Here is a 72089-nt window from a genome sequence, read left to right as displayed (position 1 = left end):
CTTAGTAGAGAAAGCCGAAAACTGACTGTCATGATGCGGCGAGAGCTGGTCAGCTGTTCGGAGGTCTCAAATCGTTGGAGATTTTTCTGCATTTCACGAAGGATCGGTACTTCTTGATCAGACATTGACAGCACTCTGGTTCGTATACCAGGGGTTGTGCCTATGTTTTATTATAAAACTCCTATGGCTAAGTGAGGGCGTTCAAGCCGTATAGTCTGGTTGCCTGGTTCGTTGCGCTAAACAACTCCTTCAAGGACCATATGATTGGATCAAGATTGTTTAGATTCCATCTCGAACACCTCCGTACTACCTACGCGAGGGCTGAAGCTGACGACTGGTTAACCCTCAGATTTCATACAACACGGCCGCACAGGAGGAAACAATCAAAACATAATAAAAATTATATATTACAAAGCGGATTTGTTGTCATCATACAAGACAAAATACGACTATATTCACTCGAAAATAACATCCTTCCCGCACTGCATGGCTACAATACAAGACCCCTCGAGGACATCCGCAAAATAGCGCTCGGGTGTACGGTGCTCCTTGCCCTTCGGCGGCCCCTTGGTCAGCTCGATGGCGTCCATTTTTGCCCACCACATCTTGCAGCGAGCAAAGGCCATCCGGGCACCTCCAATACAGAGTGACTGCTTTACGACCTCAAGTCGCGGGCAGGCACTAACAAGCCGCTTCACAAGCCCAAAGTAGCTGCTGGGTACTGGCGCGGCAGGCCATAGCCGGACTATCAGGTCCCTCATGGCCAGCTCGGCTGCCTTGTGCAGCTCGACCAACTGTTTTAGCTGGTCGCTGAAGGATACCGAATGTTCTGGTCCAAGATATTGAGACCAGAACAACTTCTCCGTTGAACTCCCTTCCTCGGCTCGATAGAATTCAGCAGCATCGGATATGCTGTGCGGCAAATCCATAAACGCCCCTATGGAGCACCAAATTCGGGTAAGCAACAGGAGTGTTCCCTTCATGAACTTGCTTTGCATAATGAAAAATTTACCTGCCGCAATCTTCTTAGCTGCCTAGAGTTCTTGAAGAGTGCTCTGGGCTTTGGCTCAAGACTATCGTGAGCTCTGGCAAGCCTTGGCAAGTTCAGACGCCTGCGTCTTAGAATCACGCTCTAGGGACTCGTACTTCTTAACGGCATCCTGAAGATCTTGTTGCACCTCGCTGACCCGGGCCTCATGCTTTTCGCATGCAGCGCGTTCCTTGGCCGCTTTGTCCTCAGCCTCGGCTAATGCCTTCTTGAGGGCCGCCACCTCGGTCGTGGCCCCTAGCATAGTCCATGACACTTTAGTCAGCAAGAAGTATTCATCCTTCCTAACATACACGCACAGGTTACTGCATACCTTTGCTGTCCTCCAGCTACGTCTTCACAAGACTGAGCAATTCCTCGGCCCGCTCTAGGCTCCTCTTCAGTTTGGAGACCTCCGCAGTATGAGCGGCAGCAGCCAGCAGCAATGCCCGCTTATTCATATAGACATCATATGTTAGACTCCTACGAAACTTGTTTTGATCCTTTGTTCGGCTTTTCTTTCCGAACACCGGACAGAGCATCAGGGGCTACGGTCTATGTTGTGATATTCTTTCTACAATTATTATTACCTCAAAGCCTGTTAAAAGGCCAGTGCAGGCTTTGGTCAGTCCACTTTTGGCAGACTGAATCTATTTTTATCACCGTACCCATGACGGCACGATGCTCATCTACAATGGAAGCGTCTCGCAGCGCTTCCAGTAGATCATCCGGTGCCTTTGGTCGGACAGAGGTCACTAGCATAACAGGCACACTCCCTCCTTTCGGGGAAGGCCGTTCACTAGACTCCGGAGCCATACAGGTCTCCGGAATGATGGATACGTCTCCAACGTATCTATAATTTTTGATTGCTCCATGTTATATTATCTACTGTTTTGGACTATATTGGGCTTTATTTTCCACTTTTATATTATTTTTGAGACTAAGCTATTAACCGGAGGCTCAGCCCAGAATTGTTGTTTTTTGCCTATTTCAGTGTTTCGAAGAAACGGAATATCAAACGGAGTCCAAATGGAATGAAACCTTCGGGAACGTGATTTTCTCACTGAACGTGATCCAGGAGACTTGGAACCTACACCAATGCATCAGAGAGGCGGTCACGAGGGTGGGGGCGCCCCCCAAGGGCACGCCCCCTGCCTCGTGGGCCCCTCGGAGCTCCACCGACGTACTTCTTCCTCCTATATATACCTATGTAGCCCCAACAATCAGAACAGGAGCCAAAAACCTAATTCCACCGCTGCAACTTTCTGTATCCACGAGATCCCATCTTGGGGCCTGTTCCAGAGCTCCGCCGGAGAAGGCCGTCATCACGGAGGGCTTCTACATCATCATAGCCTCTCCGATGAAGTGTGAGTAGTTTACCTCAAACCTTCGGGTCCATAGTTAGTAGCTAGATGGCTTCTTCTCTCTTTTTGGATCTTAATACAAAGTTTTCCCCCTCTCTCGTGGAGATCTATTCGATGTAATCTTCTTTTTGCGGTGTGTTTGTTGAGACCGATGAATTGTGGGTTTATGATCAAGTCTATCTATGAATAATATTTGAATCTTCTCTGAATTCTTTTATGTATGATTGGTTATCTTTGCAAGTCTCTTCGAATTATCCGTTTGGTTTGGCTAACTAGATTGGTAGTTCTTGCCATGGGAGAAGTGCTTAGCTTTGGGTTCGATCTTGCCATGTCCTTTCCCAGTGACAGAAGGGGCAGCAAGGCACGTATTGCATCGTTGCCACGAGGATAACAAGATGGGGTTTATTTCATATTGCATGTTATCTCCTTACATCATGTCATCTTGCTTAAAGTGTTACTCTGTTTTTAACTTAATACTCTAGATGCATGCTGGATAGCGGTCGATGAGTGGAGTAATAGTAGTAGATGCAGAATCATTTCGGTCTACTTGTCATGGACGTGATGCCTATATACATGATCATGCCTAGATATTCTCATAACTATGCTCAATTCTGTCAATTGCTCAACAGTAATTTGTTCACCCACCGTAGAATACTTATGCTCTTGAGAGAAGCCACTAGTGAAACTTATGGCCCCCGGGTCTATTCTCATCATATTAATCTCCATCACTTTAATCTTGCTTTGCTTATTACTTTGCCTTTTACTTTTAACTTTGCATCTTTATACCAAAAATACCAAAAATATTATATCTATCAGATCTCACTCTCGTAAGTGACCATGAAGGGATTGACAACCCCTAATCACGTTGGTTGTGAGTAGCTATCATTTTGTGCAGGTACGAGGGACTTGAGTGTGGCCTCCTACTGGATTGATACCTTGGTTCTCAAAAACTGAGGGAAATACTTACGCTACTCTGCTGCATCATCCCTTTCTCTTCGGGGAAATCCAACGCAAGCTCAAGAGGTAGCAAGAAGGATTTCTGGCGCCGTTGCCGGGGAGTCTACGCAAAAAGTCAACATACCAAGTACCCATCACATCCCTATATCTCGCATTACATTATTTGCCATTTGCCTCTCGTTTTCCTCTCCCCCACTTCACCCTTGCCGCTTTATTCGCCTTCTCTTTCCGCTTGCCTTTTTTCCACTAGGTCTGAATCAAAAAGGGTTGGGGGTTCTCTCCAGAGTTTTAGTACTTTGGACAACCCTTCTATCCTCGCTAAACTTATAAACAAGGATACTATGGAAAAACCTAACGGAATTATCAATGAGAGTCTTAATAATTTTGATGAAGATGATTCTGGAATTTTTCGTTATTTACTTGATGAATCTTTGAAAGATGCTTGGTATAGACTATTAAGGATTAGGGCTAGCTATGTTCCTCAATATCAAATTGAAGTTTACTTAAAAAGCTTTTATATTGCCCTTCCTTCTTCTTTTAAGCATGTCTTAGATTCTATATTTGAAGAAGGTTTCCTTGAAGGGGATGTCGTAGACACTTATGAAAAAATTAAAACTATATTTGGGCACCCCATGAATGAGAAAGTTGAATCTACATCTCTTTTGCTCTCTTACCAAAATGAATCTATTAAAGAGACTAGCAAAAGGGCATGTGCGTTGCAATGGGAGAATAAGTGTCATCCATGAAATTGGATCTCCCGTTGCAACACACGGGTCCTTCACCTCGTAAATCTTCGGCAGAGTTTCCTTGAGTTTTTCTTGCACAAACACAAATCAGCCTGAACAATCCCTTTTTTGTCTTCAGGGGGAAAGCGAGAAACAATGGCCATGTCAATCTTTGAAAGTTGATTTCACATTCGGTGCAAAAGCATGGAGATTTTTTGTGGTTAACTTGTGCTTCGAATAGAAATCTATCTCTGTTGTGTTCTCTTTCCGAAAGGTAACAACTTGGAACAGGACTTAACACATATTTTCACGTGCTAAATGCGTTCAGGGCTTCTAACACCGTAACTCACATTCTGCACCCAGAAATTATCAAATTCAGTCAAACATTTACCAAATTATTATACACTTCTGTCCAACAAAGATCAATCCAAGTCACGCACGCACAGGATATTGGACGCATGTACCTGAATATTTGATCAAGGCTATTGCAACTCTAGCAAATTTCCATGAGGACTCAACCAAATAACTACAGAAACATACAGTAGAACCATATAGTACCTGTGACCGCGACAGCGATCTTTTTTAGCTGGAACTATTTTTTGCTGGGACCGACCAATTTTTTTGCTGCAGCCTGGCGATATACTAATATACTAATTAATTAATATGGTAACTTAACTATAATATACTAATTAGTTACCATATCTGGGCGGACAGTCTTATGTAAAAACGTTTAAATAATACCTAGTAGTTTACAAGTAGCATAAACATATTTTTTCTCAAATGGGGTATATACAACTGATAGTGCTTTAACTGAAAATACACCTACCGTTGCCTACTCTCTGATTTCATAGTAGCTTGGTTTAATTCATTCATGACCTCTGCATTTTATTCAGAAACAAGCATGCACCAAGATACTCACTTAGAAAGCAGAATCCTCTCTTTCACAGGGCTATTATTTCATCCAGCTCTAACATATCCTCTCCTTCTCCCTTTTAATAAGTAGTATAGTTGATGACATACAGACTTAAGAAGTAAATAGATGATGACAGATGCAAATCGATAACACTGTAGTGTATGTACCTCAGGTCAGACCAAGTTTTGACGGACAGTGGAGTATGTGCAGACGGATTTCCGGCGAAGTCGACGGTGTACAACCATGTCACTGTCATAAACTTGAGGCACGACGATGAGCCAAATAACTGCAGATTCTCCAAGAGAGTTAGAACACAAAAAACTACTGTATTTGACATTGCAATAGAATCGAAAGGGTTCAGTGATGTGCGCATCTCTCACTGTTATCTCTATCTCTCTGCTCTCTCTCTCTCTCTCTCTTCATCACCTATCTCTTTTTTCTCCATAGGACCAGATCAGTAGGTGCAGCAATCAACGCCTCTCTCTGCTCTCTCTACCTCTCATCTCTCTGCTCTCTGCTCTCTCTCATACTCTACAGCAGCATCGCCCAGCATGCCCTCTCCAGGCACCCATCGCCTCGAACACCACTCGGTTGCTGCTTAGACCAGCACTGTGGCCGCACTCAGATGCAACAGCAGAGAGTGGGAGAGTTCAGAGCAAGCAGGGGCATCTGAGAAGTAGAAGGAGCAGCAGCAGAGGCGTGAGGACAGAAGTAGTAGCAGCAGGGTAGCTCGAGCAGGTGTCCAGAACTCCAGACACCATTGGCTGTGGTCAGATGCGCCGGCTGGAGGGAGACCACGCCGATGATCAGACACCCTCCTGGTGTGGTCTTGTGGTGCTGATGGTGCTAGTTCTGTGTGGCCTCAACAGGAACTCGCCACCGTGCCGCCGGTCGGTCACCGGAGGCACCACAGCCGGCGACCGTCTTCCTCACCACGCGCCCCTTCTCCTTCTCCTTGCTTCCTCTCTCCCCCCACGCCCTGTCCATCTCTTTCTTTGTATGAGAAGGCCGCCGCCGCCACCGGAGCAAGCCCTCGCACCACCCGCTAGATCCCTCCCTCACCTTGCGCCCCTTCTCCTTCTCCTTTCTTCCTCTGTTTCCTCTCTCCCTGAGGCCCTTATCTCTCCTTCTCTGGATGAGCAGGACGCCGCTGGCACCGGAACAAGCTGCCGCACCAGCCATCAGTCGACGTCGCGCCCGTATTTGCCCATCTTCCTCGCGCCGCCACCGCGCCTCGTGTCACCCGCCGGCCTCCTGCCCGTTCCCACGGGTTAGGCATCTATATCGGGTTGGGGAAGGGGAGGGAGTGGGGAGGATGGTGGTGGTCACCTCCGGTGCGAGGCGAGGAGGGGCGGCAGGGTGTCCTGCGCCGGTGCCAATCGAGGCGAAGCGGTGGGGGCGATGCAACACCCATTTGGGACTTCTTTTTTTCTATCGTGAAGCGGTGGGGGTGATGCAACACCTGTTTGGGACTTCTTTTTTTCTATCGTGAATCGTTATTTCACTTAGGGACATGAGTACGGGTTGAATACCTAAAACAACAGGGACTATTTTAAAAAAGGGCGCGACGGTGAACCCGGAGACTCAATCCATGCTTTATTATTAGGGAGAGATAAAGGCTAGCCTAGATACAAACTTCCGTACCATACTTAATCTTTCTTCCACCATTAATAGCCATGTGCTTTATCAAAATAGAAGGATTAATTCTATAGATAGCAAGTTTTCTCTTTTCTTTCCTAATACCAAAGATGGCAATACCTAGATCTATCCTCGCTTGTTATGCCTAGCTAGGGGCGTTAAACGATAGCGCTTGTTGGGAGGCAACCCAATTTTATTTTTATTCCTTACCTTTTTCTCCTGTTTAGTAATAAATAAACTATTTAGCCTCTGTTTTGGTTGTGTTTTTTGTGTTTAATTAGTGTTTGTGCCAAGTAGAACCGTTGGGAAGACTTGGGGAAAGTCTTGTTGAACTTGCTGTAAAAGACAGAAACTTTAGCGCTCACGAGAACTGCTGTCATTTTTATTTGGAGAGTGATATTTAGTTAATTCTTTTTGCAGATGATTAATAGATAAATTCCTCACGTCCAGCAATTTATTTTAGAATTTTTGGGGTTACAGATCTTGCGCTAGCTACAGTACAGACTAATCTGTTTTTGACACATACTGTTTTTCGTGTGTTGTTTGCTTATTTTGATGAATCTATGGCTATAAAATAGTTTATAATCCATAGAGAAGTTGGAATACAGTAGGTTTAACACCAATATAAATAAATAATGAGTTCATTACAGTACCTTGAAGTGGTATTTTGCTTTCTTTCGCTAACGGAGCTCACGAGTTTTCTACCTTAAGTTTTGTGTTGTGAAGTTTTCAAGTTTTGGGTAAGGATTTGATGGATTATGGAACAAGGAGTGGCAAGAGCCTAAGCTTGGGGATGCCCATGGAACCCCCAAGATAATCTAAGGACACCTAAAAGCCAAAGCTTGGGGATGCCCCGGAAGGCATCCCCTCTTTCGTCTACTTCTATCGGTAACTTTACTTGGAGCTATATTTTTATTCACCAACATGATATGTGTTTTACTTGGAGCGTCTTGTATTATTTGTGTCTTTGTTTGTTAGTGTGCCACAATCATCCTTGCTGTACACACCTTTTGAGAGAGCCATACATGAATTAGAATTTATAGAATACTCTATGTGCTTCACTTATATCTTTTGAGCTAAGTAGTTTTGCTCTATGTGCTTCACTTATATCTTTTGAGCTAAGTAGTTTTGCTCTATGTGCTTCACTTATATCTTTTGAGCGTTATAATTTTGCTCTATGTGCTTCACTTATATCTTTTGAGCTAAGTAGTTTTGCTCGATGTGCTTCACTTAAATCTTTTGAGCGTTATAATTTTGCTCCATGTGCTTCACTTAGATCTTTTAGAGCACGGTGGTGGATTTCTTTTAAAGAAACTATTGATCTCTCATGCTTCACTTAAGTTATTTTGAGAGTCTCTTAATAGCATGGTAATTTGCTTAATAATAATATGCTTGGTACTCAAGATTTGTGAAACTTTCTTTTGAGTGCGTTGAATACTAAGAAAATATTGAAGCATGATAATTGTTTTGAGATATGGAGGTGATAATATTAAAGTCATGCTACTTGAGTAGTTGTGAATTTGAAGAATACTTGTGTTGAAGCTTGTGATTCCTGTAGCATGCACGTATGGTGAACCGTTATGTGATGAAGTCGGAGCATGATTTATTTATTGATTGTCTTCCTTATGAGTGGCAGTCGGGGACGAGCGATGGTCTTTTCCTACCAATCTATCCCCCTAGGAGCATGTGCGTAATACTTTGCTTTGATAACTTGCAGATTTTTGCAATAAGTATATGAGTTCTTTATGACTAATGTTGAGTCCATGAATTATACGCACTCTCACCCTTCCACCTTTTCTAGCATCTCTAATACCGCGCACCTTTCGCCGGTATCATACATCCACCATATACCTTCCTCAAAACAGCCACCATACCTACCTATTATGGCATTTCCATAGCCATTCCGAGATATATTGCCATGCAACTTTCCACCGTTCCGTTTATTATGACAAACTCCATCATTGTCATATTGCTAGCATGATCATGTAGTTGACATCGTATTTGTGGCAAAGCCACCGTTCATAATTCTTTCATACATGTCACTCTTGATTCATTGCATATCCCGGTACACCGCCGGAGGCATTCATATAGAGTCATATTTTGTTCTAAGTATCGAGTTGTAATTGTTGAGTCGTAAGAAAAATAAATGTGTGATGATCATCATTATTAGAGCATTGTCCCAGTGAGGAAAGAATGATGGAGACTATGATTCCCCCACAAGTCGGGATGAGACTCCGGACGAAAAATAAATAAAAGAGGCCAAAGAAGCCCCAAAAAAGGAGAAAGAAAAGAGGCCATAAAAAGAGAAAAGTCCCAAATAAAAAAATAAAAAAATGAGAGAAAAAGAGAGAAGGGACAATGTTACTATCCTTTTACCACACTTGTGCTTCAAAGTAGCACCATGATCTTCATAGTAGAGAGTCTCTCATGTTATCACTTTCATATACTAGTGGGAATATTTCATTATAGAACTTGGCTTGTATATTCCAATGATGGGCTTCCTCAAATTGCCCTAGGTCTTCATGAGCAAGCAAGTTGGATGCACGCCCACTTAGTTTGTTTTTGAGCTTTCATATACTTATAGCTCTAGTGCATCCATTGCATGGCAATCCCTACTCACTCACATTGATATCTATTGATGGGCATCTCCATAGCCCGTTGATACGCCTAGTTGATGTGAGACTATCTTCCCCTCTTTTTGTCTTCTCCGCAACCACCATTCTATTCCACCTATAGTGCTATATCCATGGCTCACGCTCATGTATTGCGTGAAGATTGAAAAAGTTTTGAGAATGTCAAAAGTATGAAACAATTGCTTGGCTTGTCATCGGGGTTGTGCATGATTTAAATATTTTGTGTGGTGAAGATAGAGCATAGCCAGACTATATGATTTTGTAGGGATAACTTTCTTTAGCCATGTTATTTTGAGAAGACATAATTGCTTTGTTAGTATGCTTGAAGTATTATTATTTTTATGTTCAATATAAACTTTTGTCTTGAATCTTTCTAATCTGAATATTCATATCACAATTAAGAAGATTTGCATTGAAGCACTCCGCATCAAAAATTCTCTTTTTATCATTTACCTACTCGAGGACGAGCAGGAATTAAGCTTGGGGATGCCTAATACGTCTCCAACGTATCTATAATTTTTTATTGCTCCATGCTATATTATCTACTGTTTTGGACTATATTGGGCTTTATTTTCCACTTTTATATTATTTTTGGGACTAACCTATTAACCGGAGGCCCAGCCCAGAATTGCTGTTTTCTGCCTATTTCAGTGTTTCGAAGAAACGGAATATCAAACGGAGTCCAAATGGAATGAAACCTTCGGGAACGTGATTTTCTCACCGAACGTGATCCAGGAGACTTGGACCCTATGCCAAGGCATCAGAGAGGTGGTCACAAGGGTGGGGGCGCCCCCCCTCCCAGGGCGCGCCCCCTACCTCGTGGGCCCCTCAGAGCTCCACCGATGTACTTCTTCCTCCTATATATACCTGCGTACCCCCAAACGATCAAAACAGGAGCAAAAAACCTAATTCCACTGCCGCAACTTTCTGTGTCCACGAGATCCCATCTTGGGGCCTGTTCCGAAGCTCCGCCGGAGAAGGCCGTCGTCACGGAGGGCTTCTACATCATCATAGCCTCTCCGATGAAGTGTGAGTAGTTTACCTCAGACCTTCGGGTCCATTGTTAGTAGCTAGATGGCTTCTTCTCTCTTTTTGGATCTCAATACAAAGTTCTCCCCCTCTCTCGTGGAGATCTATTCGATGTAATCTTGTTTTTGCGGTGTGTTTGTTGAGACCGATGAATTGTGGGTTTATGATCAGGTCTATCTATGAATAATATTTGAATCTTCTCTGAATTCTTTTATGTATGATTGGTTATCTTTGCAAGTCTCTTCGAATTATCCGTTTGGTTTGGCTAACTAGATTGGTAGTTCTTGCCATGGGAGAAGTGCTTAGCTTTGGGTTCGATCTTGCGGTGTCCTTTCCTAGTGATAGAAGGGGCAGCAAGGCACGTATTGCATCGTTGCCATCAAGGATAACAAGATGGGGTTTATTTCATATTGCATGAATTTATCTCTCTACATCATGTCATCTTGCTTAAAGCGTTACTCTGTTTTTAACTTAATACTCTAGATGCATGCTGGATAGCGGTCGATGAGTGGAGTAATAGTAGTAGATGCAGAATCATTTCGGTCTACTTGTCACGGACGTCATGCCTATATACATGATCATGCCTAGATATTCTCATAACTATGCTCAATTTTATCAATTGCTCAACAGTAATTTGTTCACCCACCGTAGAATACTTATGCTCTTGAGAGAAGCCACTAGTGAAACCTATGGCCCCCGGGTCTATTCTCATCATATTAATCTCCATCACTTTAATCTTGCTTTGCTTATTACTTTGCCTTTTACTTTTCACTTTGCAACTTTATACCAAAAATATTATATCTATCAGATCTCACTCTCGTAAGTGACCGTGAAGGGATTGACAACCCCTAATCGCGTTGCTTGCGAGTAGCTATCGTTTCGTGCAGGTACGAGGGACTTGAGCGTGGCCTCCTACTGGATTGATTCCTTGGTTCTCAAAAACTGAGGTAAATACTTACGCTACTCTGCCGCATCATCCCTTCCTCTTCGGGGAAATCCAACGCAAGCTCAAGAGGTAGCAATGGTATTCGGCTGAGGGCCGAATGGAACTCGGCCCCCACCATCAGTCTCCATGGGGGTTTCTTCCCCCATGTGTCCGGCGGCCGCGGAGTCACCCTTGGACACCGCCCTGACGATCTCCGGAGCCTCCCCTTTGTTGGGGAAGGCCCTTTGGGACACCACATCATCATCACCCTTGGGCGAGGCAGAGTGAGCAGGTGGCGACGACATGCTAGCCATCTCTTTTGAGTCTAGCGAGCCCTCTGTCAAGGACTGCGGAGAACCGTCGCGGGCCGGACTACAATAGCATAAATTAAACATATTAATATTACAAAGGGGAAGGGCCGAACATTTGGACGAGCATAAGGTCTTGGGTACTTACGAAGCGGCCCGGGGCTTGGTCCGGGGCATTCGTTCCGGACTGCTATCGACATCCCACGCGGAGTTATCCACAAGGGAGCCCTTCCCCCTCTTGGGTGCCTTCGCCTTTAGGTTTGTGGAGGCCACCCTTTTCTTCCTTCCCCCCTCTAGGGGGGTTATCTTCCTCCTCCTCCTCATCGCTGTCTTCGGCGATCAAAGGGTCAGTCTCGTCTTCGGACGATAGTTCCAAAGAATCCTTTCGACAAAGCCCACTCTTGGTCCCCTTGGATTCCTTTTTGGTCTTCTTCTCTGGCACGTCATAAGGCGCCGGGAACAACATCTTCGTCAGGAGTGGGGTCTCTTCGTCTTCGGGTAGCGGGGCTGGACAGTTAACCCGCCTCGCTATGTCGACCCAGGCCTAAGGAAAAAATTGATTGGAGAGCTTAGACTTCTTTCTCACAATACGCTAGTAAAGGTTATGCCTTGAGAGCGTGAAAAAACTTACCGAATTAGCTTAGTGCTTTGAGCTAAGCCCATGATCCACGGTTGTAGGCAGTGGCATCTCGCTGGCCTTGAAGAGCACTTTCCAGATATCCTCGTGCATTGTGCCGAAGAGCTCTAGCAGCGTCTGGTGCTTGGCCGGATCGAATTCCCATAAATAACAAGTTCGGCGTTGGCACGGGAGGATCCGGCGGATGAGCATAACCTGGATCACATTGACAAGCTTAATCTTTCTAGATATCATGTTCTGGACGCACGTCTAGATCCTTGTCAGATCGCCCGAAGCACCCCAGGTTAGGCCCTTCTCTTTCTAGGAGGTGAGCCGCATCGGAACTCCGGATCAGAATTGGGGGGCCGCCGTCCAGTTAGTGTCGCGCAGCTCGATGATGTAGAACCACCCTGATTGCCACCCCTTCACCGTCTCCACAAAAGAACCTTCGAGCCAGGTGATGCTGGGCATCTTACCCAACATAGCTCCTCCGCACTCTGCCTGTTGGCCTCTCACCACCTTTGGCTTCACATTAAAGGTCTTCAGCCATAGGCCAAAGTGAGGTGGAATGCGGAGAAAGGCCTCGCACACGACTATAAATGCCGAGATGTTGAGGATGAAGTTAGGGGCTAGATCATGGAAGTCTAGCCCATAATAAAACATCAATTCGTGGACAAACGGGTGGAGAGGGAATCCCAGCCCGCGGATAAAATGCGTGAGGAACACCACTCTCTCATGAGGCTCGGGGGTGGGGACAATCTGTCCCTCAGCCAGGAGTCGGTGAACGATCTCCTTGGACAGGTATCCGGCCTCTCGGAGCTCCTCTATATTTTCCCTCTTAACGGAGGAGGTCATCCACTTGCCGCCGGCTCCGGATACGGACATGATTGGGTGCTGGTTTGAATGAGGACTTGGGCGTTGGAGCTCGAGGACGGAGAGGCAGGAGGAAAGCGTGGGGGAGAAAGGGGAATCTTATCTCCTTATAAGGGCGGTGAATATCGAACGCCCCCCATTCGCCTTAAAATTCGCCTGCTCCCAAGGCTGTGTAAATGGCACGGTTGGGTTACCCACACCCGTATTGATGAGAATCCCATGATAAGGGGACACGATCTCTGCTTTGACAAGACATGCCAATGACAACCGCGTCTTGAAATGTGGGGTGAAACGGTTTGAAATTATAACCGGACAGGCGTGACATCACATTACTAAAGTTGTCAGCGGATGGGACTCATGTGTTATTATATTGTCTCTACAGTTGTGTGCGGTGTGTGTTACAGGTCTGGACACAATCAATTTGTCTGAAGACTATTCGGGAGTTCGGAAGGAGGAACCTGCCTTGCAATGCCGAAGTCACCACTACGCGCCGGATACCTTGTCATTGAAGCCAGGTTCAGGGGCTACTGAGGGAGTCATGTACTAAGGGGTCCTCGGGCGTCCGGCCTGTTATCTATGGGCCGGACTGATGGGCTGTGAAGATATGAAGACCGAAGACTGTACCCATGTCCGGATGGGACTCTCCTTGGCATGGAAGGCAAGCTTGGCGAACAACTATGAAGATTCCATATTATGTAACAGACTCTATGTAACCCTAGATCCCCCTGGTGTCTATATAAACCGGAGGACTTAGTCCGGAGGGGGAATACTCAATACCTTAGTCATACAGGCTAGACTTCTAGGGTTTAGCCATTACGATCTCGTGGTAGATCAACTCTTGTAATACTCATATTCATCAATATCAATCAAGCAGGACGTAGGGTATTACCTCCATCAAGAGGGTCTGAACCTGGGTAAAACATCGTGTCCCCTGTCTCCAGTTACCATCAACCTTAGACGCACAGTTCGGGACCCCCTACCCGAGATCCGTCGGTTTTGACACTGATAGCCGGACTGATGGGTTGTGAAGATACGAAGACCGAAGACTGCACCCGTGTCTGGATGGGACTCTCCTTGGCGTGGAAGGCAAGCTTGGCGATCGAATAAGTAGATTCCTTTCTTTGTAACCGACCTTGTGTAACCCTAGATCCTCCCGGTGGCTATATAAACCAGAGGACTTAGTCCGGAGGGGAACAATCATTACCATAGTCATACAGGCTAGGCTTTTAGGGATTTGCCATCTCGATCTCATGGTAGATCAACTCTTGTAATACTCATATTCATCAAGATCAATCAAGCAGGAAGTAGGGTATTACCTCCATAGAGAGGGCCCGAACCTGGGTAAACATCGTGTCCCCTGTCTCCTGTTACCAACGACCTTAGACGCACAGTTCGGGACCCCCTACCTGAGATCCGCCGGTTTTGACACTGACATTGGTGCTTTCATTGAGAGTTCCACTGTGACGCCGACGACAGGACCGATGGCTCGCCTTGTTCTCAAGGACAATATCACCGCCGGAGGAGCACTGGCCCCAGGCCAAACCCTCCGGTTGGGCGGCTTTACCATGACCGCCCGTTCGGTCGTCAAGCCGACGATGACCTCTCGGGTCATCAAAAATCCCCTTTGTATCGACTCCGAACACTCCAAGCAGATGGATCCAGCGGAGCTTTCGTCTTTAAACGAGCTCCTAGATCGCATCGCTGCCCTGAGGGTTGCTACAGGCTACGATCGAATTGGGCTTAAACCTGATCAGAGAGAAATCAAATCTCCACTGATCACCCACCAGATAGCGGTAGTCGAGGAGTGAGACGACAACTCTTCCTCCATACTAAGTACGGACTATGTCCGGATCTCCGGCTTCGAAGAGCTAGACACCCACCTGCGAGGAGATGCATCCTGCCCTCCGAACATAGAATCGGACAACGGGCCTAAGAAATCAGTGGATATCCTAAGCCCGATCTGTTAAGTTCGAAAGTCCTTCAGAATCCGGATCCAAATGGCCCCTTTCAACAGCGGATATCACGCCCTCTTGGGGCGAGAGGCATTTACACGCTTCCAAGTTGTACCTCATTACAGGTACATGAAGCTTAAGATGCCCGGGCCCAATGGCATAATCACTCTCTCCAGTGATCCGGACATAGCACTTCGCGCCGAAAATAAAACCGCATCCCTGGCCCTTGAGGCATTATCTGAATCCCTCGCAGCCGAAGAATTAACCGCACTGTGCTCCACGGTGGACAGGGACGATGTGATCTTAGACAAACGCCCCAAATCCACCTCCTTCAAGCCAGCGGAAGAAATAGTCAAATTCCAGGTCCATCCAACGGACCCCAAGAAGACAACATCTATTGGGGCACAGCTAGACCCAACGGTCGACGCTGCGCTACGGGATTTTCTTCGTGAAAATTGGGATATATTCGCCTGGCATCCTTCTGACATGCTAGCAATCCCACGCAAGCTGGCCGAACACAGCCTCAACATACTAAAGGGATACAAACCGGTCAAACAAACACTACGGCGCTTTTCCGAACCCAAATGTCAAGCCATGGGAGAGGAGCTAGCCAAGCTAATCGAGGCTGGATTCATTAGAGAAATAAAACATCCGGACTGGCTGGCAAACCTGGTGATGGTACCAAAGAAGGATAAATCCTGGCGCTTGTGCGTCGATTTTAAAGACCTCAATAAGGCTTGCCCTAAGGATCCCTTCCCCCTCCCCCGCATTGATCAAATCATTGATGCTACCGCAGGACACGACTCACTGTGTTTCCTCAACGCATATTCTGGATACCATCAAATCAAAATGAAGGAGTCTGACCAAGCTGCAACAGCATTCATCACCCCATATGGGCCATTCTGCTTCAACACCATGCCCTTCGGGCTCAAGAACGCCGGCGCCACCTACCAACGCATGATACAAACATGCCTGGAGAAACAAATCGGAAAGACAGTTGAAGCCTATGTGGACGATGTCGTAATCAAGACAAGGCACGTCGAAACACTCATAGACGACCTATGTCTCACATTCGACAACCTCCGCGCATATGACATTAAGCTCAATCCGGAAAAGTGTGTTTTTGGCGTTCCCACAGGAAAGCTGCTGGGCTTCATCGTTTCCAATAGAGGAATTGAAGCAAATCCAGCCAAAATATGAGCTCTATCACAATTGGCTACGCCAACAGACCTTAAACAAGTCCAAAAACTCACGGGTTGCATGGCAGCTCTAAGCCGCTTTATCTCCAGATTGAGAGAAAAGGCACTGCCACTCTATCACCTTCTATGGTGAACTGATCACTTCGAGTGGACAGACGCGGCAATAGCCGGACTGGAAGAAATAAAAACCCTTCTAGCGAGCAACCCAATCCTGACCGTGCCAAACGTCGGCAAACCCATGTTGCTATACATATCAGCAACACATCAAGTGGTGAGCGTCATGCTCGTCGTTGAACGAGAACAGGACGGACACAAATTCCCTCTTTAGAAGCCAGTATACTACGTATCCACTGTCCTTACATCATGCAAATCCCAGCCCCTATTATCAAAAGATAGCATACGCGGTCTTCATGGCATCCCAAAAGCTACGACACTACTTACAGGAGTGTTCGATCACGGTGGCTTCCGAAGTACCACTCAACAACATAATAAACAACTATGATGCCACGGGCCGGATTGCCAAATGGGCCATTGAGCTCCTTCCATTTGATATTACATACAAACCACGTCGAGCTATTAAATCCCAAGTACTGGCCGACTTCGCCGCTGAATGGACAGAGGCCAAACTCCCGAAAGAGTACGGCACATATTCCAATTGGGTTATGTATTTCGATGGCTCCAAAATGCTGGCAGGGCTAGGAGCGGGCATCGTTTTGATGTCCCCCACTGGAGTCGTCGTTCATTACGTACTCCAAATACTATACACAGACTCCAACAACTCAGCCGAATACGAGGCCTTATTGCATGGTCTCCGGATGGCTGTCTCCATGGGCATACAGCGCTTGGAAGTGTGCGGGGACTCAAACCTTGCAATATCTCAAATAAATGGAGACTTCGATGCCAAAGATCTGAAGATGGCAGCTTATCATAATGCCGTCCTAAAAATATTGGCTCGGTTTGAGGGGCTCAAGTTCCATCACGTGGCCTGAGAAAGTAATCAAGCGGCAGATGTTCTTGCTCGTATCGGCGCCAAGCGCGACCGCGTCCCACCCAATATCTTTCTGGAAAGGCTTTTTAAGCCATCTGTGGTGTGGCAGGGGGAGAGCGGCAACACTAGTCCGGATCTGAACACAACCCTAGATTCCAAACCCACCGATATCATCGGAGGCTCAGCCACCGAAATAACACCGTCGGCCCATCTCATTATGGCAGTCATTGCCCCATGGACCAAACCCTTCTTGGCCTACCTTAATAGGAAGGAACTTCCTGAGGATCAGAATGAGGCCTGCCACATTGTCAGACGTTCTAAGGCCTACAAGGTTCACGACGGAGAGCTCTATAAGAAAAGCGCTACCAGAGTCCTTCAAAGATGTATCTCCGAGGAGGAGGGGCGGCAGCTCCTGGCTGAGATCCACGCCGGTCTCAGCGGGCACCACGCCGCAGCTCAGGCCCTTGTTAGCAAGGCCTTTCGTACAGGGTTTTATTGGCCGACGGCCCGAGCAGATGCACAGGACCTTGGCCAACGTTGCGTCGGATGCCAACTCTTTGCCAACCAAAGCCATATGCCCCCCACCGCCCTATAAACAATCCCCATCACTTGGCCTTTCGCGGTCTGGGGACTAGATATGGTTGGAACCCTTAAAGGAGGAAGTCATAAGAAAAAATATCTGCTGGTTATGGTGGATAAATTCACAAAGTGGATAGAGGCCAAACCAGTTAAAACGGCTGAGTTCGGGCCGGTAATAGAATTCATATCCGGTGGTGTACATCGTTATGGTGTTCCACACAGCATCATCACCGATAACGGCTCCAATTTCACAGCCGATGAGGTGAAAACCTGGTGCGCTAATCTGGGCATAAAACTCGATTACGCCTCTGTCTATCATCCACAAACAAACGGTCAAGTCAAACGAGCCAATGGTCTTATTATGAGCGGCATCAAGCCTAGACTAGTGCGGTCTTTGAAAGAATCAGACAAGCACTGGGTTGAGGAGCTCGACTCCGTACTCTGGGGGTTGCGGACCACGCCCAATCGTACTACCGGATATACACCTTTCTTCATGGTGTACAGTGCAGAGGCAGTGTTACCCTGCGACATTATTCATGACTCGCCTCCAGTGCGCATGTACGAAGAGAGAGGCCGAGCTTGGTCGACAGGACAGCTTAGATGCCCTGGAGGAGGAGCGCGACATCGCAAAAGCATGTTCTGCATTTTATCAACAGCAGGCTCGCAGGTATCAAAGCAGAGAAGTGAGGGCCAAGACTTATAATGTTGGCGAACTCGTTCTATGCCTGCCGGAGAAGAAAAAGGACAAGCTCAAGCCCAAGTGGGAGGGTCCCTTCATCATTGACGAAGTTCCCACCGGAGGAGCGTAGCACTTGCGTGATGCGTCACACAATCGCTTAGAGCCGAACCCCTGGAACGCGGCCAGACTCCGACAATTCTGTGCCTAGCGCCGAACCCTGTGTTCGTCTCCTTCTTCCTGTTGTTTCCATTATTTTTTTCTCTCTTTTCATTTTTCCTCTTTAGCTTTAAAGCTTTCATGTGGCTAGACCGTACACCCCTGACGCACACATCTTCAAATATGTATGTCCATTACACCTGGGGGCTTCTTGGACAGAAGCTTGCTATTATTATTTTCCGAGCATTAAGCTCATCACATATGCGTCCTTTCCCGTATGTACCTTGACTTAAGTTTTGGCCAAGCTAGGTTGCCTGGCTCCTGTGCTTGTGCCCTACGTTCCCGTTAATTCGGCTAGGGCATAAAGGGAGCACCTCTGCGATTGTTACTGTCGGGTCATCCGGATGTGTACCTCAGACTGGGTGAAGCCGAAAGCTAGCGTTCTTAAGGGAATATTCGGTCAGTGAATTAATGATTTTCCACATTCACTCCATCATGAACCCCCGGAAGTTACTTATACTGCGATTTTTTCAATCACAGTTCGGACATGCACATAAACGCATGCACACCCAGGGAAAGGAACCCTTAATGGAACTATTCTCTCTGGAAGATGTTTCTTACATAATGTAATATAGCATAACTAGCCGGATACAACTTGTCTGTTCAAGCAATTATGACCGCTACGCCTGGTCTCCACGCATACCCCGGTCTATTTTACCGCTCAGGTATTCGGAAACACTCTGCACCTTCGGGCCCAGAGGTCGAAGCGAAAAGGTCTGCCATGACAATCGTTTTATAGTTCAGCTAGAGTTACATACGTCAAGATAGGTACATAGTCATTTGGACTTAAAAATTTCCTCCTCTATACCGTCCAGCAGGCTGTCTAGCTTACAATCCTGCTGGGAATACTTGGCGGATATTTCTACTTGGTCATATACCAAATTAGCTGGAACTTCTTTTCCATCTGACCCTAGAGGTCTGACCCGAGCCATATGATTTGGATTAAGCTTGGTATACCGTGTTTTCACCATGGCCCAGGCTTCTCGTGCACCTTCCCGGCAAGCCGATATCTTCCACAATCGAAAGCGCCGACGCGCTCCCTTGAAAAGTTGTATAAGCCCCTCCATCTTTCCTGGAGGGGAGGCGGATGGCCATAAGGCCTTGGCAACACTTCGCATCACCTACCGAGCCTGCTTGTGCACTAGCGACAGCTCTTGTAGCAGATCGCCCGAGAATTCGGACATCTCCTCTTCGGGACAACCGGTCAGCATACCTGCAGGCATAACTCTGTCAGTCTCCTCCACCTCCCAGTTATTCGAAGGTAAGTTCAACCACATACCGAATATGCCGCCTCGCAGCCTTTTGTTCTCCTTCACGGAGTCAGCTAGCTGGGCCCGTACATCCTTCAGTTCCTCACCCAATCGGGTATTCGAATCCTGGAGCTTGTTTTTCTCCATCACGACTTTTATGAGCACACGCTCGCTCGTGGCTAGCAGTTTCTTGGCTTCTCGTTCTCCACCTTGGGCAGCTTTCAGTTGTTCTTGTAGTTGATCTAGTGATCCTAATAAGAGGTGAGCAACCATGTTAGCATTATTGGTATACCATTATGTTTCCTCGGCGGAGGGGAACATTACCAGGAGACGCCTTATTGGATTTATCCAGTTCGGCATGGGCAGCAGTTAGCTGCGTCTGACACTTTTCTAGCTCTTGGGCTAGTAGGTCGTTCTTCTCCGTAAGAACCTGGTAATACAACGATACTTAAATCAGTTGTAGCAACCGCTTCAGGTCTCAGGGGCTACTGGCATATGGTTATCATATACGGACAAAGTAAACTTACCCGCACATCTTTTAAATGCTGCTTTGTGGCTCTATTAAGCCCATCTCAAGCAGCTCGAATGTATGCATCAGCCGAGCTGAAGGCGTTAAATGCCTCTTCTGAAAAGCCGGGGTCTTGTAAAACGGCTCTGCGACGCCAATGATTCATGGTGCTCTCCACTTCTGAGTTAGTAACGGATACATCATCCGAATCCTCGGCTGGAGGACAGCCCGGCGTTACCCCCGCATTAGCCCCCGTCTTTACGGCAGGATCTGGATCCTGGCTGTGGGAAGTATGACCGGCCGGACTCCCGGATATAGTCTGGCACACCTTTTTCCTGATACAGGATCAACAGAAAGGTCACAGTTGGATGTGACTGCCAAGGTGCACATTTGCAAATCCATACCTCTTTGATGAAGGCTCGGTCATATCTTTGTTTACCTTCCTCTTCGAAGGCTTGCCCAGCGTGGGGGCCACTCTCTTCGGAGATACCCCTGGGGCAGCATGGCGCGCCGAACGCCTCCCCTTTTGAGCACAGGACAGTGCGGTGGGTGAGGCAGTATGAGAAAACTCTTTCGGATGAAATATCTCCAGATTACTTACGTGTGAAGTGGGGAGAAGACCGGGATAATCAACGATGATGGCCACTTCTGTGCCGTCATAGCTCGTTTGGTAAAACGCCCCATTCTCGAGCACCACAAATATATACGGATCCTCTTCGGATCCGGGGTCAAGGTCCCGATTGTGGCCCTCGGGGTGTGGGGCGGGGCTGTAGAGCCCCTCAGAAGTCTTTTGCCAGTGCTGTTATAAATGGATGGGTTAGTGTTCATTGAACATAGCTCAGGGAGTAGAATGAGTAGAGCAGAGGAGTTGGGGGCTTACCCAGCTTGGAGGACTATACATCGAGTATCCTTCCATGTGCTTGATGCGCAAGAACTCCTCTTCCTCCCCTTTGAACAGTTCGGCCAATATTTTGGCCAGGGCGACAGGGGTGTCTGGACCTTTCCTGCCACATCGGGAGGCGTCATCTTCCCCATTGTAGTGCCACATGGGAAGTCCTCTGTATTGGAGTGGCTGGACCCCCCCCCCCCGCACTATGGAGGTCGCCATTACTTCGACTATCGTGTATCCGGACTGGGCGAGCGTCCTTATCTTGCTCAGGAGTTGGCGAACCTCCGCACTATCTTCTTCCTCGAGGCTCCGAGGGCGCTAGCTGTGGCGTTTCTTTAAAGGAGCACTTGTGAACTCAGGAAGACCCCTCGGACTGGGTCTGGAAGTGTGACGTCCTTGATGTAGAACCACTCAGAAGTACACTCTCCAGAAGCCTTCTTCAGTGTGCCGGATAGGTATCTGGTCTCGGCAATGTGCCATATTTCGGCTCCGGCCACTTCAAATATTGATCCCTCGTGGTTACGCGGGACAAGGCAGAATAACCTTCTCCATAGTTCAAAATGGGCCTCACAACCCAGGAATAATTCGCATAAAGCGACGTAACCCGCAATGTGCAGGATGGAGGCGGAGTAAAGTTGTGTAGCTAGATGCCATAATATTCCAGAAGCCCTCGGAGGAATGGATGAATTGGAAATCCCACGCCCCTTAGCAGATAGGGGACGTGATACGTCTCCAACTTATCTATAATTTTTTATTGTTCCATGCTATTATATTATCAACCTTGGATGTTTTATATGCATTAATAAGCTATTTTAGATGATTTTCGGGACTAACCTATTAACCTAGAGCCCAGTGCCAGTTTTCTATTTTTCCTTGTTTTTAAGTGTCACAGAAAAGGAAAATCAAACGGAGTCCAAATGACCTGAAACTTCACGGAGATCATTTTTGGACCAGAACAAGCCCACGGAGTACCGGAGGTGGGCCAGAAGAGTCCCGAGACCACCACGAGGGTGGGGGCGCGCCCTACCCCCCTGGGCACGCCCCCTGCCTCGTGGCCGCCTCGTGGCCCCCCTGACCGACTTCTTTCGCCTATATATATCAACATACCCTAGAAACATCGGACAGCAGAATAGATTAGGAGTTCCGCCGCCAAAAGCCTCTGTAGCCACCGAAAATCAATCTAGACCCGTTCCGGCAGTCTGCGGGAGGGGGGAATCCCTCTCCGGTGGCCATCTTCATCATCCTGGCGCTCTCCATGACGAGGAGGGAGTAAGGGTATGTACCAGTAGCTATGTGTTTGATCTCTCTCTCGTGTTCTTGAGGTGGTACGATCTTGATGTATCGCGAGCTTTGCTATTATAGTTGGATCTTATGGTGTTTCTCCCCCTCTACTCTCTTGTGATTGATTGAGTTTTCCCTTTGAAGTTATCTTGTCGGATTGAGTCTTTAAGGATTTGAGAACACTTGATGTATGTCTTGCACGTGCTTATATGTGGTGACAATGGGATATCGTGTGATCCACTTGATGTATGTTTTGGTGATCAACTTGCGAGTTCCGTGACCTCGTGAACTTATGCATAGGGGTTGGCACACGTTTTCGTGTTGACTCTCCGGAAGAGACTTTGGGGCACTCTTTGAAGTTCTTTGTGTTGGTTGAATAGATGAATCTGAGATTGTGTGATGCATATCGTATAATCATACCCACGGATACTTGAGGTGACATTGGAGTATCTAGGTGACATTAGGGTTTTGGTTGATTTGTGTCTTAAGGTGTTATTCTAGTACGAACTCCATGATAGATTGAACGGAAAGAATAGCTTCGTGTTATTTTACTACGGACTCTTGAATAAATCGATCAGAAAGGATAACTTTGAGGTGGTTTCGTACCCTACCATAATCTCTTCGTTTGTTCTCCGCTATTAGTGACTTTGGAGTGACTCTTTGTTGCATGTTGAGGGATAGTTATATGATCCAATTATGTTATTATTGTTGAGAGAACTTGCACTAGTGAAAGTATGAACCCTATGCCTTGTTTCAACGCATTGCAATAATGTTTGTGTTCACTTTTATCATTAGTTACCTTGCTGTTTTTATACTTTCAGATTACAAAAACCATTATCTACTATCCATATTGCACTTGTATCACCATCTCTTCGCCGAACTAGTGCACCTATACAATTTACCATTGTATTGGGTGTGTTGGGGACACAAGAGACTCTTTGTTATTTGGTTGCAGGGTTGTTTGAGAGAGACCATCTTTATCCTACGCCTCCCACGGATTGATAAACCTTAGGTCGTCCACTTGAGGGAAATTTGCTACTATCCTACAAACCTCTGCACTTGGAGGCCCAACAACGTCTACAAGAAAAAGGTTGTGTAGTAGACATCAAGCTCTTTTCTGGCACCATTGTCGGGGAGGTTAGCGCTTGAAGGTATATCTTTAGATCTTGCAATCGAATCTTTTTGTTTCTTGTTTTAGCACTAATTTAGTTGACAAAAGAAAACTACAAAAAATGGAATTGATTTTGCCTCATACTCTTCATCTTTTTAATATCTTTCGTGAGAATGATGGAAAGGAAAATTGTGCTTAAATGCTAGAAGAAGAAGTCTATAAAATGTTTGGCACTAAATCTTTGAATGATGAGCATGATTACAATGTTTTTAGTATGAACTCCTTGAATATCCATAGTACTAATGATGATTGCACTAGTCATGATGAAAATGTCTCTTATAAGCATGTCAACTTTTGTGGAGTGCATAGAGCTTGCAAGTACACACCAATTAGGGAAAATAGATTTTGCAAGAGGCATAAGTATTTGGAAACTAAATGGTTACAAGAAAGGCTAGATGTTAGTGCTAAAAATTTAAAATATCATAGCCATACTTGTGAACTTTGCAATGAACATGGTCATTTAAATATCAAATGCAAATTGTTTCATGATCGAATCGTGTCCAAAAATTGTGATGACATGATTTCCCTTGCACATCATAATGAACTTAGTTTGCTTTTGGTTTATGAAGAAATGAAATGTCAAACTAAGCTTATTCAAGAATATAACCTCAAGAAATTCCTCGATATTGATCTAGAAGAAATTTATATGTATTGTGCGGTGAATTGCATTGAAAATCCTTATATTGGCAATTACATAAAGAAAAGAAAACAAATAGAAGATGAAGAGAATACTAACAAAAGGGAAGAGACTTCCCAATATTCTCCTATTATTTCTTATGATGAATCGGGTAACGAGGAGGAGCCTTCTATTCAACCAATCTCATTAATAAGGAGCTCTGAAAAGAGGATAAAACCCACACATGATGTGAAGAAGAAAAAGAAAAGACATAGAAGCAAAGGTAAAAATGTATCCCTCCCAAATAATGTTGCTCCTATTACTCATTGTGATGATGATAATTGTTATACTATTGGTGCTATTCATACTATTAATGATGAGAGTGATTATGCTTATGATATGAAAAGGCCCAAGCTTGGGGATGCTATGTTTGATGAAGATGATGTTTTTGAGGATATATTTGCTGCAATTAATGTTTGTCCCAAGCTTGGGGATGCTACATTTAATGAGGATGATATTTTTAGTCTCCCAAGTTTTGATATGCAAATTTATAATGATGATAGCATGCCTCCTACTTATGATGATTATATTGATGAAAGAGGGTTTGGAAGAGTGTCAACTTTAGGAAGTAATGATCCCACTATTTTGGAGGATGTTGAATCTTATTGTGATAATTATTAAAGTGGATTTGGAGAGGTCATGACTTTATTTAGTAATGATTCCACTATCTTGGAAGAGGTTTCAATTGATTATGATGAGAACAAAGTTGCTACTTATGATAATTATTGTGATGATACATATGCTATAAAAAGTAGTGATGATTATATTTATAAAACTTGCCATGATTATGATTACCCTTTTTCTGAACATTACTCTTTTAATGTGGAAACGATTTATAGTATTCGAGTCTCTTATGATACTCCCACTATTCCGATTGAGAAGAATTTTGCTTATGTAGAGAGTAGTAAATTTTCTATGCTTGTAGATCATGAAAAGAATGCTTTAGGTGCTGGTTATATTGTTGAATTCATTCATGATTCTACTAAAAATTATTATGAGGGAGGAATATATGCTTGTAGGAATTGCAATAATATCAAGTTTCCTCTCTATGTGCTTAAAGTTTTGTAGTTATGCACTTTTTGCCTTCCTATGCTAGTTGATTATTGTTACCATAAGTTGTTTGCTCACAAAATCCCTATGCATAGGAAGTGGATTAGACTTAAATGTGCTAGTCATATTCTTCATGATGCCCTCTTTATGTTACAATTCTTATCTATTATGTGAGCATCATTGAAATCATCATGCCTAGCTAGGGGCGTTAAACGATAGCGCTTGTTGGGAGTAGGGATGGCAATGGGTTCAATCCCCTATGGGGATACCTACAACATCCCCATCCCCATCTATTCCCTATCATCCCATCCCCATCCCCGTTTACATGTCTGGGGTTGAAATTTCCCCATACCCATGCCCCACTGGGGAACGGGGCCCCATTAGGGTCCCCATCCCCATAAACAAATACTCATATACATAATATGACACCCTATAATCAACATACATAAATGGTGTTGTCCTTGTCCTGCTAATGCCTATCTAGGTCGTACTTACTTCTTGGTCATGGTGGCAGCTGAGGTGAGGATGTGAGATAGGTTTAAGGTTTTTTCAGAGCTTTTTTTGTTTTTGCAAGTTTTTTTTGTGAATATTTTAAGGTTGACCGCTGTGTCACAGTTACTAACCGGGTCCCCGATGGGTATTGGGTCTGGGGAATAGGATATCGTCCCCATCCCCATTGTACCCTATGGGGAATAAATTAGTTTTGTAAATATCCCCATGGGGATGTTTTTCGCCCATCCCCACCCCCTAATAGATGAAATCCCCATGGGTTTGGCCGGTATGGGGCCCCATTGCCATCCCTAGTTGGGAGGCAACCCAATTTTATTTTAGTTCCTTGCTTTTTGTTCCTGTTTACTAATAAATAATTTATCTAGCCTATGTTTAGATGTGGTTTTATGTTTTAATTAGTGGTTGTGCCAAGTAAAGCCTTTAGGACCTTCTTGGGTGATTGTTATTTGATCTTGCTGTAAAAAAACAGAAAGTATGTGTTCACGAGAATAATTTTCATTTTTACCAGAGAGCGATAAAATACCAATTCCACTTGCGGTAAATTAATAAACAAATTTCCTAGGACTTACTAATATCTCAGGATTTTGGGGTTCGATAAGTTTGCGTTAGTTACAGATTACTTCAGACTGTTCTATTTTTGATAGATTCTGTTTTTCATGTGTTGTTTGCTTATTTTGATGAATCTATGGCTAGTAAAAGAGTTTATAAACCATAGATAAGTTGGAATACAGTAGGTTTAACACAAATATAAATAAAAATGAGTTCATTACAGTACCTTGAAGTGGTGTTTTGTTTTCTTTCGCTAATGGAGCTTACGAGTTTTCTGTTAAGTTTTGTGTTGTGAAGTTTTCAAGTTTTGGGTAAAGATTCCATGTACTATGGAATAAGGAGTGGAAAGAGCCTAATCTTGGGGATTACCAAGGCACCCCAAGGTATTATTCAAGGACAACCAAGAGCCTAAGCTTGGGGATGCCCCGGAAGGCATCCCCTCTTTCGTCTTCGTTCATCGGTAACTTTACTTGGAGCTATATTTTTATTCACCACATGATATGTGTTTTGCTTGGAGCGTCATTTTATTTTATTTTGTTTTGCTTGTTGTTTGAATAAAATACCAAGATCTAACATTCTTAAATGTTAGAGAGTCTTCACATAGTTGCATAATTATTCGACTACTCATTGATCTTCACTTATATCTTTCGGAGTGGTTTGTCTTTTGCTCTGGTGCTTCACTTATATCCTTTTAGAGCACGGAGGTGGTTTTATTTTGAAGAAATATATGAACTCTCGTGCTTCACTTTTATCATTTTGAGAGTCTCTAAACAGCATGGTAGTTTGCTTTGGTTATGAATCTAGTCCTAATATGATGGGCATCCAAGATGGACATAATAAAAACTTTCATATAGAGTGCATTGAATACTATGAGAAGTTTGATACTTGATGATTATTTTGAGATATGAAGATGGTGATATTAGAGCCATGCTAGTTGAGCAGTTGTGAATTTGAGAGATACTTGTGTTAAAGTTTGTGATTCCCGTAGCATGCACGTATGGTGAACCGTTATGTGATGAAGTCGGAGCATGATTTATTTATTGATTGCCTTCCTTATGAGTGGCGGTCGGGGACGAGCGATGGTCTTTTCCTACCAATCTATCCCCCTAGGAACATGCACGTAGTACTTTGTTTCGATAACTAATAGATTTTTGCAATAAGTATGTTAGTTCTTTAATGTTGAGTCCAAGGATTATACGCACTCTCACCCTTCAACCATTGATAGCCTCTCTAGTACCGCGCAACTTACGCCGGTACTATAAACCCACCATTTACCTTCCTCAAAACAACCACCATACCTCACTTTCCATAGCCATTCCGAGATATATTGCCATGCAACTTTCCATAGCCATTCCGAGATATATTGCCATGCAACTTTCCACCGTTCTGTTTATTATGACACGCCCCATCATTGTCATATTGCTTTGCATGATCATGTAGTTGACATCGTATTTGTGGCAAAGCCACCGTTCATAATTCTTTCATACATGTCACTCATGAGTCATTGCACATCTCGGTACACCGCCGGAGGCATTCATATAGAGTCATATTTTGTTCTAAGTATCGAGTTGTAATTCTTGAGTTGTAAGTAAATAAAAGTGTGATGGTCATCATTATTAGAGCATTGTCCCATGTGAGGAAAGGATGATGGAGACTATGATCCCCCACAAGTCGGGATGACACTCCGGACAAAAAAAAGAGGCCATAAAAAAGGCCCAAATAAAAAAAACAAAAAAATGAGAGAAAAAGAGAGAATGGGAAATGCTACTATCCTTTTACCACACTTGTGCTTCAAAGTAGCACCATGATCTTCATGATAGAGAGTCTCCTATGTTGTCACTTTCATATACTAGTGGGGATCTTTCATTATAGAACTTGGCTTGTATATTCCAATGATGGGCTTCCTCAAAATGCCCTAGTTCTTCGTGAGCAAGCGAGTTGGATGCACACCCACTAGTTTCTTTTGTTGAGCTTTTCGTACACTTATAGCTCTAGTGCATCTGTTGCATGGCAATCCCTACTCACTCACGTTGATATCTATTGATGGGCATCTCCATAGCCTGTTGATACGCCTAGTTGATGTGAGACTATCTTCTCCCTTTTTGTCTTGTCCACAACCACCATTCTATTCCACCATAGTGCTATATCCATGGCTCACGCTCATATATTGCGTGAAGATTGAAAAAGTTTGAGAACACCAAAAGTATGAAACAATTGCTTGGCTTGTCATCAGGGTTGCGCATGATTTAAATACTTTGTGTGGTGAAGATGGAGCATAGCCAGACTATATGATTTTGTAGGGATAGCTTGCTTTGGCCATGTTATTTTGAGAAGGCATGATTACTTTGTTAGTATGCTTGAAGTATTATTATTTTTATGTCAATATGAAACTTTTGTCTTGAATATTATGGATCTAAACATTCATGCCACAATAAAGAGAATTACTTAGAGAAATATGTTAGGTAACATTCCACATCAAAAATTCTGTTTTTATCATTTACCTACTCAAGGACGAGCAGGAATTAAGCTTGGGGATGCTTGATACGTCTCCAACGTATCTATAATTTTTGATTGTTCCATGCTATTATATTATCAACCTTGGATGTTTTATACGCATTAATATACTATTTTATATGATTTTTGGGACTAACCTATTAACCTAGAGCCTAGTGCCAATTTTTTGTTTTTTCCTTGTTTTTAAGTATCGCAAAAAAGGAAAATCAAACGGAGTCCAAATGACCTGAAACTTCACAGAGATCATTTTTGGACCAAAAGAAGCCCACGGAGTACCGGAGGTGGGCCAGAAGAGTCCCAAGGACACCACAAGGGTGGGGGCGCACCCTACCCCCCTGGGCGCGCCCCCTGCCTCGTGGCCCCCCTGACCGACTTCTTTCAGCTATATATATCAACATACCCTAGAACACATCGGACAACAGAATAGATCGGGAGTTCCGTCGCCAGAAGCCTCCGTAGCCACCGGAAACCAATCTAGACCCGTTCTGGCACCCTGCCGGAGCGGGGAATCCCTCTCCGGTGGCCATCTTCATCATCCCGGCGCTCTCCATGACGAGGAGGGAGTAGTTCACCCTCGGGGCTGAGGGTATGTACCAATAGCTATGTGTTTGATCTCTCTCTCTCTCTCATGTTCTTGAGGTGGTACGATCTTGATGTATCGCGAGCTTTGCTATTATAGTTGGATCTTATGATGTTTCTCCCCCTCTACTCTCTTGTGATGGATTGAGTTTTTCCTTTGAAGTTATCTTGTCGGATTGAGTCTTTAAGGATTTGAGAACACTTGATGTATGTCTTGCACGTGCTTATCTGTGGTGACAATGGGATATCATGTGATCCACTTGATGTATGTTTTGGTGATCAACTTGCGAGTTCCGTGACCTCGTGAACTTATGCATAGGGGTTGGCACACGTTTTCGTCTTGACTCTCTGGAAGAGACTTTGGGGCACTCTTTGAAGTTCTTTGTGTTGGTTGAATAGATGAATCTGAGATTGTGTGATGCATATCGTATAATCATACCCACGGATACTTGAGGTGACATTGGAGTATCTAGGTGACATCAGGGTTTTGGTTGATTTGTGTTTTAAGGTGTTATTCTAGTACGAACTCCATGATAGATTGAACGGAAAGAATAGCTTCGTGTTATTTTACTACGGACTCTTGAATAAATCGATCAGAAAGGATAACTTTGAGGTGGTTTCGTACCCTACCATAATCTCTTCGTTTTTTCTCCGCTATTAGTGACTTTGGAGTGACTCTTTATTGCATGTTGAGGGATAGTTATATGACCCAATTATGTTATTATTGTTGAGAGAACTTGCACTAGTGAAAGTATGAACCCTAGGCCTTGTTTCAATGCATTGCAATACCGTTTGTGTTCACTTTTATCATTAGTTACCTTGTTGTTTTTATACTTTCAGATTACAAAAACCATTATCTACTATCCATATTGCACTTGTATCACCATCTCTTCGCCGAACTAGTGCACCTATACAATTTAGCATTGTATTGGGTGTGTTGGGGACACAAGAGACTCTTTGTTATTTGGTTGCAGGGTTGTTTGAGAGAGACCATCTTCATCCTACGCCTCCCACGGATTGGTAAAGCTTAGGTCGACCACTTGAGGGAAATTTGCTACTGTCCTACAAACCTCTGCACTTGGAGGCCCAACAACGTCTACAAGAAGAAGGTTGTGTAGTAGACATCAGGACGAAACACACTCGTTCCCCCACGGATGGATTGGGGAAATCCTCCGCCTGGGTTTTGCCATTGAAGGAGGCCAACCCTGCTCGAACAGGGACTAGATCCGTAGGGGGGAGAAACCCCTGCGTTTGCAGCCACACCAGCTCATGGTGGGATACGAAGCACTTCTCCCATCCGCCTCTTTCTGGGCCGCACGGACGGGAGGAGGGGCTGGGGACGCTAGACATGTTGGAGTGTCCTTTCCTAGCAACCTTTGAGGATTTTCTCCGCGAGATGTTGAATGGATCTGGGATCCAATCTCGTTAAATAGACATTGTCCCTCCCGTGGCTGGGGTGTTAAGTGCAAAAATACCCTGACCTCTCGCATTCGCTCGACACGTGGAAACTGAAGTTGTTGATGTACAGAAGCCGAGGGGTACAACATTAAATGGCAGGCCGAACACACTACTTGGAAGTCATTGGTAGAGGAACCCGCATTGCAATGCTGAAGACAATCTCTGCGTCGAACACCTCGTCATTGAAGACTGGTTCGGGGGCTACTGAGGGAGTCCTGGACTAAGGGGTCCTCAGGCGTCTGGCCTGTTAGCCATGGGCCGGACTGATGGGCTGTGAAGATACGAAGACCGAAGACTGCACCCGTGTCCGGATGGGACTCTCCTTGGTGTGGAAGGCAAGCTTGGCGATCGAATAAGTAGATTCCTTTCTTTGTAACCGACCTTGTGTAACCCTAGATCCTTCCAGTGTCTATATAAACCGGAGGACTTAGTCCGGAGGGGGGACAATCATTACCATAGTCATACAGGCTAGGCTTTTAGGGTTTAGCCATCTCGATCTCATGGTAGATCAACTCTTGTAATACTCATATTCATTAAGATCAATCAAGCAGGAAGTAGGGTATTACCTCCATAGAGAGGGCCCGAACCTGGGTAAACATCGTGTCCCCTGTCTCCTGTTACCATCGACCTTAGATGCATAGTTCGGGACCCCCTACCCGAGATCCACCGGTTTTGACACCGACAGTCCCCTCCTAGTGTTTTTTCACCAATATTTTTTATATATTCCAAAACAATTCTCCGTAAATTTTCATGTCATTTGGAGTTATGCAGAATAGCTATCTTTGCTATAGCCCTTTCCGGTCCAGAATTCCAGCTGCCAGCAATCTCCCTCTTTCATGTGAAAGTTGCAAAATAAGAGAGAAAAGGGATAAGAATTGCATCATAAAGTGAAATAACAATCCAAAATACAATAAATAACAGTAGGAAAACATGATGCAAAATGGACGTATCAACACTGTAGCATATTAAGGAATATCTTATTTTGTTTTGGAAGGTTATCGAGAAAAAACTTATGTCTCGCTTTTAGGAAGGTGATCTCACATATATGTTGTGATTTCCGAATTCTTAATTAACTATTATTTATGCAATGATTACCTGCCAAATCAAGCACGAAACAAGATCTCCCGCTTTAATGGGATTTAGTTTTTTAATGGGATGGAGAAAATAAACCAGTAGGAGGGGTGGTGGGAGGTGAGGCGAAATGAATAGACAAAAATAAACCGGTGAGGAGAAGCTACCAACTCCCCATTTAGAAGTATAGATTTTGTAAATACGAAAAAAGATATGTTATTTTTGTTGTATTAGGAAAGTTGTGATTGTAGTTTAATAGTGGAGATAATGATAAAAATGAATTGTAGCATATTGAGAAATATCTTATTTTGTTTTGGAAGGTAATCGAAAAAAATCTTATGTTTGTCTTTTAGGAAGGTAATGTCATATATATATGTTGCGATTTCTGAATTCTTAATTAACTATTATTTACGTAATGATTACCTGCCAAATCAAGCACAAAACGAGATCTTTCGCTTTAATGTAATTTAGCTTTTTAATGGGATGAAGAAAATAAATCACTAGGAGGTGTGGTGGGAGGTGAGGCGGAAAAAAAATAAGACTAAACCGATGAGGAGAAGCTACCAAACTTCCTCATTAGGAATAGAGATGTTCAAGTGACACCACTTTCACTATTCATTTTAAATAAATTGTGGAGAAATTTTATTTTTAATTAATCCACTTAAATCATAATTAGTACTCCCTCCTATCCATATTAACTGTCGTCGATTTAGTATCATTTAATATGGATCGGACGGAGTATTAAAGCTGCACTATTTTGACGCTTGTTTATGCAAAGTATGGAAGAGTGCAACTTGTGTTCAATTTATCGTTATATTCTAATTGCCACATAATAGAAAAGAGTTTGACAATAATACCACTCCCACAAGCCATTCTTCCTAAGAAATACTCCCTCCATTTCTAAATATGTGTCTTTTAAAAAAATTCAATAAATGACTACATATAGAACAAAATGAGTAAATCTACACTCTAAAATATGTCTATATACATTCATATGTGGTTCATTGGAAATCTTCTAAAAGAATAATATTTAGAAACGAAGGGAGTAGATGTGTTACCCTGAATTTTGTACTAAAATCAAGTGCTATTTTCCTTGCGACTTTTTCCATCGCTCAACAACCATCCCTGGAAAAAAAATCGACTGACCCTCCACAAATGACTGAAACTAAAACAAGTTTCAGTCACTTTTTTTCCACCTTTCCTCTTATGTTCTTTCCTGTCCCTTGGGTGTTCATCTGATGCCTTAGAATCGAAGTGACTGAAGCAACACAAAATTTCACGTGCCTGAAGCACAGGTGCTCCCGAACAAGATAGATGCAGTAGTTACCAACGCCTTGGAGCTATAGCTGCGGTCCAAACCTCCCGCTTCAGTTCTTTCACCTCACCTCACCTTCCTCCTCTCCCTTGCCGACCGACGTCGATCCCGATGCTGCTAACGCCAATTTATTTGCTGTCCATTACCACGCTACGCACAGCTGCTGGAGTAATATGGGAAGGAATGTAGTAATTTCCGGCCACGCGCCCTATTTAATCACAGGTCCCCTCCGGAACAATCGACCAACAAAAGGAATTGCTTGCTAGCCTCGCCGCGGTCGCCCTGCGCGTGCGCGTCTCCTCCACCGAACCGTCCGCCGTCGTTGCCGTCGCCGTCGCGGTACATATACCTGTCAAACCATCCCGTCCCTTCCTCTACCTACCGTCTTCTTGGTACTGTCAGCTATAAGCTGTACCGCGTCACAGCATGGCGCCTGGGCTGCGGTTCCCGCCGGCGTTCGCCCTCGTGCAGCTCGTGGTCACGCTGCTCGCTGTGCTGCCTCGCCATGTTGTGCCGGACCTGGCCGGCGACCGCGACGCGCTGCTCGCCCTGCGCACCGCCGTGGGAAGTCATCTGAAGTGGGACCTCTCGGTGTCCCCGTGCCAGGGGTGGCAAGGCGTCAGCTGCAGCCCCGGCCCCAACCAGCGCGTCGTGGAGGTGCGGCTAGTTGCCAAGAGCCTGAGCGGGCAGATCCCGGTCGGCACGGTGGGCAACCTCACCGCCCTACAGACGCTGTCGCTCCGGTTTAACGCCATCTCCGGCCCCATCCCGGCGGACATCGGCAGCTGCACCGAGCTCCGGTGGCTGTACCTCAAGGGGAACCGATTTGACGGCGACATACCGGAGAGCTTCTTCTCGCTGGCATTGCTCAAGAAGGCCGATCTCTCCGGGAATCGCCTCACCGGCGGCGTGTCATCAGAGTTCAACAAGCTCGGGAACCTCGCCACGTTGAACCTCGAGGGCAATAACCTTAACGGCGCGCTCCCGAGCGGCCTTGACCTCCCAAAGCTCACGCAGTTCAACGTGTCCTACAACGGCCAGATCGATGGCCCCGTGCCCGCGTCACTCGCCGGGCTGCCCGCGAGCGCCTTCCTCGGGACGGCGCTTTGCGGCGGCCCTCTCGCTGCTTGCCCCAACTCCGACTCCGAGGCCCACAAGAGTCGCAAGCTAACCCTTGGCGCCATCGTCGGCATCATCATCGCTGCGTTGGTCGTTCTCATCGTCATCCTTTCAATCTGCGTTCTCATCTTCAGCCGGCGGCGGCGGGCGGCGGCCGGAAGGTCCACCGAGGCCGCGGCCGACGTGCACGAGGGCACGGAGCCTATAACGGTGACCGTGGCGATGACGGGCAGGGACGCCGTGAAGCGGTCGCACTCCCCGCCGGGTTCGCCGTTGATCGGCGACGGCAAGAAGCTGGTGTTCCTGGGCAGCGCGCCGGAGAGGCCCTATGACCTGGAGACGATGCTGCGGGCGTCCGCCGAGGTGCTCGGCAAGGGCGTCCACGGGACGACGTACCGTGCAACGCTCGACGGCGGCGAGCCCGTCCTCGCCATCAAACGCCTCCGCGATGTCCACCTCCCTGAGCGCGAGTTCCGGGACAGGGTGGTCGCCCTCGGCGCTCTCCGCCACGACAACCTGCCGGGTCTCCGCGCCTACTTCTACAGCAAGGAGGAGAAGCTCCTCGTCTTCGACTTCGTCGGCGCCGGCAGCCTCTCCTCCCTTCTCCACGGTTCGTCGTTCGATCACACGCACCTCAGCTTCGCACTCTTCCCCGCGTCCATGGCCGGCATGTTTAGATTCCCTTCTTGTCTCCCGCAGGCAGCGGAGCGGAGCGCCTCGACTTCACGACGCGCGCACGGATCGCGCTGGCGGCGGCGCGCGGCGTGGCGTTCATCCACGGCGGAGGGCCCAAGGCGTCGCACGGCAGCATCAAGGCGTCCAACATCGTCGTCAGCGGGAAGCGCGACAGCGCCTACGTGGCCGACTACGGCCTGGCGCAGCTCGTCGGCACAGCGGGGCTGCCGAAGCGGGGCACGGGCTACCGCGCCCCGGAGGTGACCGACGCGCGCGTCGTGTCGCAGAAGGCCGACGTGTACAGCTTCGGTGTGGTGGTGCTGGAGCTGCTCACCGGGCGCGCGCCGACGCACGCGCTCCCGGATGGCGGCGCCGGCGGCAGCGGCGTGGACCTCGCGCGGTGGGTGCGGTCGGTGGTGCAGGAGGAGTGGACGTCCGAGGTGTTCGACTCCGTCATCGGCAGCGAGCCGCGCGTGGAGGAGGAGATGATGCGGCTGCTGCAGCTCGGGATGGAGTGCACCGAGCAGCACCCCGACCGGCGCCCGACGATGGCCGAGGTGGAGGCGAGGATCGAGCGCATCGTCGAGGACGCGAGCCGGAGGGCCGACTTCAGCAGCACCGACGGCAGCCGGAGCGTGTCCGCATGAGCATCACCGGCCATATTCTTTTTCAAGGTCTATAAGAGTTTTTTTTTGTAATGAGACGATTAGGTTTATATTTGTTACTGTATTTGTTGTTCTACAATAATGAAGGCGCTTTCATTTGACTCATAAGCTTATCGCAAGGGTTTGCATAACTATGATGCACACAGCCGCCGCAAACACCCCCATAATCACAAGTTTATATTTGCCATTTGTTGTTGTTGATGCTACTCATACTGGTTGCAAACTACTCATGTTTCATGTCTGCTGCATCATTCCCCCCTTGCTGAGCATTCAAATTCTCTCTTTCTCAGTGGATGAAATAAATGCAGTAAAGTTTTGTACTGAGAAATTTGATCAAATGAAAAGGCTCCCTACACTAGGCAGTCGAATTAGTACTACATTTCCAGTACAAGTTGCTACAATTCCTCAACTTGGAGTGAAAAACCACACGGGCAGCGTTTTGTCCGCACAAATGTCTCTTCGTCGAAGCTCTGATCTTCCACGGGAAACTCATGCTCATGGTCATGAGCAGAGAAACGAGGATCTGGCAGCCGATCCGCGCGTGTACGATGATTGGTCGTGGTCGCTCCGGAGCATTGGCTATCACTGGTGCTTTTCTGGGGATTATCAACTTTAGCTGATCTCTCTGGCGCAAGCGCTGCTGAGCGCGCGTTGTAGGACTCTTTCAACCGTTGTCTCGTTACAATAGAACAGAGCAGCTGATACCACCTAGACAGAGCCTGAGCTTCCTCCTGCTTCCTTTCCGCAGCCTGTCTCCGTTCCTCTTCTTCTTTGTACGCCTACCAGGAAGTGTTAACCAAGATTACAAACATGTCACATCACCTTAGTCTGGAGCTTGAGCTCAAAATTTCTCACTACGATGACGAAAGAGCACTGCCAATTCACCAAAATACTATCCTTCATACCGCTACATTTGTATGCCAATACATCTCTGAAACATGCTACACAATTTATGCTGGTATTTTTTAGGCATACATGTGAGTTATAGATCTTCAATAACTTTAATCTAGGTCAACAACATTACTAGGTTGTATCAACGATCATGTATATCTTATTAACAGAATAACTGGTTTTAGTCATGGAAAGTAAACCAAATGCAGTATCCTCGACATACCTCCAAAATGGCATTTTTAAATTCAGCACATACAACAATTCCGTCAAAAACTGGAGCACACCGACCGCTTCGGTAATCAAATCCAATCATGGCAGGAGCATAGTCAATTCCAAGCCTCTTTGCAACCTGGAATATTCTTGGTTTACTCAAGTGTACGGTACCGGGTGGAAGGCACTTCTCTGACCATACATCAACTTGGCCACGCTCATTCTTTGGAGAAAATTTTTAGTCAGTATGTAGGAAGCACAAAAAGAAATACTATGGTTACTAAATAGCTAGTGATGCTCATTACCTTTGGCACAATGCCATTTACAGCACCAGGAAGTTGCAGGGGTTCGAGTTGCCATTTGCCATATAATTCCGTGGTTGCCTGAAGTTCATCTTCGTTGCTATTGGATTCACGCGACTGGGAGTTGAAAATCCTCTTTGGTCGTATGACAATCTACATACAACAGAAAACAATTACTCCACCTGTGAAAAGACAAGAGAAACAAGATAAGCCGGTGCTTCTGTTACCTTTGCAGGCGACTCGTTTTCTCTAACTTGCAGACCCTCCGTCAACCATCCGTGTCTTGATTGCAGTGTTTGAACACAAGATCTAGGATAAACAGGATGCCCCTTACAGAAGCCAAGCACTGGACCCTTGGGATGAAGAACTTGGTTCTTGTGCAGCCACTTCTCAAGGGCATATAGGTGATGGTCTCTGTAGGCCTAAATAGTTCCATAAATAATAATCAATTAAGATAACAATTAATTTTGGAAGAAGCAGGGTAAAGTAAGTTATATTAATCTCTCTTAAATCCTGTATCGGCTGTACCTGTTGATTGGTAGGAAGAGGCTCTGTTAGGGCCCTGGTCTGAAGTTCCATATCTTCAGAGTCATTAGTTGCTGCCAATTCGAGCTGCTCTAGTGGTGCCAAAACTTTCTCCCACCACTCTTGATTCACTCTTCCCTGGACAATTCTGTGCCACTGCAAGCAATACCTGTAGAGCATGATTGTTATGCACATGTAGACATGTAGTACATGCCCAAAGGAGCACCAAGTTATGGAAAGGATCCTCAAAATCTCATTTAGGTTGTTTATCCTTTAAATTAGGAAAATATTTTTTAGCTTTGGGCCTTAGCCCATGCGTCAATTAGACATAAGATATATGATTTGTTATTTAGTTTGGGTTATTAGGCATCTATAGAAGACCCTTTATGAGAAATTAATCCAGCGAGTAAATAGAAGAATAATCCATCTACCTTGCCTCACAGGAGACAACCCCTCCCTAGCCTCTCTCCAAAACCCTACCCCATAACAAGAATTTCCTTAGTCAAGAACGCCAGTGACAGAGCTAGATATCTGCTAGTACATGAAAACAGTACAGAAGGCCTGTTTGGTAGGTGCACAAATATAACTACCTTGGTCACCTTAAACATATATTTCTAGCTCTGTCCCTGAACCTTAATAGCACAAATTGAATGTTGCGTTGGAAAATCGTAGAATCACTAATATTTTGCCAAGTTTCAGACTTACTAGTAATACAGCGCTCCAAGTCATTCAGTTCAGACTGAATTTGCATTATAGGTTGTTGCATTAGCAAAGAATAATTTCAGTAATAATGCCTACAGTATTTCACTTTAGTTGCATTGTCTGGTTTGGCAAGTAGAAGGTCTAGTAAAAACCGAAGGCATAACTAGTATATATCACTATAACAGCACATAGAAAAACTTGTAAATTCCAAAGGAGGCAAACCTTCTAGTCACATCTTTAGCACCACCTCCAGCAAAGGCAATAACGTATCTCAAAGGCTTCCTGCAAACAGCAGAAGCAGCTTCTACTTTTCTTTCACCGTCAATAATATCATTTACAACATCAACATGCACCCATCTTCCAGTCAATGTCTGGCCACCGCAGTATACCTCGGCCCAATATAATGGCGGTCCACTTCTCGACCAAACTGCGCTTGAGTTGGACGCAACTTCTGCATTTTTACGTAATTTCTTCAATGGTGTAGAATCTAGTAGGGTGCCAATTGACTGACTGGATGTGGCAGCTAGCTTTTCCTGAATTTCAGCTCCAGTGGCTGAAAGGGCCATTTGCAGTTGCAACTCAAATTCCACGTCCCCTTTCCTTTTTGGTATTTCGGCGGTACTGGATGTGAATGGATTTGAACTGCTGGATGATTCATCTTTCGATGTTGATGCATATTGATCTGCCTTGCAATTTGACAAGTTTTTAGACAAACTCTTGCAAGCTGATGTTCTTTTCAAATTCCCCAGATCACCTCGTTGCTTGGTCCTATTGAAGCTATGTTCCGTATTAACTTCTAATCGAGCCGGAGAAAGAGTATTAAACTCATTATGGCCTGCAGCAACAGAACTACATGGTAGTGCCCTTGTCGAAAGCCTAGTTCCATCTTGATTTGGTGTCCCCACTGCTTTAGCATCAGGCTTGAGTCCAACAACATCCATATTTGTAACAAACCTACAAGATGTACTTAGGTATGGCTCAAAAGATGGCAAACAGAAACACAGTATAATGTAGTAACCCCTGATTCTTGCTTAATCTTCATGGGAACTTTGATAGGGTTGGAGAACTTACGAAAAACACTGATAGAGGATTAACTTCAGAACTGAAACCCAAATATTTTATCAAGTCTAACTTCAAGCGAGCACTGATGCCTAATTGCCACTTACTGGCTTTCAGCCGTTCTCCTGAGCCACCTTTTCTTAAATATATTTAAAACATGATTTTTTTTAACTTACACACAAAATAGAGAACATAAAATTCAGTTCTCAACACTGTGAATTAACTAAATCATACATAGCATGCAAAATGATTTACTATTAATGATCCTCTTATTCATGTATGATTACTGATGCAAGATGTTAAAATATGGGGACATGCCTAAACTCAAGCACACAATTAGTTGCATGGTGCTATCGTACCTAGCTGTCAAGTTGAGTGCCCTAAACAGTGCCACTGATAGTGCACAGACCTGCATTGCAAACCATTTGTGGGTCAGCTTTACAATATGCTGCTTCAGAAGATAAATTCCATTTATAATGGAACATAGAAAATAAACTGTGGAGCAAGAAAACATGATTACTATCATTCATTTTTTTCTAGTGTTCTTAAATCTGAAAAACTTCAAGGAGACATAATGTCAGTCTATATAAGGAATTCAGGACACTAGTTTCTTCAGCAAGCAAAATCTTAAGGGAGACGATACGGTACCTCTTCAGCAGTGCCTTCATGACTTTGAAGAGCGAAAGCCATATTTGATTCAAAAGACCCCTTGTCAGCAGATCGTGCAATTATACTGAAAGTACGATGGAACTGCATGCACAATAAATGTATTTTAAGAAAGAAAAAATAACATGTGGGAATTATTGTTTCATGTAATAAATACATGTAAGGCCCAAAAGGGGCTTACCCAGCTCACAAGACTACGTAATTTATTAGCGTCCAGTTTCAGAGTGTCTACACCATTCCACAGTAAGTGCTGTGGTAAAACAGATAGAACTGAAGCCTGAAAAGAAAATTTAGAACAAACATGGTTTAGCTTGAAAGATGCCTCGGTTCAGTACTTTGGAAGAAAGATATCTCCAGTCACCAACATTAGCATAAAATAAGTAAAAAAATCTTGATATTTCATCATTTTGAAACATGAGCAATTTAAAATGGTATAAATGGATACCAATATAATGCACCTGAATAAGAGGATCATTGCAGGCCTTGTCAATTACCCTACCCCTTGCTAGCAGGCAAAGTAAATGGACCTTGTGCATGAGTTCAGCCAACTCCTAAATAAATCGAAAAGTAGTAATTGGTCAATAACAAAAAGATCCTAACAGAAAAAAATAGTAATTTGAAGTATAATACAAAGAAATGTGAACTGATGCCGTTTTCACAGGATGTGGTTCAAGGTTTTCTTGTGACCAGGCTGCAGAGCATTACAGTACTCAGCAAACAAGCTGATACCTGGAACTCCTCAGCAGTCAGCACACATTGTAGGCCATAGTCACATACACAAACTCATTTCACAGGATAAAGTGGTAACAGGTTAGAAGCTAAATGCAAAGGTTTATGTGCACGTGGAGGCAGATGCCTTGATTAATAAAAAATTCTCCGCTCGTGAAATGTTTTACCTTCTCTTCAGCAGTATGCCTTCGAACACTCTTCTTTTCAGTTGATGAAGGTACATCAGTGAACTCAACAGTGACCGTCTCACCAAGATCATGGGAATAACCCTCTTTGCGTTCCACCGGAGAGACATGCCCATCCTCCCATTCCATGCCAGCTGCATCATTATCACCAATTGCCTCCGGCTCTTTTTCCTCCAGTTTTTTCTTTCCAGAACTCCCCACGCTGCACCTTTTCTTACCAGTATCATCATTCCGTTCGGTATTGACTTTACCATTTTTGCGTTTGATCCCCAATGCAGATTCCAATTCCACCTGAAGTGATCAGCGTAAGCAAATCCCATCAAGGAATACATAAGTTTGCCTTCCATAACTAAATTTGACCCTAAGACTTATTTCCCTCCTACGATAAGAAATAGGAACTATTTTCAGAACTCAACGCCAAGTTTTCCTTTTTTTTCACTAGAAACTTAGAATTGCCACAATTTCTCAATTTCATGTGTCATGCCAAAACTGCAACACTTTCAGTAGATAAATCATGTCCTCTCAATTAATTTGCTCTAAAGTTTCAGCTCATTTAGTCGGAATCTTACACAACTATCTTAATACGGGAGAAGGAATACAGGTGTATAAGTATAATAACAAACATAAAACAAGGAGAATCTTGTAAGGAAACACATTAGAACATCGCTAGCTCCATTTATCAACACAAACAGCCTCCCCCCTAATCCCCTGGAATCATAACACGCAAGTTGGCGCCTTTTACTACCTGTCCAGCAACCGGCATTTGCGCTCTCGCCTTGGTGGCGGGGGATTTCCCTTTCGCGGCGAGCGAAGCTCTCCGGCGATTATTGGCGCCGCCGGCCACAACCTCCTCCGCTCCACCTCTCCCTACAGGGGGAAGAACAATAGCTTCAGCGAAAACACACGATGGTAAATAAATACTCTATTAAATAAGAGGGCGGCAAGGAGGGCCGGACGGAGACAAGCAGCACCTGAGGAGGCGGGGGACGAAGCGGGTGGGGGTTTGGGCTCGCCGCGGGTCTGGCCCCTGGTCCGCATCGCTAGAGCCTCTAGTCTTCTTCTTCTTCTTCTCGGCGGCAGGGAGGAGATGAGGGGTTAGTGGAAGCGGGGATGGCCCCCGGCCGCCGTTAGGTTTAGGGAAGCGGAACGACGGCGGCCGCGACCGGAGGTGATGGTGGCCGAGTGAGTTTCGCGCGCCGCGAGGCGTCGTGGGACCAATCCTGGGAGGGGGAGTGGGCCCGACATGGAGGCGCGTGGCAGAGTTTGCTCCTTTCTTTTCACGGGCTTTCAGCAACACCCAGCCGGTGATCCCTGTTCTCAAAAAAAAAAAGGCGGTGATCCCTCAAAAAAACTATGCTTTAAAAAATGCTCAAAATTGAAAATATTCCCATCTGAAAAATGGTAGGAAATGGCATAAAAAAGTCCATAGTTTTTTAAAAAAATGTTCGCATTTTTCAAAAAGTCACAAACCTTTAAAAAACATCTGTGTCTTTTCAAAAATGTTCTAGAGCTTCAATAAATGTTCACTTATTAAAATATTTTTTGTGTGTTTTAAAGCCGGCTAAAAACATAGAAAAAACTAGAAATCAGAACAAGGGAAGAAATCAGTTGCTAGTTTTCTTACAAATCGCTCACTCACTCACTTGCTAATCAGCGTTAATGGGCCAGCCCACTCGATGTCGTCCACATTTGATTGCTCGATTTGACGCACCGAGTGTCAAGCAAGAGCTTTTGCAAAAGCCTTAGGCCAACTCCAAACGGGAGACCCAAACCAACATGAAATTTGATCCTTTTTTGTTCGTTTGAGTCTCCAAACGGACAGGGGAATACGGGCAGTGCACCCAACGGTGATGCCTCATTTGATGAGATGTTTGTTTTCAGCATTTCGTCGAACACCTAACAAAGGCGGCCGCGGCATCGACGAGCACGCAGCCTGGCGCCGTGTTGTGGTACCCCACATTGGTTGTGCTCGGTTGAGCCATGGATGGAGAGGAGGAAGTGGGTCTCTCGATGCTCGGTGAAGAATGCGCGGGAGCCGCTCTGCATGGTAGTCGGTGGCGCCATAGGCGTGCGGTGTGTCGGGAGGCCCTTGCCAACTCTCGTGCTCGCGTGCATCGTGGAGGGTGTAGTTGTCCGCATGCGAGAGTGCGCCTTCAACATCCTAGTCACCATCAATGACGTCAGGCGGGAGGCGACTGTGCGCGTCGTGCAGAAAGAGACTGGTGACGAACGCCAACGTCATGGCCGCCATCTATGATCCTCCAGCACGGCGGGATTTTGCTCCGTTCCGCCCAGGTCAAACCTGGGCGCTCATCACTGGTCAAGATGTCGAGCTCTCTCTCCGGCCGACAGCATCACCTATCTCTCTCTCCGGCAAACAACAAAGAAGGAGATGGCGGAAGAGGGCCATGGTTGGTGAGAGAGGAGATCAGGACAACAACGGCGGGGCTCGTCGGGAAGATAAAGGCACGACGGTGGCCTCGCCGGTGCGCGTGGCGGCGGGAATCGGGCACACGTCGTAGCCATCATGGAGGCAGAGCCCCAACTCGCGTGGTCGTTGATCTATGGGCCATGGTGGACACGAGCGGGAACCAATGGACGACGAAGAGTGTCTGCTTGTATCCATCCGAGACCCATTTTGACTCGTATTTGGACCAAGTCTAGGTCGGAGTTGACAACGAACGGACGCAAGATGAACATTTTGTCCAAATGGTGTTGGGGAACACAGTATTTCAAAAAATTTACCTACAATCACGCAAGATCTATGTAGGAGATGCATAGCAACAAGCGGGGAGAGTGTGTCCACGTACCCTCGTAGACCCAAAGCGGAAGCGTCTAGTAACATGGTTGATGTAGTCAAACGTCTTCGCGATCCAACCGATCCAAGCACCGAACATACGGCACCTCCGCGTTCAGCACACGTTTAGCTCGATGACGTCCCTCGAGCTCTTGATCCAGTTGAGGCCGAGGGAGAGTTTTGTCAGCACGACGACATGGCGACGGTGATGATGATGTTACCGGCACAGGGCTTCGCCTAAGCACTACAACGATATGATCGAGGTGTGTAACTGTGGAGGGGGGCACCGCACATGGCTAAGAGAAGACTTGGTGTGTCTTTGGGGTGCCCCCCTCCCACGTATATAAAGGGGGGAGGAGAGGAGGTCGGCCCTAGAGGGGGCGCGCCAAGGGGGGAGTCCTACTTGGACTCCCGGTCCAAGTAGGATTCCCCCCTTTCCTATTCCCACTAGGAGAAGGAGGGAAGGAGGAGGAAAAGAGAAGGAAAGGGGGGCCAGCCCCCCCCCCCAACCCTAGTCCAATTCGGTTTGGGCTTGGGGGGCGCGCGCCACCACCTGGCCGCCGCCTCCTCTCTCCACTAGGGCCCGTGAAGGCCCATTAACTCCCCGGGGGTTCCAGTAACCCCCGGTGCTCCGGAAAATGCCCGAACCTTTCCGAAACCATTCCGGTGTCCAAACATAACCTTTCAATATATCAATCTTTATGTCTCGACCATTTCAAGACTCCTCTCATGTCCGTGATCTCATCTGGGACTCCGAACAAACTTTGGTTCATCAAATCACATAACTCATAATACAAATCATCATCGAACGTTAAGCGTGCGGACCCTACGGATTCGAGAACTATGCAGACATGACCGAGACACATCTCCGGTCAATAACCAATAGCGGAACCTGGATGCTCATATTGGTTCCTGATGACCCACAAGCATAGTGTGATGCCCGGGTAATCAAGCTACAGTAAACCTCTGTTAATGATGCCACGTCACCACGATTACTATTGCTAAACTCACGTTGGTTCGAAACCGATTTGAATTCGAATTCAAAATCAAGTCAAACAATGAAGGTTTTCAAATATTAAAACTAAAATGTTCGCGAAGTGCCAAATAATTCATAAGTACTATTGGTGGGTAAACCAAGTCTTTATAAAAAAATTAAATGAACTAAACTAAATAAAACAGTAGCAAAAACAATTAGATAAATGCCTTTTATTAATTGTAAAATATTAAACCATTTTATTTGAGGTTAAACTTTTTGTGTCAGTGATATAATTAGTAAAACTAAATTAGGTACTACTAAAATATTTTACAAAACTAAAATAGATTGAAGAATGAAATAAAACAGGAAAAGAAATATAAAAACAGAAAGCAAAAGAAAAACAAAGAAAAGCCCCCTGGTCCAACTGGGCTTTAGCCCAGTCAACCAGCCTACGGACGCCGGCCCACCCAACTCCCCTTATCCCCCTCCCCGAAACCCTAGCCCGATCCCACTCCCCACTTCCCCCCCCCCCACGATCCCCTTCTCTCACCCGTCTGGATCGGGATTGAGGCGACCTCGCCTCGTCCCCATCGCCCATCGCCCCCGGCGCATGCCCCCCCCCCGTCACCCTGCTTCCTCCCTGATACGTTCGCCTCCTCCATCACCCATCTGGATCGAGGGAACGACCTGCCAACGCCCGCCGCTCGAACTCGACGCCCGTCGCCACCACCACGACGCCGCCGTCGCCGGCCACCACGCTGGCCTTCCTCCTCGCTTCCTCAACCCTCTCATCGCCGGGAAGTCGTCCCCGTCCTCCGCCACGACAACCGCTGCCATTTTCCCTACAACTCCGGTGAGGACCCCGGTCCTCCTCCCGTGCCCTCACGTCGGCGCTCGCCCCGCGCCTCGCCATGGTCATCCTCACCGTGCGCCCCTCCCCTGTTGGTTTCGAGGCCGCACGCGCCATGCGCCGACGCCCGCGCCCCGCCTCGTCCCTACCTCCCGCAGCTGCCCTGCACTGCCGCTGCAGCCTCTGCTGCTGCCGGAGGCCGCCAACGTTGTCACACACGCGCTGGCCGGCCCCTGCCCGACGCTCGTCTTCAGTCGCCTGCTCCAGTCACCGCGCCATGCACCACCGCGGCCCCTCCCGCTCGCGCCTGCGTCCTTGGCCGTGCGCGCCTTGCGCCGCGCGTGCCCGCCCTCTCGCCGTGCTGCTCCGGCACCCGCCGTGGCCGGCGCCCCCTGGTAGCCTGTGGCCGACGCCCGCGCCCGTAAGGCCCCCAGGGCCTATGACAGGGGGGCCCCACCCCAGAACGAATTAAAAAAAGAAGAAGAAAGAAAAAAATGAATGTAAATAATAATAATTAATTAACTAATTAAATTAAGTAATCCTACTTAATTAAACTAATTAAACCTGATTAGATTAACCTAACCATTAATTAAACAACCAATGACATGTGGGCCCCCACTCGCAGTTGACCCAGTCAACTGCACAATTGGCTGCTGACGTCAGCATGATGTCATGCTGATGTCATCATTTACTATTCTAGATAGTGTTGATTTAAATAATTAAATAAATCCTAAAAACAATTTCAATCTTTTAAAATCATAGAAAATAATCTGTAACTCAGATGGAAAAACTTTGTACATGAAAGTTGATCAGAACGACGAGACGAATCCGGATAAGCAGCTCGTTCATCCGCCACGCATCCCTAACATAGCGAACACGCAACTTTCCCCCTCCGGCTCCTCTGTCCGAAAATGCGAAACACCGGGGATATTTTCCCGTATGTTTCCCCCCTTCACCAGTATCATCTCATACCGCGTTAGGGCACCCCTAGCACCGCTACTTGTCATGCCATGCATCGCCATGCATTTGTTTGCATTATATTTATTGTTTCTTCCCCCTCTTCTCTCGCTAGACACTGAGACCGATGCCGCTGCTACCCAGTACGACTACGGAGTTGACGACCCCTCTCTCTTGCCAGAGCAACCAGGCAAGCCCCTCCTTTGATCACCAGATATCGCCTACTCTTCTCTCTACTGCTTGCATTAGAGTAGTGTAGCATGTTACTGCTTTCCGTTAATCCTATTCCGATGCATAGCCTGTCATTGTTGCTCCAGCTGTTGATACCTTACCTGCAATCCTAAATGCTTACTATAGGATGCTAGTTTACCATCAGTGGCCCTACCTTCTTGTCTGTCTGCCATGCTATACTATCAGGCTGTGATCACTTGGGAGGTGGTCCCGGGTATATACTTATGCATGATATATGATACTTGTGGTGATTAAAGTCGGGTCGGCTCGTAGGAGTACCCGCGAGTGATTCCGATGTTGGGGGCTGAAGGGGCAGGTGGCTCCATCCCGGTAGAGGTGGGCCTGAGTTCTCGAAGGCCCCCGACTGTTACTTTGTGGCGGAGCAACAGGGAAGGTTGAGACCACCTAGGAGAGAGGTGGGCCTGGCCCTGGTCGGCGTTCGTGGTTATTTCAGAATAACACGCTTAACGAGATCTTGGTATTTGATTTGAGTCTGGCTACTGGCCTATACGCACTAACCATCTACGCGGGGACAGTTATGGGCACTCGGCGTCATGGTATCAGCCGAAGCCTTCGTGACGTTAGCGACTGAGCGGCGCGCGTTGGGTTGGACCGCGTAACGCAACTTCCTTTGTAATGGAGGTTGCTAGGTCTGCTTACCGGCCGTGTACACAACGTGCAGGTGTGCAATGGGCGATGGGCCCAGACCCCTGCGCCATAGGATTTAGACCGGCGTGCTGACCTCTCTGTTGTGCCTAGGTAGGGCTGCGACGTGTTGATCTTCCGAGGTCGGGCATGACCCAGGAAAGTGTGTCCGCCAAATGGGATCGAGCGTGTTGGGTTATGTGGTGCACCCCTGCAGGGAAGTTAATCTATTCGAATAGCTGTGATCTTCGGTAACAGGATGACTTGGAGTTGTACCTTGACCTTATGACAACTAGAACCGGATACTTAATAAAACACACCCTTCCAAGTGCCAGATACAACCGGTGGTCGCTCTCTCACAGGGCGACGAGGGGAGGATCATCGGTTAGGATTATGCTATGCGATGTTACTTGGTGAACTTACCATCTACTCTCTTCTCTTGCTGCAAGATGGAGGTTACCAGAAGCGTAGTCTTTGAAAGGACTAGCTACCCCCCTCTTATTCCGGCATTCTGCAGTTCAGTCCACATATGATACCCTTATTCCATTTGATACCAATGCATACATATGTAGTGTAGCTCCTTGCTTGCGAGTACTTTGGATGAGTACTCACGTTTGCTTTGCTCCCTCTTTTCCCCCTTTCTATACCCGATTGCCGCGACCAGACATTGGGGTCCAGGAGCCAGACGCCACCGTCGACGACGACGACTACTACTACTCGGGAGGTGCCTACTACTACGTGCAGCCCGCTGACGGCGACCAGGAGTAGTTTAGGAGGATCCCAGGCAGGAGGCCTGCGCCTCTTTCGATCTGTATCCTAGTTTGTGCTAGCCTTCTTAAGGCTAACTTGTTTAACTTATGTCTGTACTCAGATATTGTTGCTTCCGCTGACTCGTCTATGATCGAGCTCTTGTATTCGAGCCCTCGAGGCCCCTGGCTTGTAATATGATGCTTGTATGACTTATTTTATTTGTAGAGTTGTGTTGTGATATCTTCCCGTGAGTCGCTGATCTTGATCGTACACGTTTGCGTGTATGATTAGTGTACGGTCGGATCGGGGGCGTCACAAGTTGGTATCAGAGCCGACTGCCTGTAGGAATCCCCTTTCCAACTCCTTGGCCGAAGTTGAGTCTAGTCATTGCAAAACCTTTACTAACTTGGCTGTGTGGCCTATGGGCACACGTCGCCATTGGGTGGTATTAGGATCTTTTATTTCTCGTCTATGCTCTGGGACTCTGAACTCTCTCCTATTCGGGTTTAATGAATTTACTAAAAATCTAACTTAGGTTCTCGAAAATACTTTCTCCCGGAGAACCCCCTTCAGTCCAGATGATCGCCGGCTGCACTAGAAGATTTCGAAGATACTCTCCGATATTCTGTCGAGACCTTCTGCATGTTGCTTTTGCAATTCCCTTCTATCGATAAACCTCTATGGATAACCACGTACACGTGCCATTCATATAATCATTCCTCATTGATCTTGTTATTACAAGATGCCCCAAAATTCTCTCTATTCTTCCGAGAATACTTTGTGCCTACTGCCTTGCATTTCTTTGCCACATGAATACCACTATGGGTAATTTCTAGCACTCACCGGATATTTGCTCATCCCCAGTTGGTTCATGTATTTCACAAAAGTCTTCAAAATACTATTTGAACTTCCGAAAATCCTGAGTAGCCTATTACTGTTGAAGTTCTTACTTGCTTGCATTATGGTTAATCCCATAAGTCTATAATTTTATTGGCATCCCTTGTCACTATCATTTTGAGTCCGTTGATTCAAAATGTTGTGAATTCTCGCCATCCTCAATCAGATCTAATGGTTCATCCTTCCGGCTCACACGTCATTTTAAACATGAGCTGGTTATCGACCAATCAAATTGTCGTCGATTGTACCCCTAAGTCTATTCGACTGATCCATTCTTAATGAGAGCGTTGGCTTTTGATCCCTTGATTTGGAAATGATAATTCCTTTGTATTTGAGATTTGAAATAGTCAGTTGTTTATATAATCTGATGCCCTTTCATTCCATCTTCCTTAGATAGAGTACCAATACTCACATCAGCTCCATTGTAGACCATAGGACCCCTTGTTGGATTATTATCCGGCAGTGTCCTTCCTATTCAATAACCTTGTGAGCCTTTCCATGGGTATAAGATACCTTTGGTAAATTGCATCCTCTGTTTTGCTAACCATGCTCTACTTTCGAGCTTGTGATATTTACTCTTGAAACTTCTGGTATATGTTTCTAAGAAACCCTGATGGGTTGAACCTATACAACCTTCTCTAAAACCGTGTGAACTCGAAAGTTTTCACGAGTCATACACTTCTAGTATTTTGCCAGATGAAATTTCAACACTACAACTTCTTCGAAAGTGAGAAGTGAATGAAGGTTATGCATTGGAGAAGTGGGAGTCGACCTTGAACTTTGTGTTCATGCCCATGGACACAATGTAGATCTTATCGTTAAAGCTTCTCTTAAATTAAATTATTCCTTTGGTATAAGTTCATCTTATATCTGGGATCTGACCTTTTGCAATCGTGGTTCCGACCATGTTCTCCTTTAAATACCATTTCATGTGCAAGTTTAAGCGCTTGTCTTCTGTAGAGCAATACCACAGTCCAACCTCTACTTTGATCTGTCATCGAGTATTACCCCCTCTGGTATCTCGAGATTATCACGGAACTGCATAACTTCTTATGAGTTCTTCTTCAAGTATTATTTGACTTTCGCTGCATCATCATTTGACTTGATGTCATCGCCAACCGATTACATCTTCATGAAATTTCTCGACAAATGTGTCATGGTCATCATCAACATCCTGAGCTCTTCCAAGATATATATCGAATTCTTGATGAGAAATACCATCCTCGCCCCTCAATGGTTTGTGTTATCACCGACCACTTTATTTCCTTCCGTTCAAAACAAACTTATTCGTGTTTTGTGTTATACCTTGAGATCCTTGCTATCCAGCATTTGTTCTTCTTTACCTTGGAATGTTACCACATTTTATGTCAAGAATATCGTGGTAATTTTACCACCTCTTGAGAATTCTTGATATAGTAATATCTCTCGCCTTTTGCATTCATTTCTTGGTCTCCGTGTTGTTTCTAACCGGAATACCGACAAATGGTCTGTGATGTGCAAATTCTAAACTTCTATAAACCCTATTGCTTTGAAGTTATTGGTCTACAGTTTCATTCTAAGTCTATTGCTTATTGAATCATCATTCGAACATTGATCGTGCTACCTAGTCCAGATTCCTGGGTGCACCCTTCTATCATTGTTCAGTTGTGTATGTTTCCCTCGAGCATACATCATTATATCATTTGATCTGACAAATGATATTTCCTTGTTCACATAATTGTGGAAATCAATCCTTTGGAAATCTCGATGATTTGTTGCTGAGCCTATCAGCCACCTCCTCATCCTCTCCTTGGTTTACTGATGAACTCTTGTTTCAGAACCCGCTTCCATTGTTCATTTCCCGAGAATCTTACGATGTCTTCTCGTCAATTTGTGTTGCACCTTTTCTTCTCAGACATCCTGAGTCTGATGTATCCTGACACCAATCAGATCTGAATCTCGGTCAGGTATGATGGTTGGAACATATTTCCAAGAGTTATAACATTGGTCTTTAACCCGATAAGGTGATTTCATCCTAACACACCTGCCCGGAGGGCCTATTGTTATAGTTTCCTTTCTAGCAAGGTTAGTCATTCTTCCATGAGTAATTTGTAAAACTTGTGTATCCTGTCAATGATATCTCGAAGATTGTCTGTGGCACTACGATTTTCAACAAGAACATTTGAAGCCCAATGCTAAATGTTTCCTGCTCAATTACCCAAACACCATTGTATGGGTAATGTCATGAAATTTCTCTCCCCTTACCTAAAGAGTTTTCTACATTATACCCTGTCATGGATATCATACTCTGCTTGTCCTTGGGAAGGATATACCCTTGCCCTTGAATATGTGTTTAAACACATTTTCCTTTCCATTGTTCTATTTAAACCTGATAATCACTTTTTCCTTTCCATTGGGTTGTTTAAACCTTCTTGTGATCTATATGATCTAAGCAGTAGTTTTCTCCTACTTAGGTAAACACCTCGGTGTACAATTCTGTCAGTAAGACCCTGTTACTATTGTTGTTGACATTCCGGTAACCGCCGATGGACGAGAACCTTGCCTATTGGCCCGCCTCGTTCAACGAGCAGGAAAAGGGTTCTCTTCGTCCCTCGCCCTTGGTACCGATGTTGTTGCCGACATAACCGACAGACTATCCTCTAACAGGCCTTGCTTACATGATTGGGCAAGATGTCACCGCCCTTCCTACTTTTAACCCACATGGTGGGCCCATAACCCACAGTTCTACAGGATCGAAACCTGACTCTCCTATACACCCTGTTGCCAAAGTTATTCCTAGAGCTTGACTTTGTATGTAGTTCACGGGCCACCTGCCTAGTGATCTATTCTGGTATCAGATGCAATACTTATTCCCATTGCTCTGAATCCCTTTCACACTTTGTTTCAGGCACCGAACGATTGCCTACCCGCTCAAAACTTCTCATGATCCCTTCTTACTTTGCTCTCGATATTTTCGTAAGTTTCAATTCGAGAGTTACTTCCGCCACCTTCCTCGATGTTATCGACCAGATAGTCTACCTTGTAGAGGTCAGTTCTCCCGGAATGTCCACCCTTTATTCTTTAGTAAGTACGATGGAGTCCTGTAGAAAGGACACCGCCTTCATCATGATGACCTGAAGCAGAGAAACGAAGATATCAACGTAATGGATCGACCTCTTCGAGAAGAGCAACCAAGACCGAGAAGATCCGTTAGAATTTCACAACCACACATTTCCCCCTTACACCACCTCTTAAAATCTCGAGACGAGATTTCTTGTAGTGGAGGAGAATTGTGACGCATGGGTAATCAAGCTACGGTAAACCTCTATTAATGATGCCACGTCACCACGATTACTATTGCTAAACTCACGTTGGTTCGAAACCGATTCGAATTCGAATTCAAAATCAAGTCAAACAATAAAGGTTTTCAAATATTAAAACTAAAATGTTCGCGAAGTGCCAAATAATTCATAAGTACTATTGGTGGGTAAACCAAGTCTTTATAAAAAATTTAAATGAACTAAACTAAATAAAACAGTAGCAAAAACAATTAGATAAATGCCTTTTATTAACTATAAAATATTAAACCATTTTATTTGAGGTTAAACTTTTTGTGTCAGCGGTATAATTAGTAAAACTAAATTAGGTACTACTAAAATATTTTACAAAACTAAAATAGATTGAAGAATGAAATAAAATAGGAAAAGAAATATAAAAACAGAAAGCAAAAGAAAAACAAAGAAAAGCCCCCTGGTCCAACTGGGCTTTAGCCCAGTCGACCGACCCACCGACGCCGGCCCACCCCACTCCCCTTATCCCCCTCACCGAAACCCTAGCCCGATCCCACTCCCCACTCCCCCCATGATCCCCTTCTCTCACCCATCTAGATCGGGATTGAGGCGACCTCGCCTCGTCCCCATCGCCCATCGGCCCCGGCGCATGCCCCCCCGTCTCCCCGCTTCCTCCCCGACACGTTCGCCTCCTCCATCACCCATCTGGATCGAGGGAGCGACCCGTCGACGCCCGCCGCTCGACCTAGACGCCCGTCGCCACCACCACGACGCCGCCGTCGCCGGCCACCACGCCGGCCTGCCTCCTCGCTTCCTCAACCCTCTCATCGCCGGGAAGTCATCCTCGTCCTCTGCCATGACAACCGCTGCCATTTCCCCTACAACTCCGGTGAAGACCCCGGTCCTCCTCCCGTGCCCTCACGTCGGCGCTCGCCCCGCGCCTCGCCGTGGTCGTCCTCGCCGTGCGCCCCTCCCCTGTTGGTTTCGAGGCCGCGCGCGCCGCGTGCCGACGCCCGCGCCCCGCCTAGTCCCTACCTCCCGCAGCCGCCCTGCACTGCCGCTGTAGCCTCTGTTGCTGCCGGAGGCCGCCGACGTTGTCCCACACACGCCGGCCGGCCCCTGCCCGACGCCCGCCTTCAGTCGCCTGCTCCAGTCACCGCGCCACGCACCACCGTGGCTCCTCCCGCTCGCGCCTGCATCCTTGGCCGCGCGCGCCTTGCGCCGCGCGTGCCTGCCCTCTCGCCGTGCTGCTCCGGCACCCCGCCGTGGCCGGCGCCCCCTGGTAGCCTGGGCGTGCGCCCAAACGGGCTAGCGCCCAGCGCCTGTGGCCGACGCCCGTGCCCGTAAGGCCCCCAGGGCCTATGACAGGGGGCCCCACCCTAGAATGAATTAAAAAAAAGAAAGAAAAAAATGAATGTAAAAAATAAATAATAATTAAACTAATTAAACCTGATTAGATTAACCTAACCATTAATTAAACAACCAATGACATGTGGGCCCCCACCCGCAGTTGACCCAGTCAACTGCACAATTGACTGCTGATGTCAGCATGATGTCATGTTGATGTCATCATTTACTATTCTGGATAATGTTGATTTAAATAATTAAATAAATCCTAAAAATGATTTCAATCTTTTAAAATCATAGAAAATAATCTGTAACTCGGATGGAAAAACTTTGTACATGAAAGTTGCTCAGAACGACAAGACGAATCCGGATACACAGCCAGTTCGTCCGCCACGCATCCCTAACATAGCGAACACGCAACTTTCCCCCTCCGGCTCCTTTTTCCGAAAACGCGAAACACCGGGGATATTTTCCCGTATGTTTCCCCCCTTCACCGGTATCACCTCATACCGCGTTAGGGCACCCCTAGCACTGCTACTTGCCATGTCATGCATCGCCATGCATTTGTTTGCATTATATTTATTGTTTCTTCCCCCTCTTCTCTCGCTAGACACCGAGACCGACGCCGCTGCTACCCAGTACGACTACGGAGTTGATGACCCCTCTCTCTTGCCAGAGCAACCAGGCAAGCCCCCCCTTTGATCACCAGATATCGCCTACTCTTCTCTCTACTGCTTGCATTAGAGTAGTGTAGCATGTTACTGCTTTCCGTTAATCCTATTCCGATGCATAGCCTGTCATTGTTGCTCCAGCTGTTGATACCTTACCTGCAATCCTAAATGCTTACTATAGGATGCTAGTTTACCATCAGTGGCCCTACATTCTTGTCTATCTGCCATGCTATACTATCGGGCCGTGATCACTTGGGAGGTGGTCACGGGTATATACTTATGCATGATATATGATACTTGTGGTGATTAAAGTCAGGTCGGCTCGTAGGAGTACCCGCGAGTGATTCCGATGTTGGGGGCTGAAGGGGCAGGTGGCTCCATCCCGGTAGAGGTGGGCCTGAGTTCCTGAAGGCCCCCGACTGTTACTTTGTGGTGGAGCCACAGGGCAGGTTGAGACCACCTAGGAGAGAGGTGGGCCTGGCCTTGGTCGGCGTCCGTGGTTTTTTAGAATAACACGCTTAACGAGATCTTGGTATTTGATCTGAGTCTGGCAACTGGCCTATACGCACTAACCATCTACGCGGGGACAGTTATGGGCACTCGATGTCGTGGTATCAGCCGAAGCCTTCGTGACGTCAGCGACTGAGCGGCGCGCGCCGGGTTGGACCGCATAACGCAACTTCCTTTGTAATGGAGGTTGCTAGGTCTGCTCACCGGCCACGTACACAACATGCAGGTGTGCAATGGACGATGGGCCCAGACCCCTGCGCCATAGGATTTAGACCGGCGTGCTGACCTCTCTGTTGTGCCTAGGTAGGGCTGCGACGTGTTGATCTTCCGAGGCCGGGCATGACCCAGGAAAGTGTGTCCGGCCAAATGGGATCGAACGTGTTGGGTTATGTGGTGCACCCCTGCAGGGAAGTTAATCTATTAGAATAGCCGTGATCTTCGGTAACAGGACGACTTGGAGTTGTACCTTGACCTTATGACAACTAGAACCGTATACTTAATAATACACACCCTTCCAAGTGCCCGATACAACCGGTGGTCGCTCTCTCACAGGGCGACGAGGGAAGGATCATCAGTTAGGAATATGCTATGCGATGTTACTTGGTGAACTTACCATCTACTCTCTTCTCCTGCTGCAAGATGGAGGTTACCAGAAGCGTAGTCTTCGAAAGGACTAGCTACCCCCCTCTTATTCCGGCATTCTGCAGTTCAGTCCACATATGATACCCTTATTCCATTAGATACCAATGCATACATATGTAGTGTAGCTCCTTGCTTGCGAGTACTTTGGATGAGTACTCATGTTTGCTTTGCTCCCCCTTTTCCCCCTTTCTATACCCGATTGCCGCGACCAGACGTTGGAGTCCAGGAGCGAGACGCCACCGTCGACGACGACTACTACTACTCGGGAGGTGCCTACTACTACGTGCAGCCCACTGACAGCGACCAGGAGTAGTTTAGGAGGATCCCAGGCGGGAGGCCTGCGCCTCTTTCGATCTGTATCCCAGTTTGTGCTAGCCTTCTTAAGGCAAACTTGTTTAACTTATGTCTGTACTCAGATATTGTTGCTTCCGCTGACTCGTCTATGATCGAGCTCCTGTATCCGAGCCCTCGAGGCCTCTGGCTTGTAATATGATGCTTGTATGACTTATTTTATTTGTAGAGTTGTGTTGTGATATCTTCCCGTGAGTCCCTGATCTTGATCGTACACGTTTGCGTGTATGATTAGTGTACGGTCAGATCGGGGGCGTCACATATAGGGGGTCAATTGTAGCTCTTTTCGATAAGTAAGAGTGTCGAACCCAACGAGGAGCAGAAGGAAATGACAAGTAGTTTTCAGTAAGGTAATGTCTGCAAGGGCTGAAATTGTAAGTAACGAGTAGTTTGATAGCAAGATAATTTGTAACGAGCAAGTAACGATAATAGTGACAAGTATGCAGCAAGGTAGCCCAATCCTTTTGAGGCAAATGACAGGCCAAAACGGTCTCTTATAATAAGCAAAGCATTCTTGAGGGTACACGGGAATTTCATCTAGTTACTTTCATCATGTTGGTTTGATTTGTGTTCGCTACTTTGATAATTTGATATGTGGGTGGACCGGTGCTTAGGTGTTGTTCTTACTTGAACAAGCCTCCTACTTATGATTAACCCTCCCGCAAGCATCCGCAACTACGAGAAAAGTATTAAGAATACATTCTAACCATAGCATGAAACTCTAGGATCCAATCGGCCCCTTACGGAATAGTGCATAAACCGGGGTTTAAGTTTCTCTCGCTCTCGCAACCCACCATCTATTTACTACTCCATAATGCATTCCCTTAGGCCCAAATATGGTGAAGTGTCATGTAGTCTATGTTCACATGACACCACTAAGGGAATCACAACATACATACTATCAAAATATCTAACACATATCAAATTCACATGATTACTTGCAACATGATTTCTCCCGTGACCTCAAGAACAAAAGTAACTACTCACAAATAATAATCATGCTCAAGATCAGAGGGGTACTAAATAGCATATTGGATCTGAACATATAATCTTCCACCAAATAAACCATATAGTAATCAACTACAAGATGTAATCAACACTACTAGTCACCCCCTAGCAACAATCTATAGTTCTGGTAACAAGATTGCATACAAAGAGATGGACTAGGGTTTGAGATGAGATGGTGCTAGTGAAGATGTTGATGGAGATTTCCCTCCCCAAGATGGGAGAGTTGTTGGTGATGATGATGATGACGATGATTTCCCCCTCCGGGAGGGAAGTTCCCCTCGCAGAATCGCTCCGCCGGAGGGCAAAAGTGCTCCTGCCCAAGTTCCGCCTCGAGGCAGTGGCGCTTCATCCCGAAAGTCCTCCCCTTAATTTTTTAGGTCAAAACCACTTATATACCAAAAGATGGGCACCGGAGGTGGGCCGAGGAGGCCACAACCCACCATGGCGCGCTAGGGGGGCCTGGCGCGCCCAGGTGGGTTGTGCCCACCTGGTGGCCCCCCTTTGGTGTTTATTGGCTCTAGTATTTCTTAAATAATCCATAAAAAATCTCCGTAAAGTTTCAGCTCATTTGGAGTTGTGCAGAATAGGTGGCCTGACGTAGGTTTTCCAGACCCAGATTTCCAGCTACCGGAATTCTCCCTCTTGGTGTGTTCCTTGCAAATTATGAGAGGAAAGGCATTATAATTACTCCAAAAAGCATTACTATGGATAAAACATTATAAATAACAGTAAGAAAACATGATGCAAAATGGACGTATCAACTCCCCAAAGCTTATACCTCGCTTGTCCTCAAGCGAAAACCAAAATCGAAAAACATGTCCACATGCTTTGAGAGAGAGGAGTTGATAAAAACAAAATACAGACATAGAAGCATCATGTTGATTATTATAGCAACAACAAAATTAAACACAGGACTTTTATCATGGAACTTTTATCATATACTTCTCATGCATAAGTAATAGTTCATCACACAATCGAAGTATAAAGCAAAAACTCTATTAGAAACCAACAAACTATGTTCTCAGTCAACTTTGCAACTACAATTCATCATCTTTTCAGGAAGGGTCACATGTCGAAGCCTTTAGGCAAGTCCACATACTCAACCATCATATAGTCTTCTATGATTGCTAACACTCACCTTGTACCCATGAGCAAAACGTTTCAATCGGACACATAGAAAGATAGGGGCTTATAGTTTCGCCTCCCAACATACTCACCTCAAGGGTGATGTCAACAATAATAACTCATGTATAGTCAAAAACAATAATAACTCATGCTATCTATATTCAACTGGACATATGTGCCTAGATCTTTCCTCACCACATGATGCTTGCCAAAAGAGAAAATAAAAAGGAATAGAAGGAAAACTTTGACTCTTTGCATAAAAGTAAATACATAAAAATAAAATATAGGCCCTTTGCAGAGGGAAGTAGAGGTTGCCATGCGATTATTTGTTTGCATGCCCAATCCCTTAGAGCAAGAGAATGTCACGTTGTATTGCCCTTAAGATGACAACCTTTATTATGCAGTCTGTTGCTTTTATTCTTTGCCATCCAAGTTCGTACAATGCTCAATTTTCTCTTACACCAAATGATCTCACATATTTAGAAGCAATTTTTATTGCCTTTTTGCACCGATGACAACTTACTTGAGGGATCTTGCTCAATCCATAGGTAGGTATGGTGGACACTTGAAAAAGATTTGGGTTTATGGGTTTTTGGATGCACACGTAGTATCTCTACTTAGTGTAGATTTTTTTGGCTAGCAAAGATAGGGGGCAAGCATCACATGTTAAAGGATCTATGACAATATGACTTTTATGTGAATATAAACAAACATAAACCATTAAGTTGTCTTCCTTGTCCAATGTCAAAAAATTTGGCATATAATATTTTGATGAGGGCTGACAATCGCAAAAGATTTCTAGGATAGTATATCTATATGTGAATCTTCTCTTCCCTTATTAATTCTTTCATGAGTTGCATCATTGACTAATGCTATGTTTGTCAATATCTAATAAAATTTTCTACCTATACTTTTCCTTATGTGGTGTCATCACCTACCATAGGATTAGTATATAATCTTTTCATTATTTATTTCCTTTCTTCATTTATTTCCTTTCTCTTTTCTTTCTTCCTTATTTATTTTCTTCATTTTGCAACATGAAAGTAAAGAAAGCAAAAACTAAAACTAACTTCATTATATAACTTGCACACGATTACAAGGATAGATCACTAAGAAAACTCTCAAAAGAAGAAAGGATCGAAGTAAACTTTATTTCATCTGAAAGCAAAAGATTGAACTAAGATAAATAAAAGCAAAAGGATAGTGGGGATGATACGATACCGGGGCACCTCCCCCAAGCTTGGCGGAAGCCAAGGGGAGTGCCCATACCCGATACTCAATTCTCCTTTTGGTGGTGAAGGAAATGATGGTGGTGATGAAGGAGAGATCTAGTCCTTGGAGGAGCTTGAAGAAGCCATGGTAGATGGAATCTGACAGAAAAAAAGTAAAAGGAGAATAGAGGATTTCTCCGCGATACGGTGATCAACACGTTCGGGAAGTATATATAGATTTTTTATTGCAGGACAAGTATATGGTAGAAAAACAAAGTACGGGAGGTGTCCCAGGTGGGCACAACCCACCTGGGCGCGCCAGGCTTGCCTGGCGTGCCCTGGTGTCTTGTGCCCACCAGGGTACGCTTCCTGGGAGTTTCTTTATTTCCAAAATTTTAAAATAATCCAAAACTAATAAAAAATATTTTTGCAGATTTTTCGGAGTCAGTTACCTCGTTATTTTCATGATTCTGGAGTGTTCCGGAAGGACTCTTTTATGTGTTCGTCCGGTGTCAAAGTTTGGATAATATTACTTTCAACATTAATAGGCGTACCAGAGATATAATGCTTTATTCGTTGCCCATTGACAACCTTCGGGTTAGTGCCTTTGAAATTATTTATTTTGATGGCTCCAGACCGGTAAACCTCCTCGATGACATAGGGGCCTTCCCATTTCGAGAGGAGCTTCCCTGCAAAAAATCTAAAACAAGAGTTGTACAAAAGAACATATTCTCCAACTTTAAACTGACGCTTTTGGATTCTTTTGTCATGCCATCTTTTAAATTTTTCTTTGAATAACTTTGCATTTTCATAAGCTTGGGTTCTCCATTCATTTAATGAGCTTATATCAAATAGCCTCTTTTCACCAGCAAGTTTGAAATCATAATTGAGTTCTTTAACTGCCCAATAAGCTTTATGTTCTAACTCAAGAGGTAAATGACAAGCTTTTCCATAAACCATTTTATAAGGAGACATACCCATAGGATTTTTATAAGCTGTTCTATAAGCCCAAAGTGCAACATCTAATTTCTTAGACCAATTCTTCCTGGACCTATTGACAGTCTTTTGCAAAATTAATTTTATTTTTCTATTGCTAAGTTCAACTTGACCACTAGACTGAGAATGATAGGGTGATGCAATTCTATGGTTAACATCATACTTAGCAAGTATTTTACATAAAGCACCATGAATAAAGTGTGAACCACCATCAGTCATTAAATATCTAGGACTCCAAACCTTGGGAAAATAACTACCTTAAGCATTTTAATAAAGGTGTTGTGATCAACACTACTAGTTGGAATAGCTTCTACCCATTTAGTAACATAATCAACAGCAACCAAAATATGTGTATACCCATTAGAGGAAGGAAAAGGTCCCATGTAATCAAATCTCCAAACATCAAAAGGTTCAACAACAAGAGAATAATTCATAGGCATTTCTTGATGCTTACTGATGTTACCTATTCTTTGACATTCATCACAAGATGAGATGAACTTACGGGCATCCTTGAAGAGAGTAGGCCAATAAAATCCAGATTGCAATACTTTGTGAGCAGTTCTATCTCTAGCATGATGCCCTCCATAAGCACTAGCATCACACATAATTTCAAAAGGCAAGTCCCAATCAGGTGGTTGAACAATAGGTGCAGTTATTAAGGCTTTGTTAAGTGTTTCAAAGGCTTCTAAACAATCATCATCAAAAACAAAAGGAACATCCTTTTGCAAAAGACTAGTGAGAGGCCTAGAAATTTTAGAGAAGTCTTTAATGAACCTCCTATAGAAACCAGCATGACCTACGAAACTACTAATACCTTTGATGTCCTTAGGACATGGCATTTTTTCAATTGCACCAACCTTAGCTTGGTCCACTGCAATACCTCTTTCAGAAATTTTATGACCCAAGACAATGCCTTCATTAACCATAAAGTGGCACTTCTCCCAATTCAAGACAAGATTTGTTTGTTCACATCTCTGCAAAACTCGCTCAAGATTACTTAAACAATCATCAAAAGACTTCCCATAAACAGAAAAGCCATTGATTTCTACTACACAACCTTCTTCTTGTAGACGTTGTTGGGCCTCCATGTGCAGTGGTTTGTAGGACAGTAGCAAATTTCCCTCAAGTGGATAACCTAAGGTTTATCAATTCGTAGGACGCGTAGGATGAAGATGGTCTCAAGCAACCCTGCAACCAAATAACAAAGAGTCTCTTGTGTCCCCAACACACCCAATACAATGGTAAATTGTATAGGTGCACTAGTTTGGCGAAGAGATGGTGATACAAGCGCAATATGGATAGTAGATAATGGTTTTTGTAATATGAAAATATAAAAACAGCAAGGTAACTAATGATAAAAGTGAGCGTAAACGGTATTGCAATGCTAGGAAACAAGGCCTAGGGTTCATATTTTCACTAGTGCAAGTTCTCTCAACAATAATAACATAATTGGATCATATAACTATCCCTCAACATGCAACAAAGAGTCACTCCAAAGTCACTAATAGCGGAGAACAAATGAAGAGATTATGGTAGGGTACAAAACCACCTCAAAGTTATCCTTTCTGATCGATCTATTCAAGAGTCAGTAGTAAAATAACATGAAGCTATTCTTTCCGTTCAATCTATCATAGAGTTCGTACTAGAATAACACCTTAAGACACAAATCAACCAAAACCCTAATGTCACCTAGATACTCTAACGTCACCTCAAGTATCGTGGGTATGATTATACGATATGCATCACACAATCTCAGATTCATCTATTCAACCAACACAAAGAACTTCAAAGAGTGCCCCAAAGTTTCTACCGGAGAATCAAGACGAAAACGTGTGCCAACCCCTATGCATAGGTTCATGGGCGAAACCCGCAAGTTGATCACCAAAACATACATCAAGTGGATCACGTGATATCCCATTATCACCACAGATAAGCACAGGAAGACATACATGAAGTGTTCTCAAATCCTTAAAGACTCAATCCGATAAGACAACTTCAAAGGGAAAACTCAATTCATCACAAGAGAGTAGAGGGGGAGAAACATCATAAGATCCAACTATAATAGCAAAGCTTGCGATACATCAAGATCGTACCACCTCAAGAACACGAGAGAGAGAGAGAGATCAAACACATCGCTACTGGTACATACCCTCAGCCCCGAGGGTGAACTACCCCCTCCTCGTCATGGAGAGCACCGGGATGATGAATATGGCCACCGGAGAGGGATTCCCCCCTCCGGCAGGGTGCCGGAACGGGTCTAGATTGGTTTTCGGTGGCTACGGAAGCTTCTGGCGGCGGAACTCCTGATCTATTGTGCTCCCCGATGGTTTTAGGGTATGTTGGTATATATAGGAGGAAGAAATACGTCAGGGGGGCACGAGGGGCCCGTGAGGGTGGAGGGCGCACCCAGAAGGGTGGGCGCGCCCCCTGCCTCTTGCCTTCCTTGTTGCTTCCCTTATGTACACCCCAAGTCTTCTGGATTGCTTCCGTTCCAAAAATAAGTTCCGTGAAGTTTCAGGTCAATTGGACTCCGTTTGATTTTCATTTTCTGCGATACTCTAAAACAAGGAAAAAACAGAAACTGGCACTGGGCTCTAGGTTAATAGGTTAGTCCCAAAAATAATATAAAAGTGCATAATAAAGCCCATAAACATCCAAAACAGATAATATAATAGCATGGAACAATCAAAAATTATAGATACGTTGGAGACGTATCAGCATCCCCAAGCTTAATTCCTGCTCGTCCTCGAGTAGGTAAATGATAAAAACAGAATTTTTGATGTGGAATGCTACCTAACATATTTATCCATGTAATCTTCTTTATTGTGGCAAGAATATTCAGATCCATAAGATTCAAGATAAAAGTTTAACATTGACATGAAAACAATAATACTTCAAGCATACTAACAAAGCAATCATGTCTTCTCAAAATAACATGGCCAAAGAAAGCTATCCCTACAAAATCATATAGTCTGGCTATGCTCTATCTTCACCACACAAAATATTTAAATCATGCACAACCCCGATGACAAGCCAAGCAATGTTTCATACTTTTGATGTTCTCAAACTTTTTCAATCTTCACGCAATACATGAGCGTGAGCCATGGACATAGCACTATAGGTGGAATAGAATGGTGGTTGTGGAGAAGACAAAAAGGGAGAAGATAGTCTCAAACCAACTAGACGTATCAATGGGCTATGGAGATGCCCATCAATAGATATCAATGTGAGTGAGTAGGGATTACCATGCAACGGATGCACTAGAGCTATAAGTGTATGAAAGCTCAAAAAGAAACTAAGTGGGTGTGCATCCAACTCGCTTGCTCACGAAGACCTAGGGCATTTTGAGGAAGCCCATCATTGGAATATACAAGCCAAGTTCTATAATGAAATATTCCCACTAGTACATGAAAGTGACAACATAGGAGACTCTCTCTCATGAAGATCATGGTGCTACTTTGAAGCACAAGTGTGGTAAATGGATAGTAGCATTGCCCCTTCTCTCTTTTTCTCTCATTTTTTTATTTTTTTATTTTTTTATTTAGGCCTTTTCTCTTTTTCTTTTTTTAGTCCGGAGTCTCATCCCGACTTGTGGGGGAATCATAGTCTCCATCATCCTTTGCTCACATGGGACAATGCTCTAATAATGATGACCATCACACTTTTATTTACTTACAACTCAAGAATTACAACTTGATACTTAGAACAAAATACGACTCTATATGAATGCCTCCGGCGGTGTACTGGGATGTGCAATGACTCATGAGTGACACGTATGAAAGAATTATGAACGGTGGCTTTGCCACAAATACGATGTCAACTACATGATCATGCAAAGCAATATGGCAATGATGAAGCGTGTCATAATAAACGGAACGGTGGAAAGTTGCATGGCAATATATCTTGGAATGGCTATGGAAATTCCATAATAGGTAGGTATGGTGGCTGTTTTGAGGAAGGTATATGGTGGTTTTATGGTATCGGCGTAAGTTGCGCGGTACTAGAGAGGCTAGCAATGGTGGAAGGGTGAGAGTGCATATAATCCATGGACTCAACATTAGTCATAAAGAAATCACATACTTATTGCAAAAATCTATTAGTTATTGAAACAAAGTACTATGTGCATGCTCCTAGGGGGATAGATTGGTAGGAAAAGACCATCGCTTGTCCCCGACCGCCACTCATAAGGAAGACAATCAATAAATAAATCATGCTCCGACTTCATCACATAACGGTTCACCATACGTGCATGCTACGGGAATCACAAACTTCAACACAAGTATTTCTCAAATTCACAACTACTCAACTAGCATGACTCTAATATCACCATCTTCATATCTCAAAACAATCATCAAGTATCAAACTTCTCATAGTATTCAATGCACTCTATATGAAAGTTTTTATTATATCCCTCTTGGATGCCCATCATATTAGGACTAAATTCATAACCAAAGCAATTACCATGCTGTTCTAAAGACTCTCAAAATAATATAAATGAAGCATGAGAGTTCATCTATTTCTTCAAAATAAAACCACCACCGTGCTCTAAAACGATATAAGTGAAGCACTAGTGCAAATGACAAACTACTCCAAAAGATATAAGTGAAGCTCAATGAGTAGTCGAATAATTATGCAACTATGTGAAGACTATCTAACATTTAATAATTTAAGATCTTAGTATTTTATTCAAACAGCAAGCAAAAGTAAATAAAATAAAATGACGCTCCAAGCAAAACACGTATCATGTGGTAAATAAAAATATAGCTCCAAGTAAAGTTACCGATGAACAAAGACGAAAGAGGGGATGCCTTCCGGGGCATCCCCAAGCTTAGGCTTTTGGTTGTCCTTGAATATTACCTTGGGGTGCCTTGGGAATCCCCAAGCTTAGGCTCTTGCCACTCCTTATTCCATAGTCCATCGAATCTTCACCCAAAACTTGAAAACTTCACAACACGAAACTTAACAGAAAATCTTCGTGAGCTCCGTTAGTAAAAGAAAACAAACCACCACTTCAAGGTACTGTAATGAACTCATTCTTTATTTATATTGGTGTTAAACCTACTGTATTCCAAATTTTCAATGGTTCATAAACTCTAGTACTAGCCATAGATTCATCAAAATAAGCAAACAACACACGAAAAACAGAACAGTCTGTAGTAATCTTTAGGTTTCGAATACTTCTGGGACCCCAAAAATTCTAAAATAAATTTATGGACGTGAGAAATCTATCTATTAATCATCTTCAAAAATAATTAACTAAATAACACTCCCCAATAAAAAATGGCAGCAATTCTCGCGAGCGCTAAAGTTTCTGTTTTTTATAGCAAGATCAAAAAGACTTTCCCCAAGTCTTCCCAAAGGTTCTACTTGGCACAAACACTAATTAAACATAAAAACTCAATCATAACAGAGGCTATATGAAAAATTTAAAGACATTACAACTGTGCACTTTTCAGACCCTCTCAGGCCATCAACAATTTTGACCATTCGATCTGGACTTTTGGACGTGGCTGGCCGTTTGATCTATTTGCAATCTCTCCTGAGCTTCGGTTGATGTACAGGGGGTGCTACAAGGGGCTGGGCCGATGCTCCCGTGACAAAATCGGTAGCCTGTTATTAATTGGGCCAACTGGGCCCTTGAATCTGGGGTGTCCGTGGTTTCAACATGCGTCGTTATTTTTTCCCTAAAAAATGCGTTATCTCTTCCCTCAAAAAATGCGTCATCTCTTTTCTCTTTCTAATAAAACATGCACGCGGAATCCTCGAGTTTGATGACAACGGAATCCACCATGCGATGTTGACCTTTCGCTGGGCGGCCGACACGAAGTCAGGCATGTCGATGCCATTTTCCCTCGTTCGGCACGAGCGGCGGGGCCATTGTTGGGCGAGGCGAACGGGCGGTGATGGGGGATGCCCATGGTCACATATCAATTCGATTCCACTCGGCGCCGATTGAGGGAGTAATTCACCGACAAGGATTTAATGGCAATCGATGTCGTACCACTCGCGTCCCTCCGATAATTGCAAAGGTCAGTTACCATGCGCTCCCATTTCTTCTTCCACTCCACGCAAGTTCATATATTCCCGGCATCAAAGGATTCTTCTCCTCCATGACCCCTTCCTCTCCGTCCACGATGCAGGGATTAGGCCCGAGGGAGGGAGCGACCCTGCTGCTAGAGAGCACGACCTCACCGCTGAGGAGGACAGCCACCACGACCATTCGCTTGCATCAGCTCCCCCCTCCCACCAGTGAATTGATTGTCACACAGTAGTTGTCTCCGGGTTGAGGGCTTGCCGGAGTCGCGGCTCCACAAATTTTCTTTCCCACCTATCACCCACTGTTTCTACATCCAATTTGACTCGATGAAGTTTTTCTTTCTCGCGATTTGAGCAGGTCCCCCAATCGTAGTGTTGAAGACTGGTTCTGGTGGGTTGATTTCATCTACGTTGCTGCTTTATCTTATTCTTACTATGTATTTTTTCCTTCTCCATCCTCTCTTCCACCGAATTACGAATAAGCAATTTTTCTTATTGCTGCTGTTTTTTCGTGCTTCCAAATTGGTGCAGGTACGATAAGAAAGGATTAGTGCTGTAGGTTGGAGAATTCCTAAAGCTCATGATTCCAATGGTTATCAGCAAAATGGTAGTATATACTCTCGTATCTCATCTTATTATCTTAACATGCATGCATATGTGCCTATGATTTGTAAAACTTCACGTGCTCTTGTAGATAATAAATGCTTGCTCTCATCAAAACACAACAACTAACTGCACTAGAAAACTAAATCATGTGGGTTACCATGTCCTCCTGATGTATGCACATGAATAATCGTAAGATTACCATCACGTCTATGGTTTCTCAAGTAAAGAAGCTGAAACATTTTATTCCATGTGTCAATTATTCTGTACAGTCTGGTTATATAATATCTGACATCGTTATGTTTTTCCTGAAGACTATAATATAGTGATATATTAGAAGCCCATTAGAGCATTCCTGATGAAAAGAGATCACATTAAATTATTTTTTAAATCTTAAACATGAACAAATTATTAGTTTAAACAAACAAGAGAGTATTTAGAGCTAACTATGTTTATTGCACATTCTTTTGGCAAAAAATAATTTTTTATGTTGCAAAGCGTGATTTTTTTAAAAGAAATTATTATGTTAGTGGATCACTTGTAAGTTCATATAAATATACTTTGCCACATCTATTAAGGAATTGTAATTTGATATGTTTAAACTCCACCAAATATTTATATTATCCATTTTTCAGATAAGTATATGCTATTCTCAACTGAAGGAGTCTTTACAACTAATGTTGCTACTATGTTATCTGGGCTTTACATAGATTTTTAGTGTACTGGTTTTAATTAGTAGTTCTACTTGATGATATTCCTGCATGCATGTTACCATTTCAAATTTGCCTTTCATATTTCCTGTGATTGTTCTCAGAACTAAGCATGTACATGCATGATGTGTTTCTTCTGCTGGTACGATTGATGTGTATGCAGCTTTGAAAACTTCGATTTACTTTGAAATGCTCTTATGTTTTGTTAAAATGCATGGGTTTGGCAACACCCGTCATCATTGATTATATATTGATGTTACCTTTTCCCAGAATTCTCTATTTACATGAATGGGTGAAAAAAATGCATGAAGGCATGCCATTGTTGAGTTTCAGTTAGATCCTTATGTAATAATTCGTCCGTTTTAGATTGAATCCAACCGCATTGAGGCACCACTCGAGCCATGACATGGATGGACCAGAGGGTCCCACTTTGATTCCAAGAACTATGACTATAAGTCATCTTTCTACCAGTTTTGTTACATTAGCCATTGGAGAGAGAGAGGAGCTGATTGCAGGATACTAAAACCTTAACTGGCCGCCAAAGCTCCCTCATCGCCATGCTGGATATTATCAACTTTTTTTAAAAGAAAGCCGTTAATCACTTACCCATGTATATTATCCATATAATTTGGGTTATCTGGGAACAAGAAGGCACTTAGATATGGGTTATAAAGGTGGCATATTTTATCTAATATTCTTCTACCTAGCTGTGTTAATTTATTCATGTATCATTTTGCTCTTTTGATAAGGATGGCGTCGGTGCTGGTTATACAATGGAGTGCTATTGGTTAGGGGCTTGGTTTGCTGCAGAAAAACCTTGCTATTCATGTGGAGCTTTCCTGCTGCTATTCTTCCTCATGTGTATTATTTCCTGTGTAACTATAGTTGTCGCCATCATTATGCTATTATGTAAGATTTGGACACACAGAATGGGTACAATTAACCAAAAAGCAATTTTCTCTAAAATTTCGCTTCTTATCCACTAACGATCTGATAGAAATAAAACTAAAAAATATAATCGTTTGCAGAGTGCATCATGCATGTGTCCCTTTTCTTATCGTAACAATACCAATTAAATTCTTTTATTTTTTTTGTAAACCGATTAGATTACTACTTTCAACATATTATGTATTCCCTGTATCGGTTTATCTAGGAAAAAATCAATGTGCACTACTTTGCAGAAACACTTCATCTAAATTTTATTTTCACGTCATAAGTGCCTAGCAATCTATTGTAAAAACGGACGGGCGCTGCAACGCGCGCCTTCCATGATCTAGTTTATTACTAAACAGGAACAAAAAGCAAGGAACAAGAATAAAATTGGGTTGCCTCCCAACAAGCGCTATCGTTTAACGCCCCTAGCTAGGCATGATGATTTCAATGATGCTCACATAAAAGATAAGAATTGTAACATAAAGAGAGCATCATGAAGAATATGAGTAGAAAATTTAAGTCTAACCCACTTCCTATGCATAGGGATTTTGTGAGCAAACAACTTGTGGGAACAAGAATCAACTTGCATAGGAAGGTAAAACAAGGATAACTTCAAGCTTTTAAGCGCATAGAGAGGAGACTTGATATTATTGCAATTCCTACAAACATATGTTCCTCCCTCATAATAACTTTGAGTAGCATCATGAATGAATTCAAAAATATAACCAGCACCTAAAGCATTATTTTCATGATCTACAAGCATAGGAGATTTACTACTCTCCACATAAGCAAAATTATTCTCAATCGGAATAGTGGGAGTATCATAAGAGACTCGAATACTATAAATTGTTTCCACATTAAAAGAGTAATGTTCAGAAAAAGGGTAATCATAATCATGACAAGTTTTATAAATATAATCATCACTACCTTCTATAGCATATGTATCATCACAATAATTATCATAAGTAGCAACTTTGTTCTCATCATAATCGATTGAAACCTCTTCCAAGATAGTGGAATCATCACTAAATAAAGTCATGACCTCTCCAAATCCACTTTCATAATTGTCATAATAAGATTCAACATCCTCCAAAATAGTGGGATCATTACTTCCTAAAGTCGACACTCTTCCAAACCCACTTTCATCAATATAATCATCATAAGTAGGAGGCATGCTATCATCATTATAAATTTGCATATCAAAACTTGGGAGACTAAAAATATCATCTTCATTAAACATAGCATCCCCAAGCTTGGGACAAACATTAATTGCAGCAAATATATTCTCAAAAACATCATCTTCATCAAACATAGCATCCCCAAGCTTGGGCCTTTTCATATCATAAGCATAATCACTCTCATCATCAATAGTATGGATAACACCAATAGTATAGCAATTATCATATTCTTTCAAGCAAGTGTCAAAAAGATTTTCAAGATCATAAGAAGTATCATTATCTTCCACAATTATATTTTCATGAGGCACAACAGTAATAGGAGCAGCATTATCTGGGAGAGATATCTTTTTACCTCTCTTCCTTTTTTCTTTTCTTCTTCTTCACCACATCATGTGTGGGTTCAATCCTCTTTTTGGAGCTCCTTATTAATGAGATTGGTTGAATAGAAGGCTCCTCCTCGTTACCCGATTCATCATAAGAAATAATAGGAGGATATTGGGAAGTCTCTTCCCTTTCATTAGAATTCTCTTCATCTTCTATTTGTTTTCTTTTTCTTTATATAATTGGCAATATAAGGATTTTCAATGCAATTCACCGCACAATACATATAAATTTCTTCTAGATCAATATCGAGGAATTTCTCGAGGTTATATTCTGGAATAATCTTAGTTTGACGTTTCATTTCTTCATAACCCAAAAGCAAACTAAGTTCATTATAATGTGCAAGGGAAATCAAGTCATCACAATTTTTGGACACGATTCGATCATGAAACAATTTGCATTTGATATTAAAATGACCATGTTCATTGCAAAGTTCACAAGTATGGCTAAGAAATTTTAAATTTTCAGCACTAACATTTAGCCTTTCTTGCAACCATTTAATTTCTAAATGCTTATGCCTCTTGCAATATATATCTTCCCTATTTGGTGTGTACTTGCAAACCCAATGCACCCCACAAAATTTGACATGTTTATAGGAGACATTTTCATCATAACTAGTGTAATCATCATTAGTACTATGGATATTCAAGGAGTTCATACTAACAACATTGCAATCATGCTCATCATTCAAAGATTTAGTGCCAAACATTTTGTAGCATTCTTCTTCTAACACTTTGGCACAATTTTCCTTTCCATCATACTCACGAAAGATATTAAAAAGATGAAGTGTATGAGGCAAACTCAATTCCATATTTTTTGTAGTTTTCTTTTATAAACTAAACTAGTGCTAAAACAAGAAACAAAAAGATTAGGTTGCAAGATCTAAAGATATACCTTCAAGCGCTAACCTCCCCGGCAATGGCGCTAGAAAAGAGCTTGATGTCTACTACACAACCTTATTCTTGTAGACGTTGGTAGGCCTCCAAGTGCATAGGATTGTAGGACAATAGCAAATTTCCCTCAAGTGGATGACCTAAGGTTTATCAATCCGTAGGAGGTGTAGGATGAAGATGGTCTCTCTCAAGCAACCCTGCAACCAAATAACAAAGAGTCTCTTGTGTCCCCAACACACCCAATACAATGGTAAATTATTTAGGTGCACTAGTTCGGCGAAGATATGGTGATACAAGTGCAATATGGATAGTAGATAATGGTTTTTGTAATCTGAAAATATAAAAACAGCAAGGTAACTAATGATAGAAGTGAGCGTAAACGGTATTGCAATGCTAGGAAACAAGGCCTAGGGTTCATACTTTCACTAGTGCAAGTTCTCTCAACAATAATAACATAATTGGATCATATAACTATCCCTCAACATGCAACAAAGAGTCACTCCAAAGTCAGTAATAGCGGAGAACAAACAAAGAGATTATGGTAGGGTACAAAACCACCTCAAAGTTATCCTTTCTGATCGATCTATTCAAGAGTCCGTAGTAAAATAACATGAAGCTATTCTTCTCGTTCAATCGATCATAGAGTTCATACTAGAATAACACCTCAAGACACAAATCAACCAAAACCCTAAAGTCACCTATATACTCCAATGTCACCTCAAGTATCCGTGGGTATGATTATACGATATGCATCACACAATCTCAGATTCATCTATTCAACCAACACAAAGAACTTCAAAGAGTGCCCCAAAGTTTCTACCGGAGAATCAAGACGAAAACGTGTGCCAACCCCTATGCATAGGTTCATGGGCGAAACCCGCAAGTTGATCACCAAAACATACATCAAGTGGATCACGTGATATCCCATTTTCACCACAAATAAGCACGGCAA

The 72089-nt window shown here is 44.4% G+C and overlaps 2 protein-coding genes across 3 annotated transcripts; one reads left to right on the top strand and one right to left on the bottom strand.

Annotated features, from left to right (window-relative positions):
- The first annotated feature begins 33868 nt into the window (after positions 1-33868).
- LOC123154032 (probable inactive receptor kinase RLK902) lies at positions 33869-35930 on the top strand. The gene is made up of 2 exons (XM_044572842.1): positions 33869-35171; positions 35261-35930. Exons 1-2 carry the CDS (start codon positions 33869-33871, stop codon positions 35881-35883), a joined length of 1926 nt encoding a protein of 641 aa, XP_044428777.1. The 3' UTR covers positions 35884-35930.
- A 135-nt stretch (positions 35931-36065) lies between these two features.
- LOC123150189 (DNA repair protein RAD4) lies at positions 36066-42421 on the bottom strand. Of its 2 annotated transcripts, none has more exons than XM_044570017.1 (13): positions 42142-42421; positions 41916-42037; positions 41153-41461; positions 40715-40807; positions 40438-40533; positions 40239-40340; positions 39950-39999; positions 38754-39485; positions 37833-37998; positions 37532-37726; positions 37308-37457; positions 37016-37225; positions 36066-36680 (listed from the first exon to the last, which is right to left on the bottom strand). In XM_044570017.1, the coding sequence occupies exons 1-13, from the start codon at positions 42206-42208 to the stop codon at positions 36297-36299; spliced, it is 2676 nt and encodes an 891-aa protein (XP_044425952.1). In that variant the 5' UTR covers positions 42209-42421; the 3' UTR covers positions 36066-36296. The 2 variants fall into 2 exon arrangements, with proteins under 2 accessions (XP_044425952.1, XP_044425951.1); XM_044570016.1 differs by having other exon boundaries at positions 41916-42058; positions 42142-42411.
- Between the last annotated feature and the right edge of the window lie 29668 nt (positions 42422-72089).

This window comes from Triticum aestivum, chromosome 7A (assembly GCF_018294505.1).
Source record: "Triticum aestivum cultivar Chinese Spring chromosome 7A, IWGSC CS RefSeq v2.1, whole genome shotgun sequence".
Lineage (NCBI taxonomy): Eukaryota > Viridiplantae > Streptophyta > Magnoliopsida > Poales > Poaceae > Triticum > Triticum aestivum.
This window is presented reverse-complemented; position numbering and strand designations above follow the sequence as displayed.

Excerpts from the sequence above, each read along its gene's own strand:
- LOC123150189 (XM_044570016.1), bottom strand. The coding sequence starts at position 42,208 with ATGCGGACCAGGGGCCAGACCCGCGGCGAGCCCAAACCCCCACCCGCT. Across the intron at positions 37,999-38,753 it reads GCTAAAGATGTGACTAGAAG|GTATTGCTTGCAGTGGCACA; the intron begins GTTTGCCTCCTT and ends CATGCTCTACAG. Across the intron at positions 37,226-37,307 it reads TAAATGGCATTGTGCCAAAG|AATGAGCGTGGCCAAGTTGA; the intron begins GTAATGAGCATC and ends TTTTCTCCAAAG.
- LOC123154032 (XM_044572842.1), top strand. The coding sequence starts at position 33,869 with ATGGCGCCTGGGCTGCGGTTCCCGCCGGCGTTCGCCCTCGTGCAGCTC. Across the intron at positions 35,172-35,260 it reads CCTCTCCTCCCTTCTCCACG|GCAGCGGAGCGGAGCGCCTC; the intron begins GTTCGTCGTTCG and ends TGTCTCCCGCAG.